We start from the raw sequence: 72089 nt of genomic DNA, 5'->3' as shown, positions 1-72089 counted from the left end.
GGAGGGGGAGAACTAGCTTCCATCCACTCATTCATTTGACAAACATGTATTAGTTGTCCCCCATGTGTGAGACAATGACTAGGGGAAGTTTATTATCTGGAAGTACAGAAAATTGCAACTCGGAAAATATTCTCTATTTCAGTCTTGTACTAAATCAGACTGCCCTTTTCTTCCCTCTCCTACCCAGACTTTCCTCCTCCCCCCTACCCATATGCACATTATTCTTAATTAGGGAGATTGCCCTTTATTCTTTATTGCTAGGAAGGGTAGAAATAAATAAGACGACGCAACTGAGAACAAACAGCCTGTCTATTCCGAACTTGCTATGACAAGGGAATCAGTCACCAGCACTTTGAGTTTGGCGGAGAGTCAAAGGCAGGGGAGTAGGAGAGCAGAGCAGTGAAACAAAGGCAAGGCTCCGGGGATGCCCTGCCTGGAGGTTATTGCCACAGGGTAGGAGAGGTGAGCTGACTAGGAGTGAGGCACCTGACTTCATCGGTTTGAGGAGCCTATCTGGCTTCCTCTGGTTGGTCCTCACTTAGAAACAGGTCGGGGATGAGAACAAAAATTAGGAAAGCTGTCATTGATCAAGCCCTGAGCATTCTGGGACAGTTACTGCAGAGGTTCTGATTTGGCTTCCTGCACTGGTTGCTGCTGATATGGGCCAGAATTCTATTGTCATATACGGTCTGGCCATTGTCCGTTTGTATATCCAGTCTCTCGGTGCCCCCTTTTGGTCAACCTCTTGACCAATACAGAGAAGGCTAGCGATCCAGATCGTCACTATTTCCGGACTGTAGAGTTTTCCCCATAGTCAACTGTGTTGTGATATCTTCTTAACCATTTTAATACTGTGGCATCATGGTGACCCTCTGGTCACAGCTGCGTAGAACCGTTTAAGACTCTGGATGGAATGCAACAGACCAGCGTCGTGACAAAAACAACAACAGTTAATAGTCTCTGTAAAATGCTTCAGAACTGGAAATCCCAACTGCCAAAGCCAAGACAAGAACAAATCCCATACAGGCCATGAGGATCAACCTTAACAGAACCAAGTAGCTTTTCCCTAAGGCAATGTAAAGCCTGCCCCACCCCGTCTGTTTCATTGGCCAAGTTCAGCGAAAAGTATATGCAGTGGCACAGACTCCATCGTAACTAATCAAGAAAAACATCCAGAGCAATGTCCGTTACTACTCATGCCAATGAGTTGAAACTAAACTGTATTCTAGCTAGGGCAGAGGTGGTATCATTAATAACCTGCACAAGAGTTAGCGCCCATTGGGAACACTGCTCTGATTAGTCACATAAACAACGGGTCAGTAACTCCTCCCAGGATAGTGCCTGAACAATCAAGGGTGGTTTTGTTTAGGACCCCACATTAGGCTCAGAATTGTCAGCCTTTACGATTTCTAGAAATAGGGCCTCTGTGAACCGACAAGTCTCATAATACTATTTTTAAAGTACACGAGGTCTCAGAGGCAAACAGAACCAAGCATCCTGGCTGTAAAGGAAATAATATCCAGTAGGGCACATGGAGATCAGGAAAAAAGGAGCTGTGCGTGATACGAGATTGGATCCAAGGCCTTAGGTTCACTGGGTTACATGAGGATCTCTAGTATAGTCTCTTTCAGGTGCTATTAGCTTATCACCCTACAAAGGTTGTTGAATTCAAACTTTGGGGTTTCCTAGGGTCTGATCAACATATTGTAATATATCGTTCTTTTTCTGGGAGAGAGGAACACTAGCAAAGTCACAGTGTTAGACTGTAGTTAAGGTGACTTATTTAGGGTCGGTTGTCCATGGTGCAAATGGAAATGCCTAGGTTATGACTGTCTCATTTGATGAAACCAGAAGGGCCCAGAAGTTTGTATCATGGGGGAGTGATGATGGATGGCATATCCAACAGTCAGTAGGTTGAAAGCAGTGGGTATTATTTGGGATAATCTAAGAATGGTGTTACTGGGACACCTGGGTGGCTCAGTCAGTTGAGCGTCCGACTTCAGCTCAGGTCGTGATGTCATAGTTCGTGAGTTCGAGCCCTGCATCGGGCTCTGTGCTGACAGCTCAGAGCCTGGAGCCTGCTTCAGATTCTGGGTCTCCCTCTCTCTCTACCCCTCCCCAGCTTGCTCTCTGTCTTTTTCTCTCTTTCTCTCAAAAATGAATAAACATTAAAAAAAAGTTTTTTTAATGGTGTTACAATATGAGTAGGTTCATACTTAACAGTTATAACAAAGATGAAAGAAAATACTAAAAGGTCCAATATGCGTTGACAACAATCAGGGGTCTAGAGAAAATAAGAAGAATGATTATAAGTGAACAGATGAAAACAAAACAAGAATTAGATGACAGGTCTTTGTCCACATTCTTGGGCAGGATTTCTACTATCTGAAGTCCAAAGGTCCTTTGTTCCAAAGGTCAGCTGTCTACTTCTGAAGATCGGCTCCTACTAGACTTCTAAGAACCCACAGTTTGAGGTCCCCTTTTTGGGGTACCTTCCAGTTGGATGCACCTTTGCGTTGCTTCTTTGGTTGTGAAACATGAATCCAAAGATTGACTCCCGTGAGTTGCACTGCTGTGTTTGCTGCTAACAGAACATGACATGATCCCTTCCACAATGATTCAAGAGCGGTTTTCCTTTGATGCCTCGTCTAATAAATGAAATCTCAAGTATTGAAGTTCATGAAGAAGTTGCTCAGGAAGATATTGTGGAAAGACGGGTTAAGCTGTTGGTGATAGCCTGGGTAGAATACATGAGTTACTTGCAATTTTTTAGTAAATCTGCATGCAACATAGCAGAATCTTGAATTGGAACTAAAATCTTAAATTCATTGGACTTCAAGTTACCAATCAATAGGGAGATAATTAATGTGTTTTAGAGGAAATAAACTTAATGACCAGAAGGCCTATATCAGAATAGCTTTGACCAAAGGAACGAAAGGATTTCTAAAAATTTTGCTAGTTTTATAATAAGAATACCAGGGCACCTGGGTTGGCTTAACTGACTGAGCTCAGTCAGTTAAGCATCCAACTCTTGATTTTGGCTCGGGTCATGATCTTACAGTGCAGAGACTGCTTGGGATTCTCTTTCTCCCTCTCGCTCTCTCCCTCTCTCTCTCTCTGCCTCTCCCAACTCGTGCACTCTCTCTCTCTGTCTCTCAAAATAAATTTAAAAAACTTAAAAAAAAAAGAAGACCATTGGTCCTTTTGTTCATTCAAGAAGATCATGCATGGTTAGAGCAATGTAGTTCTTGAGTAACAGGTAATGTCTTACAGAGTTTTTCTATAACGGTTCCCATTAGTTTATAGTTTTTTCAGGATTATGTTCTTGACAGGTGATGTATGACCTCAGAATAACCTCAGCTTTTCTTTGAAAGTTTCCCCACAAATGTTGATTTAAGATGGTAACCAAGTTGTTCTAAAATGAGTCATTTCATACAGACATTTGGCTAATACCTATTTGAAATAATCTGGTACCACCAAGTGACCACCTTGATTGTACCAGAAATAGAGTGAAGGGGGCAACCAGATTTTTTTTCCATTCTTCCCTTTCAAAGTCACAGGTTAATTATTGATATTTTATAATGATATGTTTAAATCCTTTGAGCGTTTAATTAAGATCATAACCTTGGTTAAGGCTGCTTATTTTTCATAATGATATTACCAGAGCATTTTCTTTAGTTTCTAGATTATCCCTCTTTTCCTGGGCCTCGACCTTTATATTAGCCACCTCTGTGGACGGTGGGAGTGAGTCTGTCAGTTCCTTAACTTGATGCACAATTTTAATCGGGGTTCTAGCAGAGATAAGAAACCTTCTTTGTTTCCAATGCATTACAGTCAAGCACTCCTCCAAAAGTATACCTAATATCTGCATGCATGTTTGCTCTTTGTTTTTTGGCTAGTTGACAAGTTCTAGAAAATGCAATAAATCTTGGTATCTGGGTTGATTTTACCTACGGTAAGAACTATGTTCTAGAAGACAGCTTAAAATGTTAATAGTATATTCTCTTGATAACTTCCAGTTTCAGCTTTGAGGAATGATCCACAAACAAATAATGTTAGGTCTGAGTTCTTTTTTTTCCTAATGTTTATTTATTTTTGAGAGAGAGACCGAGTATGAGTGAGGGAGGGGTAGAGAGAGAGGGGGAGACACAGAATCCGAAGCAGGCTCCAGGCTCTGAGTTGTCAGCACAGAGCCTGACGTGGGGCTCAAACTCACGAACCATGAGATCATGACCTGAGCCAAAGTCGGACGCTTAACCAACTGAGCCACCCAGGCACCTCTATTAGGTCTGAGTTCTCAGTGGGGGTCTCTAATAAATCTGAGTGTGGTACAAACAACCCCTAACTGAGGTAAGACAGTTGTAAAGTTCCCCTTCTTACAGGGACAAGAGATTGGTAGGAGTCAGGGTGTTGCAGCAGTGAATAGTGATGAGAATCACAAGGGAAAACTAGATTATTTAAGTATTAAGGACCTGAGGAAAATAGGAGAAGCTTTCAGTGAGCTTCTGGGGTATGTCTGTCCAGGTGTATTGTCCTTATCAAGTAAAGTCAAAAAGGTACTGACAATCCTAGGCTACAGGCACACTGAAAAAGGGAGACCAAAGGCATAGGGCAGTAAGTAAGTGGCTTCAGATGGAATTGAAGACATCGTTGGTATTTAGGTTGGATACTGCTACAAAGTGAGAGATAATTTTGATGTTTCAAACAAATCAACATCCTTTTGTCCATTTGGTGCCTTTACTGCCACGACCAGAGTATCATCAAGGCTAGTGCAGAGTATTACAAGGACTTTGGATAGAAGGCTTTTAACTATGGATTGGGGCCTTTTCTTTGCTTCTGGCTTCAAGGAGTATTAGGGAAATTTGTGTAACAGTTTAGTGGATCCTTCTACAGATAGGTTCTGCTCCATTTTTCTTCCTATTCAGTGGAATTTTTGAGCCCATAGAATGTCAAGTACGGTATCAAGATCTTGAATTGGGATATACATCAAACATAATGGAAAAGGCAAATGTGTATTCGAAGCAGAAACCATCCAATTATAAGTAGAAGAGTCCTCAGGGGCCTCAAGAAACAGTTCTTCTGCTGTGCATATCATATTACAATTCCACTTTGGGGGGCACTGGGGTGGCTCAGTCAGTTAAGCGTCTGACTTTGGCTCAGGTCATGATCTCACAGTTCGTGAGTTCGAACCCCGACTTGGGCTCTGTGCTGGCAGCTCAGAGCCTGGAGCCTGCTTCGGATTCTGTGTCTCCCTCTCTTTCTGCCCCTCCCCTGCTCACTCTCTCTCTCTTTCTCTCTCTCTCTCTCTGTCAAAACTAAATAAACATTAATTTTTTTTAAAAAATCCATTTGCAAAATAAGTCTTTCCTTATTAAATGTGCAAGGGTGGTATAACAGAACGAGAAGGAATGTTTTTGAGTCAAGGGCCAAAGCGTTACAAATAAAAGCTGGGAAACCGGGAAAAGCTGTGTGTTATCTGAAGCACATACCATCTGTTGGTATGTTTACTCCAAGGAAGAGTTTGAACAAAGATGTCAGGGTTTAATTTGGAAAAAGTAGTGGCCATATCCACCAGGAATTGATGAGGTTGGCCATCTATATTTATAGTTAATTCACCGTGAGTGTTTAAGGGTTTCCAGGTATTGTCGTTCAAATAAAGGGACTATTTCCCATTCTACTTTGTTTTTGAATCAGGTCTCCAATTTCGGATTTAATTTCACTGACGAAATGAAATTAAATGGCCATTGTCACACTGGTGCCTTCTTTAAAACTCCTGAATATTGTTGTAAAGTGCTTTCTTGTCTTTCCTGAAAATCTCCTGTGGTTGCATGTTTTCTCTGCTTTTGCAATTAAATCATGGTCCAATCAATTTCTATTGGAAATGTTTCAGATGTGGCTTTTAGGAGACTTAATTTTTCTAGACCTTTTTTTAAGCGTTCAAGTTCATTGTAGAAAGTGGCATCTTGTAGATTCCTTTCCAGGCTAACCATCTTTTGCCATCCAGAACTTACCATCCGAGGTCTGATTGCCATCTTTATAAGTTGATACAGGTCAGGTAACTCTGGGTCACAGGCACCCAAAATAATTCTGAATTCTTCTATGAATAGTTGTGTATGTTTAGGGATACCTTTAATACAGTCCAAGTGCAAGGGTTAAGTGTTAGAGTAGCCTGACTAGCTGGCTTCTGGAAGGAGTGGATCTTAAGAGGCAGCTGGCATTTTAGAGTCTAGGAGAGTCATTACGAGAAAAGTAGGGGGTCTGGACAAGAGAAGGGAGGAGTTGACAAAGATGAGGAGGGAGAGAGACCAGAGGATAAGAGGAAAGGGAAAGCTGATATAGGAAATCAACTGAGGACATGGGGAAGAAGACTTACTAGGGAAATGAGTCATCTGTTGTCATTGAAGTCAGATGGCTCATTCGCTCTGGTAAAACACTCTTAGAGAACTACGGTTTGAATCAGAATTTCATTTGGGGGTTCTGCACATCAGTCAAAAATGTTGCCCATTGGATCTTAGAAATTATATTCCCTTTCTTTCCTAAAGAATCTGTCATATGAACAATTTTGTTCCAGTCAAATCTTACCCAGAGTGGCTACTAAAGGCCCAAATCGCCCCTGGTGAGATGCCATTGAGAGACGGGCATAAGAATTAGGACTGAAATGAGAGGATGTGTAAGAAAGACACTTTCCTGCAGATGTCTGAGACAAGCCCACGTGACTTGGCCACGGTCAGTGGAACGTGATGCTTGTGCACTTCCGGTCTCAGACTCCCAACCCGATGGCCATCCTCCTCCAAATGCACACTCGGCAATCTGCGCCCCCAGCAGGCAAAAATGGAAAGAACACCCTCTGTGGATCAAAACCAAGCAAGTAGGACAAAATAATTGAGATGGAAGGAGAACTTCATCAAGTGTCACTAGTCACAGCAGTTTGTCCCACTGGACTGGAGTCCAATGAGAATCATGAACTCACCAGGCTGTGAGTGGACTTGAACAACAGGCTTATGGGGTCTACACTGATGTCTCACCCTGTGATTCTCTTCTTATGACAAACAACACTTTGAGACAGTGCGACACACAACAGAAACAGAAAAGACAGCAAAGAGGGATGAAAAGAAATGGCCCGATTCCACCAAAGATGGGAACCATATGGGAATTAAGAGCAGAATCTAGGTTCCAAACTGAGAATGTGAATGCAGAGGGCAGAGTTCTGGTGCTCACTTGACACAGGGACTCAGTAAAGCCCTGAGCAGAAGGTTCGAGCGGCCTCACAGGCACCACAGCTGGCTGAAGGCCTGAGCCCCTCAGGCCTGCTTTGACCACAGCAACCTTGCCATCCTCATAACTGTTTTGGGGGTTCATTCTTCCCCTTTCCCAAAAGGGACCACGTGTTTACAGCTGAATAGCACTGTCAGCCCATGTTTTGCCTGTGGGATGTGTTAAGGTTTTGGGGTGATGGTGGGGTTCGGAGCCAATGGCCAAGGAAGAATTCTTGGAGATCTCTGGGGTCCAAAAGGGTGATTTTATTAAAGCATGGGAACAGGACCCGTGGGCAGGAAGAGCTGCGCTGGGGCTGTGAAGAGTGATGGTTATATACTATGGAGTTGGGGGAGGCGAAGTCCAGAGGAAGTTTCTTAAAGGGATTTCCATATGCTGGAGAGGATTTACAGATTACTGGAGACCTAGCTATTCTCAAGCTAAGGTTGTTTTCCCCCTCTAGCAAAGCATTATCATTAAGATAGCAGGGAGGTCCCGGAGATTACACTATTGATAACATTGCCCTTTTCTTATAATATTACTAAGATATTGGTAAACTGATGGAGACTCTGTCAGGTTAACCATTTGTTTTCTGTCTTTTCCTTTGTTCTTGGGCAACCAGGAGTGCCTGCGGAATATCATTCAGATCCCATCTGGCAGTGGGGGGTGGAGGGTGCCACAAGGTTGGGGGGCAGGGGGGCAGGGGTATGTTAGCTGGTGTTTGGCCTCAGCTTGCCTTATGTTCCCTCATCAGAATCCTAGAAGTCCAGCAGGCTCCCTTCATTTCATCTCATCTCTGCCCCCTTGATCCAAGCTGGCAGCATTCTGCTGAGATGGTTGATTGGATCACAAGCCACAGCCTTAATCTCTTTAGTAGAAGGTTGTCCAACCCATTCAGTTCTCTTTTCTCCCATTTTACTAATGGCAACAAGAAGAAACCAGACCACACCTTCAACACTTTGCTTAGAAATGCCCTCAGTTAAATATCCAAGTCCATTGTTTGTAGGTTCTCCTTTCCAAAAACAGAGCACAATTCGGCCAACTTTGTGCCATATTTTTTTTAAAATGTTTATTTAAAAAAAAAAATTTTTTTAACATTTATTTATTTTTGAGACAGAGAGAGACAGAGCATGAACGGGGGAGGGTCAGAGAGAGAGGGAGACACAGAATCTCAAACGGGCTCCAGGCTCTGAGTGGTCAGCACAGAGCCTGACGCGGGGCTTGAACTCACAGACCGCGAGATCCTGACCTGAGCCGAAGTCGGATGCTTAACCGACTGAGCCACCCAGGCGTCCCAAGTGTTTATTTATTTTTGAGAGACAGAAAGAGACAGAATGAGCGGGAGAGGGCAGAGAGAGAGAGGGAGACCCAGAATCTGAGGCAGGCTCCAGGCTCTGAGCTGACAGCACAGAGCCCGACGCAGGGCTCGAACTCACAAGCCGTGAGATCATGACCTGAGCTGAAGTCGGGCGCTCAGCCGACGGAGCCACCCAGGCACCCCAAGTCTCTGCCACATTTTAACAAGGATCTCCTTTTCTCCAGTTTCCAAAAACATGTTCCTCGTTCCATCTGAGACCTCACATTAACAATTGTCTTCCTACTAACAATCTCCTGAAGGCCGTTTGCTGCTCTTCTCCTAGTGTCTGGGGAGTTTGCTGGCAATCTTTGACATTCCTTGGCTCATAGAAGCAGCACCTGGACCTCTACCCTCATCTTCATTTGATATTCTCCAGGGTGTGTCTTTGTCCAAATTTCCCATTTTGATATGGGTCATATCAGATTAGGAACCCACCCCACTCCAGGAGGACCTTACCTCAACTAATTACATTTACAATGACCCTATTTCCAAGCAAGAGAACATCCTCAGGTGCTACGGGTTAAGACTTCCACATATGAATTTGGAGAACACAATTCCGACTATAACAAACTTTTTTCATACGTTTTGTACTTTTTAAATATGTCTTTCTTTCCTTGGAAGTGGATAATTTCTTAAGTCTTTAATAGCCTGTAAGTACAGGAAAGAAAATTCCTAGTTTAGTAAATATATATTTTCTAATTAAAGCTTGGTATTAAGTTCACATGCAAAGAAAAAACCAGACGTCGGATAATCTCTGAGATCCGAACCAAAATTTATCTTTGAGATTCCAAGGAAGTGCTGGAAAACAAACACAGCTAGCTAAAAAAGGTTATGTGTATCATTTTTATAGTTATAGCTACAAATGGTTATATTTAAGTCCATTGATACTCAGAATAGAAGTAGATGGGTGTCTGAATAATTCAGACATGCAATACATTTCAGAGGGATCAGCAAAGGAGTAGGGAGAGATTCATTAATTTATCCAAGATTACTCAGTAGAATCAAAGGCAAATGCAAATTTTAAATTCATAGGGCTTTCTACCATACAACACTCTTTGTCTTTGCTGTTCTGAAATGAAATTCACCCAAAGTACAATCTCATCAGCACACAGTGAGGGAAGGTCTATGACCTTGGTCTAACCTGCTGGGACACAGGTGATCTTTAAAAAGTAAAGGAGTCTCTGAAAAGACAGCATTATATTATACAGCAATCTGAATAGGAGTCCCTTTATCCTGTGAATGAAACCTACATCTGGATACATGTTTCCTCATTCACAAAGACCACCATTCCTAATTTTCACTGAAAGACAGCCTTCCTAAAAATGTGAATTAAAACAATCTCTGGACCTTTATCTTCTTTCAAAGAAAATGCACAATTTTAATAAGATACTTGCAAAATACTTTGTAGTTTATTGCATATATAGGGCCATAAAATATATATAGTTATATTTACATTTCAAAATACTTTACATCCTTGTGAACTTTCTCTCCATTTTATGAGTGCAAAATTGAGACAGAGAAATGAAATTCAACTTGGCCGACTTCATGTTGTCTAATTGGGACGTGTAAGCTATACAGTTAGCTATAGGGGTACGGTTAACAGTAAATTCATTCAGAGAGTCAGCTGGGTTGATTTCTGGACAATGCAGTCATTCTGATTCCCCACAGCTCCTTACACAACTTCTTAAGTTCTCAGTTGACTCTTGGTGTGCATCTCCCTGTGAAGAAATAAAATTGCTTGTTTTCGAACAATGTATATTTTACAAACCACTCTTCCTCTAAATTTCCCAAAAGCAACAGCTGCCTTCTTGGGGAGCACTATTGTTACTTCTATAATTAATGCAAAACGGCCAGCTGGCCTCCACACAAAACCGCTTTATTTTACTCTACCTAGAAAGCCACTTAAATCAAGGAGTAAAGAATTTCCAAGGAATTCTCCACAAATGTGGAGAATGAATAGAATTAAGGGTATGCAATGCACTACCTGCGGAGACATGCAGGCAGCCAGGGGAACTAGATGGCAATTTCTAATGGAGATGTTGGCAAAAAATAAGAATGAGAATGAGAAAAGAACAAGAGACATTTATCAAGGACTTACTCTGTGCCGGGCACTGACCCAAAGGCTGTTTAAATAATGTACATTTGGTCCTCACAGCCATCCTCTGACGTGGGCACTCTTGTTATCAGACCCGTTGTGGATGAGAACAGGGGGGCAAGGAGAACTTAGCCGAAGCCACACAGCCCCTGCAGAGCAAAGTCCACAGGTGAACCCAGGCAGTCTGACCTAAAGCCCTAGGCTAAAAGCAGCTTTCTGTGCAAATGCGTTTGTAGATGCAGAAGAGAAATAAGGGTTTTGATTGCGGAAGATGCAGACAGAATGACAAGTTGTATGGGTGTTAAGGATTCCATTTCTGTGTCAAATATACTTCATAAATAAATAAGTAAGTTATCAGTCTAAACCAGAAGAAGGAGGAGGTGCAGAAGGAGAAGAAGGAAGAGAAGAGGGAGAAAGGGGAAGGGGGGAGGGGGAGAGAAAGAAGGGAAAGAAAAAAAAATCACATTTCTCAAGCCTCTGAAGAAACGTTGAAAGGGGTAAGTAAAAAGAGGACCAAATGGTATGGACATCTTATGTTTAAAAAATAAATCTACAGATAATGGAAATAAAGGCAGCAATGGTGGTGGTGACTGCTTTACTACTAAACAGCTTAAACATATCATTAAAAGGTATTTCAGCAGAGGGGCGCCTGGGTGGCTCAGTCCGTGAAGCGTCCGACTTCGGCTCAGGTCATGATCTCGCGGTCCGTGGGTTCGAGCCCTGCGTCGGGCTCTGCCTGGGCTGACAGCTCAGATTCTGTGTACCCCCCCCCTCTTCCCCACCCTTGCTTGTGCTCTGTCTCTCTCTCCGTCTTTCAAAAATGAATAAACATTAAAAAATTTTTTTTCTAAGGTATTTCAGCAGAAATTCCTATGAAGAACCATGTCTAGGCTTCTGAAAAGCTAACAAGCTAACTCTATGGAAAGAGCATGTCTATAAAGCAGTATGAGCCCTAGCGTAAGAAAAGTGTGTGGAATATATTTATACCTCAGTGTCAATGCCAGAATTGTACTAAGTGGTGATTAAAAATAGCTGGGAAATTGAACTAAGCCAAGTACTGATTGTTAACTTAGTGTGTATTATTTGTTTAAGGCATATTATAAATCTTATTTACAATATGAACACAGTGAATGCTTAATAACGGGAATGCAATTATTTTAATAAAAAGTAAGCTCAAGGAGTAGGGGGGGAAAAAAGCCAATGTGCTTTTTGTGGAAATACCTGAATGTGGAAATAAGTGATTTAACTCTCATTTTTCCCAATTATTGACATTTAAATTTTTTCTAATGTTTTATTTATTTTTGAGACAGAGAGAGACAGCGCATGAGCAGGGGAGGGGCAGAGAGAGAAGGAGACACAGAATCCGAACCAGGCTCCAGGCTCTGAGCTGTCGGCACAGAGCCCGACGCGGGGCTCAAACTCACGGACTGTGAGATCATGACCTGAGCCGAAGTCGGCCGCTCAACCGACTGAGCCATCCAGGCCATCCTGCCACCCAGTTATCTACACTTAGATCTCTGTTAAGCCAAACACTGTTAAATACTCATCACCAACCTCCTTGTTTGTAAACTCAAACCTATTTCATGTTGGCAATATGGCCTTCAGTTGAGCCTGAAATAACACTGGTGACTACTGCAAGGTCCAATCTGAAAGACTTAGCTGAAAAAAGAGAGCAAACCATATTCACAATTGAGGGAAGGAGAATAAGTAAAGCTGACTGGCCTGTAGCAGCTATTCCCTACCCAAACCAAAAACAAGCAAACAGAACACGGAAGTGGCAGAACATAAGCTTGGTCTGAGTGTGAACGGGCCAAGGGCTGCATCCAAGTCAGCAAAGAGGTCCTTGTGAGGATCCCAAGGACTCAAGTTTAGAATTCTCAGAAATTGTGCAAAGAGCCCTGAGCTCACACAGTCCATTAAATTTATTATTTGAGTCATATTTGCCTAAATATCAAGAGGCAACACCGTCTGGATGACACTGGGCCACTAGCCTAGGATCCTAAGGCTGAGAAAGTGGACCCCGGTGCAGAGGAATGTGGATGAAATGACCACCCTAGGGATGAGCCAAAGTGCTCCTTTTTCCTGACTGCCAAACCAATGGGTGTACAGGTCAGGGGGGAAACATGATCATTCCTGCAAGGGCCATGTTGATGTTTGGGTCAGAGGACATCAATGACAATGCCGAGATCAACCTGAAACTGTGAGGGAGTGACAGGCAGCTCAAGGCACGTAGACAGCAATACATACAGAGCATGCCCCGGTATCCTGGCCAGTGAGATGAAGAACAAGAAATGACTGATCAGCCAGAGGTAAACCTGGAAATTGGTGGTTAATGTAGCTTCTAATGACACTCAATCCTAAAAGAGGTCAATCCTTGATTACCCAGCCTGAGATAATTGAGAAGGGCTTTCTGCTTCTCCTGCTGGCACAGACATCCCCAGAGCCTGGTCTTCTGCTAAGGGGTAATTTCAAGCAAGCCTGGGATCCTCTGGTCATGGACCCGTGGACGCCAGCCTAGATAAGGCACCTGTGAGAAGGTAATGCCAAAGTGAAGAGCAGGATTTGGGGCTGCAATGAGAATGTGCCACTGAGATGTTCTAAGGAAGGCAGGCCTCAGATGTGGAGGAAAAATGATTAATGTAAAAACTGCACGGTCCAGGATTAGAAGTTATGCAAGGTCAAAAGTCATAAAGCTCTATCCCCAGGGCAGAATATCCGATAGCACTCACACTGGCCTACAGCCATGTGGATGGTATCATGATCCACAAGGCATGTTTCGGAACTTGCACCAATAGGAAGGAGACAAGACCCCAAGGTGTTAAACCTCCTCAGACTTTTACAGTGAGCTATCTACTAACCCCCCATGGTCGCCGTTTGGAAGATCAGACCCAACTGAAGCAAGGTGGCAAGGAAATGATTGACCATGAGACGCAGCTGGAGAAACTGAGGCTACACAAAGGACTGTGAGTTTCTGCTCCCAATCCTTGTGAATTTGGGAAAACAGTAGACTGCTACCTTCAGGGAAAATTCTACCTCCAGGAGTTAATCCTCACAGAGATCTAGAAGCTTACGTTCAGATTCCCAGAACCAAAGTTTATGCGGGAAGCTAACCTCCCAATCAGGCACGGTTCTCAGAAGAGGTCGTCTTAGGTTCCTCAATTCTGGTCAGAAGGAATCCTGAGAACGACCCAGAGGCTTTGGAGGGATACTACACCCATCCCCTCCAGGTACATGGGTGATCTCCCAGGCAACTGCCCCAAAGCATCCTTCAGAGCCGAAGCATGTGGAACAGATTCAAGAAAATACAAAATGGCGCCTAACATTTTGTGAGTGGAACTGCATCCATTTGTTTTGAATTCCACTCTTGATGGACTTCTCGGGGCAAATTGCACCAAAATGATGAATTCCAAGTGGGGACTCTAGATATTGAAGTCAGAGAATGAAGAAGAGCCAGTTAGTATCTTGGCTCATGATCATGGCTCCCAAAGGATACGGTCAGAGACATGTGGATGAACCCTGGCTCCAAGGATGAAGATAGTTGTAGAAGATCCAGCTTGGGAATTCACAGCCAGCTGCCTTCAAATTTTCATGAAGTTCCCATCAGCACCCATGACAGCTGACCCACAACTACCTGACAACTTCCACTGACCATGAGTGTCCCACCCTGGCTAAGAAGCCCCGTGTGGAAGCGGCAAGATATGTCTCATATCCAGACTGTGCCATGGAAACAGATCCCCAAGCAGGGTCTCAGAAGAGAGGGAGACCCATCACCTGAGGTGGAAGCCATGTTGGGTGGAGATGATCAGAGGCCACCACTGGGCACTATTTGTTGTCTTCTCCTTATCCACCCCCCTGGGGAAATATTGTGCATTGGAACCATCACTTGAGATTGAAATACTTTTCTAGCAGATGTCATAAGACATCATAAGATAAGATGTCATAAGATGGAAAAAATGTATTTACTAGAATTTCAGAAAATTGTATGGAAGGCAAAATAGCCTGGCTTGATTGATCCCTGAAAAAATTTTCCAGAAAAAGTGGGGAAAGGGACATAGTGGTGGGGAAAGAGTGAGGAAAATAGATTCTATCTCCCAAGTGACTGCTCAGGGCAGGGAAGGTCACTGGCTGGGATCCAGGTAAAGGAAGTCAGTGGACCATGAACCAGCAAATAGAGAACACTCAGGAGGCTGGCTATATTCAGTGGTGACCCTCCGCCATAACACCACAACATCCCTCACAAAGTCACTCAGCACACGATGCTCGGCTGGAGTAGATTTTCTCTTTTTATGGCAATCCCATAAACAGCACACCTCTGAGCCCAGGTTGTCATGGGAGTGTCACTGAAGTGACAGGAACACCAACGGAAGTAAAAACAAAAACAAAACAAAATACAGAATGTGGGAGGGTCCAGTTCTTCCACCAGCCCATGAACTTGGAGGGTGGAGCCAGGCTTTCCAAATTTCCAAGCGCCAAGTATAGGGTTGGGCCGCGGACTGTACCCCAGTTTCTAAACATCGTACATCCTCTGTGACACCTGGCCATAGAGTGGTTAACACGATATATAGCGTTGCCCGGTGGAGGACAGCTGAGAGAGCGCTGAGCTAGAAGAAAGGGATAGCACCCACTGGATCCACCAAGGCTGAGAGTTTATCAAGACACAGGTTGTATGGGATTTTGATGTGTGTTGATGTGTGTGTTGAAGAACAAGAGAGATTGTTTTTTTATTCCTTAGCACAAACTTGTATTTAACATCTTGTTAAATATATTCCAACGGAAAGACTTTTCTATGTAGTCCCAGATATTTACTTTTTATTGGGGTATAATTCACACACACGGAAAGGTCTGTGTGTTCAATGGGTTTTCACAATCGTGTAGCTACACATGGCCATCATCCCAATCGTAATTTAAAAAGAAAATATTTTGCAAACCTCAGAAAGTTCCCTCCTGCCAAACCCCAGACCAAAGCCAAACAACCACAGCTCTGACTTCTATCACCGTGGATTAGTTTTGTCTGTTCTTGAACTTCACGTGTACCTTTTTGTATAGGATTTCTTTTGCTGGGCGCAATGTTTCTGAGATTTGATCCACTGGGCATTCACGGAGTGTATTAGTCATAGTATTAACGACTTGGAAGGAAATTCAGGAAAATGTTAGGGGAGTTTAATAAAGTGGTTATACAACTTGTGTGCAGAGAATAAGGAATACCCAGTCACCCCGACATGAGTAACCCCCAGAGCACCACCTGAGGGGACAGGGGAGGAGTGGTCACCTGACCCAGAGAACAAAAGACAGCAACATTAGGTGGGGTGGCCTTCAGTCAGGGGCACAGCCAGCCTGGGCAACCAAGCAGGGAAGAAGCCAGGAGTAAAAACCTATCTCTCCCTCTCCTCCTGATGTGCACCACTGAGCCAGCACAACTGTAACTGAGACAGTGGGAGAGCCTGGAAACTTCCTCCAAGGAGGCCAACCCAATGAGAGATCTCGAGGGGAAAACAGATCCCTCCTAAGTCTTACCTAAATAGATAAGGGATTTAGCACATAGCAGTACTTTCAGGAAAAATCCAGAAAACGAATAAAGGCATAGAGGTGGGTTGATGTGTGCTATGCCGGAAGGGCAGAAGGATAGGGTCTGACTGCAGAGAGGACACAGTTAAGGAAGTTCTAGCAGGTAGCTTTACCCCATTCTCCCTTTCTTGCCTTCTTCCCTTCCTTCCATCCTTCCTGCCTCCTTTTCTTCCTCCCTCCCTCCCTCCTTTCCTTCCTTCCTTCCTTCCTTCCTTCCTTTATTCCTTCCTTCCTTCCTTCCTTTATTCCTTCCTTCCTTCTTTCCTTCCTTCCTTCTTTCCTTCCTTCCTTCCTTCCTTCCTTTATTCCTTTCTACCTTCCTTCCTTCCTTTATTCCTTCCTTCCTACCTTCCTTCCTTCCTTTATTCCTTCCTTCCTTCCTTTATTCCTTCCTTCCTTCCTTCCTTCCTTCCTTCCTTCCTTTATTCCTTCCTTCCTTTATTCCTTCCAAAAGAACTGTACATACATACTATGGACAATAATTGTGTGTTTACTACAGTGTACCAGATGCTCTTTTTGGAACTTATATACTTATGTCATTTAATATTCCCCCAAACATCTATTTTGGAAGAATGGCTATCCTTTTTTTTTTCAAGTTTATTTATTTATTTTTAAGAGAGAGAGAGACAGAATCCCAAGCAGGCTGCATCCTGTCAGTGCAAAGCCTGACATGGGGCTCAAACCCACAAACCATAAGATCATGATCTGAGCTGAAGGTGGACGCTTAACCAGCTGAGCTACCAGGTGCCCCAAGAATGGCTATCCTTATTCTACAGACTGAAAAAAAAAAATAGGTTCACAAAGTTTGCCTATGAGGCTACAAGGTAAATGAGTTACAGTCCAACAGGGTTAGCAGCCCATGGACAAAAATAGCCATAACATCCAGAAGCCTGTGAGAAATGACTCACCCAGGGAACACATACAGAGTGACCAGGAAAGGTGGTGGGCAGACAGGGTACCCCAGGTGACCTCTGAAGGAGGGGAGCAGAGAGGGCATTCCAAGCTTCCAGCTTGTGAAGGGCAGCAGGAAAGGCACAGGGGAGACAGGTGAGCTGTTGAGTTTGGGGAGTAGAATCCATTCCCTCCGATGTAGTAAAGTCATATGAGATAAATAAGATCCACAGATCTGCTGTACCACATAGTGCGTCTAGTTCATAGAATATTGTACACTTACCAATTGGCTAAGACGGTAATCTCTTGAATGTTCTTATAATTAAAAGGGGGGAGGGACGGGGTGGGGAGCTGAGAGACTAAGACAAAGATAGCAAACGCTGAAATTCTGAGTTCCGTTTCCTAGATATTACGAAAACAGTAAGAATTTTGATCAAGGGATTTACAGAATCCCACGAGATCTTCAGGAAAAATTGTCCGTGTCGGGGGCAACGTGGATGACCCACAACAAAGACAGGTGGGCAGTTATTTTGGGAATCTAGGAGAGAGGTTCTGACCATAGCGTGGCTGCAACAATGAAAAGAGACAGGCCTGAGACGGATTGTGAGAAAAACATCCACAGGATTTGGCAACCCGGTAGACAAGAACAATGAGTCGCAAGAAAACCACGGGTGGCTTCAAGTTGGGGGCGGTGAGCTCAGGGAGGAGGGAAGGGCTCGTACAGCAAGGCGTGAAGGGCAGAGCCAACCGTAAGGGGAGCAGAGACACCAATCTGATTGGGACACAGGGCAGAGAGGCACCTGCGGGATACTCAGGGAGAGAGAGAGCTTTCCAGAAGACCACAAGGAGGGAGGGGGAAGGAGACCAGTGGAGCACCCCTCCTCAGGAGGCTGCTGGTCAGGCTGGGAGGGGTGGACATTGCTAAGGGGGAAAGGGGGAGTAAACTCCCGAGGCCCCCCTGCACTTAGCTGTTCAGCCACCATGGTGCACAGATCTCAGGGTTTAGCACTGCTCACATCCCCGGCTGGCTGGGGTTCTTTGGCCAGAGGACATTCAGAAGTACAATAATACTCCGCAAACCCCAGATGGCCCGCATGCTTTCCTTAAGTCACAAGTTGCCGATGGCCCTCTATTTCTGGACCCTTGTTTGTTTAAATCGAACCACGAGGAACTGTGCTTCTGGGAAATGCTATACCAAACACTCATTAAATATGCAGCCGTGAGGTTTGTCTTTACGGTTTTCTTAAGGGTAACAATTAACCTTTAAAAAGTCTGACCTTTCCAAAAAGGTAGATGTGTTGGTGGGAGCTCTCCGAGGTGCTGGGTAAATGTTTTGGAGAAGCGCGGGCTTCACAGGGAACGCGGGCTTTGAGCTGCAGTGGTTTCCTTACACTGTGAGTCTTTGAAAGGACTCTCCTAGTTGATATTTTTAATTTGTGAAGTGAAACCATCAAGTGGAGTCATGGGGTTGAGCCTCTGGCAGAGCGAGAATATCACCTCCCAGAGGAAGGGGGCGAAGGCTTTGATTAGGTTTTTTGCTTCTTACAAACTCACCAGGGGGCACATGCCCAATGGCAGAGACTGATTTGAGATCATCCTATTTGCCATCGCCACCTCCAGGCTCAGCCAGTGTCAACCCAGATGGGTGGGAATCCAGCCCAGCAGCCTGCTAGGGGCCCACCTGCCCCTGTCACCAGCCTCTTCCCTGCTCCATTCATGCAATCACCTCTGAGGTGATCTTTCCACTTGGAAAACTCATTCTGTGATTCACTGATTAAGATCCCTGAGGACATCGTGTTTCTCCAGGATACAGTGCAGACCTCGTGACTTTGCCTCTATTCACTCCTCTAGCTGTATTGGCCCCTCTGAAACCCTGCTCCTCCCTTGCACACTCAGGCACACGTGTGCGTGCACACACACCATTCTTATGCCCAGCTGAAGTCCCGCAGCTCCCCAAATACCTCCACACGTGGGCGCTTTGCACGCTCCGTTTCCCAAAACCCTCCAGTTCCTGGTAGGCAAATGCCTGCTTTTCCTTTGAACTCATTTCAAGTGTTACCTCCTCTGGAGAGCCTGCCCTGAGCTACTTCCATGGAGCTGGGCGGCCTTTGCCTACCCATAGCATTCTACAGGTGTGTGTTTCATAGCAGGGGGTGGCTCTGTCCTATCTGTCATGGAAACTGGTCCTGGCTCCCGCAGAACCACGCACAGAGGGGAGCCCTAAGTAATGTTGATGCAATCCATACAAGAATAATTCGCTGAGGACACCTTCTCTCCTCCAAGAGTGATACCTGAAGAGCACACAGACACGCAGTGTTCCCAGACCTTTTCTGGAAAATGCAAATGCTTCTAGCATCCATAAGATTCCAACAAAGACGGCGCGTGCAAAGGGCTTAACTGAAGAAAGCCAGAGGGAAGGACAATTTGCAGAAATGTAGGCAGCATTAAGGGGACCAGAGGAGGATGGAAGAGCACTCGGGCCTGAAGGGGCAAAGGGAGAGAACAGAGTCCCTGAGCCCAAGGGTACACTTGGCAGGTGCTGTCTCTGCAGTGATGCTTCTCAGGCTGTGGTGCCCAGGCCAGCAGCATCAGCACCAGCTGGAAACATGTGAGCCAGGCAAACCCTCAGTCTCCGTGGCAGATCCCCGCCATCAGCATGTCTAGGGGTGCGGGTCTGTGATCCGTGGTGGAACAGCCCTCCAGCCGATCCTGGTACGCACCAAAGCTTGGCTCTAGAGTCCAGCCCAGTGGTTGGCAAACTGCGGCCAGTGGGCCAAACCTGGCTGGCCGCCTGCTTTGTGATAGCTCATGAGCTAAGAACGATTTTACATTTTCAAATGGTCACATTTAAAATCGTTATGTAAGTACCTAAATCACATCCTTAATTTTGTCTCTTGGGCCGCAAAGCTTAAAATATTTACCATCTGGCACTCTATAGAAAGTGTTTGCCAGCCCCTGCTCTGGGAGAGCACAGGGAGGGAGCGGGGCAAAGAGCCACCCTGCCCTCTGTCCCCCATCCCAGGCCTCTGTGGGCCAAACGTGCGGGAAGCCAGAGAGCCAGGGAAGAAAGAGCCCGCAGAGCTGAGCTCCTGGGACACAGTGCAGGGCAGACAGAGCCCAGCCGTTTATGCAGAGGATGCGGGGAGGGTGGCAAACGGAAAACAGGCAGCATGTGGCACACCTATGCTACATTTTTAGACTTTACGAACACCACCATCTTTTCTTACAATATATATCCTCGAAGAGCGGCAGGAAGGGCATGGAGGAGAAAGCCTGTCACAGAGCAGGGACCAGAGAAAAGGCATCCTCTCTGACAGGGTTTGAGGCCCAAGAGGCCAGGGTTTTGTTCCTCCCTCTTCCGCTGACAAGCTGAGCCATCTTAGACGAGTGACTTGCCCTTTCTGCGCCTCGAATGACTCATCTGTGAAACGGAGGAAAAGACTAGCACCTACTTCACAGAGGTGTGGTGCAGGTGGAATGAAACAAGACACACGAAGTAATGTGTACAACCCTAGGGGCTGTATCACATGGGACAAGCTGTCCCTCAGTTAGCAGTGGCCAAGCGCATCTGACGCCGGGCTGCATGCTAGGTGGTAGCGACAGAGACATGGGTAAGACAGAACCCCCCTCCTAAGGAAGTCACAGTCTGGTGGGGGAGAGAAAAGGACAGACAGCAAGGACTCCAAAGGGAGAAACCGGCCAACTCCTCTGCAAGGCAGGGGCTGGGGTGTGTTCTGAGAAGAAGGGCCATGCAGACTCAGCGTAGACGTGTGGCTGAGGGGCGGGACCTTCCAGGAAGATGGACCAGCACCTTTACGAGGCACCTTCAGGAAACTGGGAGCCGCTCTGCCTAACAGCACCTCGGGCTCCCCTTACAGGGGCCGCCAATGAGGCCAGAGAGACAGGGACAGATTACAGGGGAACCTCTATGCCGTGCTGAGAAGTTTAAGTCTAGCAAAACGGGAGCCACTTCTAGGGGGAAGAAGAACATCACCGACAACCCTCAACACGGAGCGTGAGGAGAGGAACGAGAGTCCTTGTCGGCCAGAGCACCAATTATACACCCAGACTGAAGCTCCCCAGCACCCCAGACAGGCAGGGACACACCTGATTGAACATCCCAGGGACACGGATGAGCACGCCTTGTTAGACGAGGCGCACGGGGCCCGCAGAGAGGGCTGGCAGCACAGGTCCGTGGTCGGAAATGGACTGTGTGGGCAGCAGACCCTCATTTGCCAGTGGCCAGTAAAGCTCTCCCAAGACGTATGTTGGACAAAACCCCACCCCCCACCAGCCCAGACATGCAAGCAAACAGATGAAAAGGATTCATTACCTCGCAAGGCTAGGGAAGATCGCCTTCTCTTATCAGATAATGAGAATGCTCTTCGAGAGCTGGGCATAAAAGCGAATCTATTACAAACACTGATCCCAGGCATGATGCGAAATGCAGCATCATTACAAACTGCCTGTGTTCTTTCCAAGAAAAGAAAAGAAAAAAAAAAACCTCCATAAATTCTAGACCCAATTAGAAATGCAAAGGTAACAAAGTCATAGAGGGAGAAGAAGGGAAGAAAAATCTCAATTCTAGAAAGATGGCTAACAGTGAGGAAACATTAATATTGATTTCTGCTTTAACAGCAGCAAGGATAATGCAGCTGAACGGGCAACTCAATTAACACCCCAAATGTTAACCTGAGCACAACGTTGGCTGTGCTGAACATGTTGAAATTCTGCTCAAACCCATTTAAAATAATTTCTTCTCTTCCCGTTTTGCGATGAGTTAACAGACTCCATTGAAAGAATTATTCGATCTCCACAACCCACCCGTGGGTGAGTGGGTTACAAGGTACTATTAAGTACCTCAGGTCCGCTAATGGAAGAATCAAAGCATGGAGGGGGGCCCAGCAAGGGGGGCAGAGAGGAGAAAACATGCACGTGGATGCCCACTCCGTCCACACATGACACGTCCCCGGCGACAACCGAGCAGGGCCAGCACAGGAGTGGTTCCATTGACGAGCAGGGTGGTGTTTGCTCCGGCTTCAGTATAGATCAGCACGTTCTGTGATGAGCAAGGAAGTATCCAGAAGGCAAGAACCAGATTTCACACTTCGTGACAGCCAGTGTCATTATGAAAGGAATGTAGGGAGACGAGGCTATAAAAGGTAGAGCCATCATTAGGTGTTCCCCTCCCCTACCTCCAGCTCGACTCAATGGCCAAGTCTTGTGAATGCTGCCTCTTGGCTACCTTGTGGGCTCCACCTGTGCCCCTACTGTTGCTTTCCTAGTTCAGGCTTCCATGCTGTCTCCCCTGGATCTTCTGGAAAGCCTCCCTATCCATCAGCTGGGGACAAGTCCTGTGCCACTCTCAGCCACCATCCCTGGAGGACTGCCCCCAGAACAGCATCCCCAAGGCACATTGAGGATCCAAGCTCTCGCTTAACATTCCCCAGTTATCTCCATCGCCCGCTGTGTAATCCTAAAGGACAAGCTCTGCCCCCCCAATCTCTTCTGCCACTCTTGTCTGCCCCCACCTCCCCAGCCTTCCCACAGATCATCTTATAACCCTGGCCAATTTTAGTTCCCAGAGGGCACACATGGGGGCTTCTCACTGCTCCACGCCTGGACTCGCACTGTCCACTCAGCCTGCGGTGCCCTCCTTCTGCTCATCCGCCTGGCAAGGTCCTGTCCACCTGTAGGAGTCAGGGAAGCCTCGCTGCTGTGACCAACCCCAAACCTCAGCGCCTTAGTTCACCATTCAGGGCAGGCGACTAGGGAGGAGAGGGGGTCATTCCGGGATAAGGCTCCTCCCACCCAGTGGCTTGACATTCCCAGGTCCCAAAGCATTCTATTTGTGTCTTGCAGCCAGCCAGCAGGCAAAAAGGAAGACACCCTTGGAGGACCAGGAGGAGGGATCAGGGGCCAGGCCCACAGGGAGGGGAGACGGGTGTACCTCGTTTCTGCCCACAGTCCACTGGCTAGGAAACGGAGCGGATCTGAAAGAGTGAGCGCTGGAGAACAATCAGCCTGTGTCTCTGTGGCAACATCTCCGGGCCAGGCCGGATGCCATCCTTCCCCCCCACCCCCCGGGGGTGCTCAGGTTTCCTCTATTACTGTCCCCAGACATCAGGAGCTGGAAGCACTGACTGAGCCTTCGCCTCTGTCCCCACAGCCCTGCCACCAAAATGAGCCACGGTGCGTGTCTGCCGAATGCGTGTTTGGCTTTAAGGTAGCGCAGCACAGGCTTCTGCACACGAGGATGGGGGAAGGAAAAAAGAACTTTTTCAACTACCCCCGACAAAGAGAAGGCATGAATGAGCCAAGCGAAGGAGGAAGAGAGCATTTGGTCATTTGAGAAACTGACAGTTTATCCGCTTCATTCATATGCCAGGCACTATGCTAAGCTCCTTCTACCTGTTGTTTCTTTTTTTAAAAAAATATTTATTTATTTGGGGGGGGGGCAGAGAGAGAGGAAGAAAGAGAATCCCAAGCAGGCTCTATGCTCAAAGCCTGACATGGGGGGCTCGAACTCATGAACCGTGAGATGGTGACCTGAGCTAAAACCAAGCATCTGACACTTAATCGAGGGAGCCTCCCAGGCGCCCCTACCTGTTGTTTCTTTTAATGCTCAGCTGTAATCCTATGACATAGGTGTTATTAACGTTGTTGCTTTCATAGATGCAGGAGCTTGGATTCAGAGATGACGTTCTAGATCATTCTCTCAGACAGCGAGGCAATCAGGGTTCAAACACGAGCCTCCAACACCCCACGGTACACAGGATGACAGAGGGCGTGAGTAGAAAGAGGACGTTTCTCTAAAATGGGGCGTGGATTAGGGCAGGCATGGGTCAATCGGGATGCCCCAGAGTCTGGAAGCAGTACAGACAGGTTTCCCTGAGTTCTCTGTGATTCCAGGACAAGACCCCTCCTCCAGGCACCTGCAAACCTGGCCCTCTCTTCTCTCGCGAGAACCGAGCAGATCTAGGTACCACTCTATCTTCTTCCAATGGAGCACACTTCTTCAGCCATTCTGCCCCATAATCCTGCAGGACCGAATCCGTGAGGATGGCTCCATTCATCCGAGAAAAGCACAGGGGAAACACTGGCATTCTGGGCTGCGTGTTTCATTTTTAAATTAGAGACACTTACGTATTAATTCATATTCTTACCATTTTTGTTATTCCTTTTGAGCACTCAAATTATTGGTCCCCAGCTTTTATAAGGCCCCTGATCTCAAGCTCTAAGGGCCTAAAATTGTCCTGTAGACTAAATTAATGGCATTTTTATTGGCTCATTATTTTTGACATCTGGTTGGAAGTGCAAAGCAATAACTATTAGGTAATAATCACAGTAGGCTCTGATTAGAAACTAATAACATTAGCAATAAACTGTATTCTATGGTTGCCATGAAGCCTGATCAAAAGGGAGAGACAGAGAGCTGTTCCACATGGAGAAGAGGAAGCAGGGGGCAGAACGCACCTCCTGATTCCCGCCCGATTGGACCACCCGTGTATTTGTAACTTAGGTCACCGAAAGGAAGATCCGATTGTGTAACAGGGAAGAAAAATGATGGCAGACAGTAATGGCATTGCTTGCATGAAAAAAACAGCACAAGAAATAGTCTGTCTTTCCCACATTTCCAAATCCTGCATGAATATTTCCAATATTTTCCACTCAACATTTCCCTTCCCTCTACAACAAACACGCATAACATAAAACCCGCTCTTGCCTTGGTGTTGCTGATATTTGCGGAGCACTGACTGCGGCCCGGACCCTCTTCTGAGCATGTGACACACCTTATGGGCAACCCTCACAACCAAGCTTGTAAGGTTGACCCTGTCATTAGTCTCAGCTCGGGAGCCTGAGGCATGGAGGGAGAAGATCACCTGTCCCCGGTCACACACAGCCATGGACCCCACAGCAGTGAGGCAGAGGCTTGAACCCCGGCAGTAACGCCCACGCTCTTTAAACCCTACGCCACACTGCTCTGCCCCACGTTCTGTTTAAATAAGGGTTTATCCAGCACCTACGGTTCGCCAAGCAGTCTTCTATGAGCTGTAGAAGGAGGGCACGATGCAAAGGACACAGGCAGGTGAGGTCCTGGGCGCTGACCACTCGCCTGGATTATTGCAATAGCTTCCTGACTTCTGGCTTGTACCTGCAAAGCAGGCAGAGATGCTCAAATGTCTCCTTACAGCGAGGCTGCCTCTGAACAACCTATTAAATGGTAACCCCCTTCCCCGGTAGTACTTCCGTCCCCTTTCTTGCTGGTTTTCTCCATGGCAGTTTCCACCCTCTAGCAAATGGTACGTGTTCGTTAGCTGGCTAGTCGGTAAACTTCAGGGGAGTCCAATTGTCTCCCTTCCTGCCGGAGTCTAAGTCTCGTAAAAAACAGCAAAGTGTCCATTTTGTCCATTACTATATTCCTAGCACCTAAAATGGCGTCTGGAACCTAGTAGGCGCACAGCTCATATCTGTTGATTGAGTCAACATCCTGCCTTCAGGGATCTTACCTGTTTAGAAAAAAAACCATATTCTCCCTGCTGCCTCCACCCTGCAAACAACCAACCTTCTGAATACCACACGTAAGCCACCCCCACAGGATATGTTACAAGCCGTCTAAGGGGTAGTACCTGGAGAAGGTGCAAACCGGAAGCCATGGGGGTCAGCGGGGCCCAAAGGCGAGCTGGTCTCCACCAGCCCCCAGCAGCAGGACCAGAGACTCTGAAGTCCCCAAACAGGCCATAGGTGGCCTGTGTCACAGGCTGTCCATGCTCAGGCAAGAGTCACGCACAGGGCCCAGCCTGTCCTCCCTCAGAAACGTGGTCAGGACTCCCTGCACCCTGACAACCTGGAAGCTGGATGGCCTCAGACACACCGTCTCCACCAGACTTTGAACTGTAGTTTGGTTAAAGCAGTGGCTCTTTGTAAAACCTTAATGAATGAAGGCAGATCGACCAAAAAGAAATCCTCTCGGAAGACTGATAGTCTATAGCTAGTCCCACCAAGGGGCCTTGCTCCCTACCCTCCTCCAGAACACCCAGCCTGCTGGCCCCTCCCCAGAGCCATAAGCACAGGAAGCCCCTTTACAGTGCCTGGGCCTCTGGACGGAGGCTGGAAAGACATCAGAAACAGAACAAGGCCTTCACGACCGGAAAGCCCTGGGCTCGAATTCTGCCCTCACGCCCAGCCTGGGTGACTGAGGACAGATCACTACATCCACCTGTCTGTGAGTCCCAGTGCCCCAGCTGTAAGACGAGGGACAACATCACTCCCAAAATGTGGCTGTGAGCGTTAGAGCCCAGAATCCAGGGGAGAAGGCCTGGCACAGAGCCTGGCACGTAAGAAGCGCACAGCGGTTACCTTTCTTCCACCATCACAAAGGGACACCCTGAGAAAAATGTTGAAGGCGAGGAAGGGGTGCTGATGTCCACCCAGAGGTACATCGGTGGATATCAAGAACCTGTCATCACGGGGGCCAGGCTCTGAGACAGTGGCAGTCAGTCGGCTTTCTGGCAATAGGATCTCAGCGGTCAGCGGTTTATTAATTCCTGTTGGTGGGAGTCCCGGGGACCCCACCCCTCCTCGGTACATGTGTCCCCCTGAGCTACGAAGGAGCTAAAACTCCTGCATAAGTAGTCAAAGCATTGCTGCCTGCTGGAAGAGGTCGAGAAACAATGACTCTAAGACACTGATGTGGTGGCATGAACCCCATCTCCCAACCTATCGTCACTCCCCGTTGTCCACAGGATACAGAGAAACCTCTGGATACAGCTCTGGCTGCTCTTTAAAATCTGGCCCCGAAAAAAAAAAAAAATCTGGCCCCGATGTCTGTTTCCGGACTCTACTCTCACAAGCTTGCCTGACACGGTGACAACCACTCCTAGGTCACACGCCCTGCTGTCATCCCCCACGCCCGCCGTGACCCTCCACAGCTCCTTGCTTACAGCCTGGTGGCTCCTCTTCCTGAAACACCTTCCTTCTGCTGGCCTGTCTCGTGGAGTTGAGCGTAGGTCCCCACCCCAAATCTCAGAGTCCCTTGCAAGCCAGGCATGCCTCTGGCTGGGGCAAGGAAAAGGAGGGAAGGGAGAAGGCAACTCATTTTCGGAACACTCGCCATGCGTTCCAAGCACCGTGCTGAGTGATTCACACAGATATGCCTCTCTCACTTTGATTTTCAGAACAACCCTGGGAACGCTATATTCTCTCAATCATGTAGGACAGAGACCTAAGACATAAGAAGTGGGTGCAATGTGTTGTCCAAAGTCACGCTGTTAGAGAGCTTAACAGGGAGATGTGACCCCAAAGCCATGGCACTTACCTGGCCATTACATCACCCCCACCAGTCACTGGTGCCTGGATGGCCCAGTCAGTTAAGCGTCCGACTCTTGGTTTCGGCTCAGGCCATGATCTCGCGGCTTCGTGGGTTCAAGCCCAGCTGAAAGAGCAGAGCCTGCTTGGAATTCTCTCTCTCTCTCTCTCTCTCTCTGTGCCTCCCCCACCCGCCCTGTCTCTGTCTCTCTCAAAATAAATAAAAATTAAAGACAAAAACTTAAAAACAAATATCCGCGATGGGCAATTGCCGCTGGTGGGCTCAAGGCCACCTCTGGCTCTGGGCCCTGGCGTCCACACTCACTTCCCCAAGTCTGCCCAGAATCCACCCACAGGGGTAACTCAATACATCCTGGCTTTTCCTTCCCTTGGCCGCTGATGCCAACCTGTCTTGAGGACACTGGACTTTAATCGAGTCCTTTAGCTCACAAGAGGGCTGATCCAGGACCTTCCATTGCCAAGAGCATCTGCCCGTGGTTCTTAGGTGAGAGCAAAAAGGAGGGAAAGTAGCCCAGTGGATACCTGAAGCCATGAACAGTACCAAACCCTCTGTATGCTGTGATTTTTCCTGTACATACCTACCTAGGATAAAGCCTAATGCATGAATTAGGCACAGAGATCAACACAATAACTAGTAATAAAATAAAACAATGGCAACAATACACTATAATGAAAGTCATGTGAATGTGGTCTCTCTGTGTCCCTCACAATACCATATTGTCCTGTACTCACCCTTCTTCTTGTGATGAAGTGGATGATAAAATGTCTGTGTGATGAGGTGAAGTGAGGTGAATGACGCAGGCACCGTGACCTAACGTTAGGCTGCTACTGACCTTTTTGACAATGTATCACAAAGAGGTTCGTCTGCTTCTAGAAGGCAGTTGACCGCGGGCAACTGAAGGCTACTATTGACCTTCTGACTACATCACAGGGAGGATGGTTTGCTCCTGGCAGTTGAGCACGGGTAACTGGAACCATGAAAAGCAAAACCACAGATGACGGGGGGTGGTGGCTACTGTTCTGGTGAACAGGGAAGTTACCAAGGCTCAATTACATAGCAATGGCAAGCAGGGGAGTACGTGGAAAACAGCAGGCACATTTCAGTTACCAAACGCTGCTCTCTGGCCCGCCATTCTGGGCCTCCTTCATGGGCCCTCGTTCTCTACTCCCCACAGTTCTGTCCTGCCCCTTCTGGACTCTTCACTCCAGGTCTTCTCCATGCTTACTCTCTGCTCACAGGGCTTCTGGCTCCTGCTGAAGCCTCCTACGCTTCCAGCCCCTTCGCTCCAAACCTGGGATTCTCCCAGCTACGGGGTATCTTCTCCCAGATGGGCCAGAGGCACCTACAACCCAACAAATCCCAAAGCCATCTTGATAGTCCTTCTTCCCCCCACCCCCAACAAATACTTACTTTCCTGCTTCCTTTCTCTTACATGGTGATACTCAACACACTACCCAAATCATAAACCCAGAAGTCATCCCTGACCCCTTCGCCTCCCTCCTCACCCAAATGCAATCAGTTATTGTTTTGCTGTTTACTTTACCTATTTTCAGTCATCTCCCCTCTATGCCGGGACCACCCTTGGGACTTGGGATGGCCTCTTGTTTCATCACCTTGATTTATGAGTCACCCTGATGTGAGCCACCTTTCTGGAATGCAAATATTATTTCGGACACCCCTCCACAAACTCACCAGTATCTCTCCACATCTTGCAGCGTAAAGGCTCAAACTCCTTAGTTGTGACCACTCCCCGCCCATCTAGCCTGTTCTCTGTGACTCCCTCTGCCATACGGCACGATCCCCAGCCCCCAAGCCCCAAGCTGCTTCATGCTTTGAGTCACTGCACACATCACTTTCTCTGCCTCAGATGCCTCTCTCGCCCCACCCCTGCCCTGCATTTGTCCAACTCCCACTCATTCTTCAAAACTCAGCTTAAGGGTAGCCCCTTCCGGAAAGCCTTGAATGGTTATTTCCCATAACCGTGGGCTCCCTTCTGTCACAGAACACATTGCACCTTCCTGTCATCTGCCTACACACCTACACACACACACACACACACACACACACACACACACACAAAATACACGGGCTCCATTTGGTTCATATTTGTATTCCTGCTGATTATCACAGTTCCTGGCTCAGGGCCAATTAATACATGTTTGCTGAGTGCATGAAAGAATGAGTGAATGAGTAAATAAATGAATGAATCCCGGGAGCATCTAAACACTCTCCTGAGGTCAATATTCCTGAAAGAAATGTGCAGACAGCAGTCTTGCGAGTTTCCTTTTCATACTCACAGCTGCCAGAATTTTCAGGCACTTTCTTGCTTCTCCAACTAAGCAAGTTAAATCAGGCCGCTGGCGTGCTGACCCTGGCAGGTTGGAGGAGAGGAGAGGAGTCTTTCTAAATGGTGCATTTTTCCTCTCTTGGATTTCTCAGCTGCAAAAACTTAATTCAAAAGTTCAGAGGAACCTGGGGAGAACTCCACGCAAAGCACCGGGTGCAGGAAGTGGGTTCCCTCATCCTGAGTGGTGAGATGAGTTTTGTCACCACTTCAGCTCAGATTTGATGGGCATAGAATCCCCTCATGCTTTTTCCGAAAGCTTTCTGGGAATTGCCCCCAGACTTTCTGATTCAGCGGGCCCAGAAAACCCATTTTTAACGAGCAAGTGCCGCCAGTGGTTCTGAGGCAGGTGGTCTGTGAACCACACTTTTCAAACATTGCTTTAGGTGTTTAGAAAACAATCTTCCCTGTTCCGAAGCCAAATGTAATTTGCTATGATTTTCAGAGGTCTACTCTGGGACGGAGTGCTTGCAAGATCAAATATATTTGATATTCCATTCAGGGCTAATGGGAGCAATCACTTCTCCTCAGCTTGGAGAGCCCATTAGGAGAGCAGATGAGCTAAGTATTTAGAAGATCGAGATGCGTGCGGAATATCATTTACGACTCCTCCCTGCAGGGTTACTAAAAACAATTCCACTGCAGAGATTGTGTGTGTGTGTGTGTGTGTGTGTGAGCGCACGCCTGAGCACTTGCATGCACACACACACACACACACACACACAAGTTTGCCAGGTGGACTCACTGAGTTCACCCCACCTTCTACAAACTCAGAGATCCTCGTCTTGTCTATTTCACCTTTTAGGGGAAAAGGTAGCACATCAATGAAATCCAGAAATTCTGTGTGAGCTTAGTTTTCCTCTCCCTCCTACCGTGTTTCTCTCTCTGTTTTTAGTGATGACAGAGTGATCAGTGTGTCCAGATATGGACTTGAGCTTGGAATCCCGAAGACTCTTCCACAGGTGGTCCATGACTGCAGAGACCAGATCTTTTATTTGCAAGCATCCAAATTCCTTTCCAACCCCAGTCTAAAAGATTATGTGCACCAACATCAACCTACATGTAGATTATTTGCAGCAATAATAATAACACAACATATATGCCTACCACCGTGCTTAACTAAAGATCTCTGACCCATCAGCATGGTGGATGCTGGGGCTCACTTCTGAAGTCAGAAGAAATTAAAGGTGAGGGAACTTTGAGCCAGGAAGAAAGAGCTAACGTAAAGCACCATAATTTTCTATTTCATCCTACAGTGAGAAGAATCTTCACTCATCTATCTTGTACATCATGGCAAAATTATTCCTCTCTGGATCTGAGGCCCTCTTACTACCTTCAACAAGAAAACAGTTTTGTTTTGGCTCAGGGTTTTGTTTGGTTGGTCGGCTCGGTGTTGTTTTAGGATTTGTAGTCCTACTAGAAAAACAAATTGGCATAAATAAAACCACGAAACCATCATGCAGTCAGAACTTTCTGAGAAAATCAACTGTACTCCCAATAAGAGTGGCATCGCATATGTAGAGATTTCCACTTCAGGCTCCAACACAAGTCTTCCTTCAGGCCTGTGAACGTCGGTTTTCCACAGCGAAGCAACAGTCATGGCAACCGTAGTAAGAGTACCAACACCATGTTTGAGACCTCTCCACACACCGGGCTCCATTTTCAGGCGTTCGCTCATAACGACCATTTGCACCTTACCATAGTCCTACGCATTGTACAGATCCAGACTCTGAAGCCAGGGTGACCACCGGGTTTGACCTGGTTCATGGGGCTAGTAAACAGAAGGAGGACCCAAGCAGGCGGCTCCTCTTTGTTCGTAGCCCTGACTCCCCACCCACCACCTCTGCGTGACTGAAGAACATGTCTGTGCTGTGTGGGGTGAGGTGGGGGTGGGGATCATCATGCCATCAGCCCTAGACTTTCATCGACTTTCTCAGAACGAAGCAAGTTCAAGCTATGAGGCCCGGGCCCAGCTTCTTAGTAAATCACACAGTGGATTGAATCTGAAGAGAGGCGTGTAAATAGTTTCCCTATAAGTAAAGATAAGAACAGGAGTCCTGTCTCCCCTCAGAAGGCCGGTATAGAGTCAAAAGAACAGAAAATTGTGATCGACATGTCGAAGATCTAGTTTTTCTAAATCATTGTCTTTACCACCTCAAATTCTTCTCGAAAGTATACCTTTTTGGTCCCAACAATTTAGATAAATAGTGACCAGTTTAAAAGAAAGAGGGAGGGAAGGGAGGAGGGAGGAACTGAGGGAGAGAGGGAGGAAAGAAAGAGATACTAAGAGAAGAACAAAACCCCGCGGTGGAAAAATGGCAGGACTGAGATTAGATCGTGATTCCTTGTACTCTAAAACCCAATATGAGGAGAAATCACTTCATATGCCTTTTAATTTAGTTTCATGATAGGTTTTGAAATTTGATTTCATTTCTCTGAACACTTCAGAGGAATCTTACACTTGGGAGTGTATTACTCATGTCATGGGCGTGTTGGAGGAAAATGGGGGTTGTGATAATCATCTCACAAGAGATACACTCAATGTAGCAGAAAGATTGTGGGTAGTTAAATGAAGTTGCTCCATGAAGACCTAACTGACAAAAATGCCTGCCAAGTGAGAAAAAGTGGTGTTCTTTGGTTAAGGGCAAAGCCTTCCTGACTTCCTGCTCTATGTCAGCTTTGCAGTTTCTGTGGGAAGGATAATGCCACCCCCTCCAGAGCCAGAGTCTGTTGGGAGGCCACCCACGGCTCCCATGGGCCCATGAATGACTACTATTGGGATGACTCTTGTCCTCGTCAGTTTTCTTGGTTGCGCCCTGATCTCAGAGTGATAAAGTGTTCTCTGGAAGTAATCTCTCCCACCATATTTCTGAGAGAAGAAAGACATCTCAGAGGAATCACTTTTTTTTTGGCCAAAATGCATACGACTCTGTTATGTGGCCATTTCATAACATATTAAACTTAATCGTTTCACCTGACAAAGGAGGAGGGTCACCAAGATGGCGGCCTCCTCTTCTCCTATCCCCCAGTAAAGCCTCCAGCTCATAGAAGAAGCAATCTAAGTGAACTAGGGGAACCACCTGGCAGGCCAACAAAAGCCTCGGAGAAAACAACCATTCATCCCCTCAGGAATAGCCCACCCCCACCACGATGAAGTACAGGGATTGTAGGTTCAGTTGTCTACTGAGGCCACGCAGATGACAAACTGGGGAGATCTGGATGAATGAGGCCCTGTGGGCAGTGTTCAGAGCAGGGACTTGGTATGCTCTCTCCGCATGCAGCCTGAGTGTTGCCAAACTCAGATTTTTTTTTCCCCAGAAGAAAGCAAGAGATTGGGATTTGCGATGAAATATCCCAATTTTCGAATTTGGTAACTATTTTAGTTTAATATAGTTTGTGGGCCAGTGAAACCCTTTCTTGATCAAATACATGGTAGGACCTCCCATGGGCATCTGCTGAACAGCAAAGATGTTCAGTCCAGCAGGTGATTCATCATGACACATGGGCATAGACTGGAATCAAGGATGTAACAGTATTCGTGTGCCCTCGATATGTGAAGCCCTCAATTTAATGAAATAATCTTAGACGTCTTAAATGCATGCAGCTACTAGAAAAAGAATAATACTCTTCTTTCTTCTCTGCAGAGCGGTGGTAGCGGTGGGGATGGGGGCTTGGCAATTGCCTCTCTGAGCCTCCGTTTACCCAGAAGTGGAACAACAGAAAGGACAATAATGCTTACAGGTTGTTGTCGGGATTGAAATGTAGTAACACAAAAAACTTGGGCAGAGTAGAAGCCACACGGTCGGCACTCTATAAATCTTAGCTCCCAGCTAAATAGCTATGTGACCTTAAGCACGTCACTTCACTTTTCTGGACTTTGAATGCGCAAATCCTGGGTTTGGACCATGTTGTCTCTGTGGTTTCTCATTCTGGAAGCCCCTGGTGACGGCCTCCTAGCCCCTGGTGCGCTGCCCTTTGGACATCTTGCTCTCTCTATACTTGCTAAGATGGCTTTACTAACACACTTAGCTCAGCACTGAGATCCAGCAAAAAAGTCATTACTGACTGAACTGTGTTTGAAAAGACAATATAAAAGATCTCCAGATCTCCCACAATGCTATATAAAGGACAAAAGGTTGTCATTTCAATTTTGACATAATGACAACATTTAAGGTTAAATGTGCACCGCTCGATAATCCTTCCTGAATAATGGCAGCGCTCGTAGCCGAACTGGAGGCTGATAATTGACTTGCCTGGAGGTTGCTAGGGGAGCACTACCGGTGCAGGATCAGGGAGGAGAATCCAACAATAGGACAGAGAAGAGACAGTCACCTGTCTCAGTGGATAACCCAGTTAACTACACCAGGGAGCCCGGGGTGCCACGTGTGGTACAGCTCCCTCCTCCCATCCGTTACGCCATCGTTATACTTAATCGTCACCGTGTCTCCCCAGATACCAGCGTTTACTGCAAAACAACACAAACTCTTGGTATATCATCGGTGTAACGGTATTATTTCTCCCTCAATGGTGGGCGGTCGGTGTCCTGCCGGTTTGGCTGGGATTGCTGCATACACCTCTCGTCCTCCGGAGGCACAGTCTTTCCATGATGATGGCACAGAGCGTAAGGACAGGCAGAAACACAAGGCCTCTTAGGGCCTCAGCTCAGAATTGGGATACTGGACACTTCTACCCACCTTCTATGTGTGGAAGGGAGTCACAGAGCCAAGCTCAAGGTCAGTGGGGAGGGGAGGGATAGACTCCTCCCATGGTGGACAGTGGAGAGAGTACTTGTTGAGCAATAATCTAATCTACCAGACCCCTCAAGACTGTGTCCTTTGAGAACAGGGATGATTCTTATTTCTTTGCCTGCACATTACCCAGGAAAGCCCTAGAAAAGCTGACTCTCATTCACTCATTGAAATCCAGTCCAGTGAAACCCAGTGGTGGGGCACTCAGGCGGAAAACAGTGATAAAATGGAAGTCCACGTAGGCAAATCCACAGCAGAGAAGTCTGTTAGAAATGGGTGCTGGTCAGTTAACCTTGAGCCAGGTGCAACAAGACGTAAATGATGTAAAAGTCACAGGTCCCAGAACTGATCGCTGTCGGCACCCACTCAGCCTTGTCTTGTGACCATGAAGGTGTCACGTATACAGCAGTTTGGGCATCGTGGGAAGCTTGAGGACCCCCCCAAGGTCTCTGCTGTGCTATTGATGAACATACTGTGCTGTTGCTTGTCTCATTACCTTTCTTCAAGTTAAACCTGGTCTGGGTGAAGACTGCCGTGTCTCGTGAGTTCAGCAGTCAGTGCGAACCCAGACCGTTGCTGCTAATCAGGCAGTGTGGGCCATGCGATCCTGACCACGCCTCCCAACAGGAAAATCCCTTGTGGAAGATTGCGGTTAGTTGTAGATACTCTTGATTACTTCATCTTCCTCTCTAGCAGGATTCTTCGGGGTTGGGTGCCACCGGGGATGGTGGATCCCACTCAGCTCCATCGTGCGCCCATCATGGTGGTCTCCTCCCCCTACTCGGGGGTAGAAGGCAGTGGGGAGGGGGCCGGTAGGCAGGCAGTGGATTAGCTAGCCAATGACATGTGAGGGGAGGTCATTAGGGACGCTCGGGAAAGCAGTCATTTCTCATTTAGGAGAAGACCTTGGAAGAGACGGCTCTTTCTGCCCCTCGGAATCACTTTGTCTGCATGTGATGTCTGGAAAACAGCGCCATCTTGTGAGCAAGAGGCAGCAACCCTGAGGGTAAAGGTGGGACGCTGAGGATGGCAGAAGGCAGAGGAGACCTCCTCTTGAGAAGAAGAATTTTAGAAGCTAATTCTAATTGTAGGAGGCCCAGAGCTGCCCTACTACTAAGGTTCTTGTTATGTGCAATAATAGATTCGCTTGTCATCCCAACAAATTTGGGTCACTGTCTTCTCTTATGTACAGCCAAGGGCAGTCTAAGGGTCAGTAAGTGCTGGAGCTGAGGAGGTCATGTCTTCCCCAAACCCCAAGAGGGTAACTGGCAGAGAGACAGAGACCGTACAGAACCAGGAATATCCATCTATCATCATGGGATAATATGGCACCAGGGACAGAAAGCTCCCATGGGTCACCAACAAGGTCTACTCAATGGGGAGAAGACAGCAAAAGGGAGGCAGCCATCAGTACAGGTAACAGCGCTCAGTCCTACCAAGCCAGGCATCTCTGGCGGCCTCCGTTGGCACTGACCTGCTAGCCTAGCACCATCTGACAGCATCTGGAAAAACCTCAGGTAAATATAGGCAGTTGTTGGGGAAAACCATCGTGGCATAACGTTGGGGCCCGGGTGTGGGGGTCAGGGGGGTACTGGACAGGGGCATCCAACACGCACAGGCCACAACAATGCTAAATCATACCCAGGAAATGACTGTCAAGTCGACCTCCAGTAGGGGCCAGCTCCGCATTAGCGAAAAGTTACGTTTCCGTAGCTTAGAAAGAGGGCCCAACCGTACCACTGACTTACACCTTGCATCTCATAGCACAGCATTTGATGGAATTGAAAAGGAGCCACCAGGGTGGTGGTGCTTTTCCCCAGGAACATCAGCCGTATCATCAGGAATAATGGCCGAGTCACAAGGTCAGTGGTTTCTGACACTTACCTATTAGATTTCCACGCCTCCTTTATCCTAAGATGCATAATCCATGCTGCCAAACACAGAGCTGGACATCTGACTCCTCTCCTTTCGAAGGCTGTGCTCATTTGAGGCATTCTTACCAGGCACTCTGCACCGGCATGGGGTTACAGAGAATGTTGGTGATCCATTTCTCAGGAAAGCGCTGAAAAGGACAGGGGCACATCGGTCTGGGATTTTTGCAGGCCAACGGGCCTGTCGACAGCCACAAGGAGGGATGGCCTGACCCAAAAAGGCCCCCACCGCTAGCAGTCACTGATTGAAGGGCGAGCTTACAGAGAGGGGCTTGCAAAGCTTCGTTTCAAACGTGACTATGAAGCAAGGAACGGCTCTGTAACCACAAGCTGCTGGAAGGGGGTTTTTTCGGTCTTCTTTTCATACCTTGGTTTTTTATGCACATCAGGTGACGTGCAGACAAGGTAAAGGAACTTCCTTAGATCTCTTCTGCCTGCATCTATTACAGTTCATTCAGTCAGCCGAAGTATCTTTCCAGGACGGCAATCAAATTAAATAACCTAAGTAGCCATGAATCACTTCTATAACTTGCACCAATTATAACCATCCACAAGTCTCCTTGAAATGGCTACAGAATAAATCCTTCTCTTTAAGTTGGGAAAGCTGGCATCTCCACTTAGGAGATCCACGAAATGATGCTTCACTCCTGCTGCTTACGTTTTTTTTTTTTTTTTTTTTTTTTTTGAAAGTCTTCCTCTCTCTTAGGGTCCAGGCAGACTGTGGCATGTCTGTTTGGCTGAGGATCACTTTGTCACCTTGAAGAGTCCGTGGAAAGGAGTTCCGTGTGCAAAGGTTGCAAATTTTAGGTGCCCTCTCCTCAAGCTTAAGCCACAGGATCTTGACTTAGCACTGAAAGTCTTAACTGTAGCTTGGTATGTTCTGGGAGAAGGAAGAGGGAACTATAATTTACGGCAGTCCTACAATGAATGAGGCACATTTGGTAGATGCTTTTGTAGGTAATTTTCCAAAAGAGAGTTAACTTCTGAAAGAAGTTTAATAGCTGGCACAAGATCATGAATGCCTGGAATTCTTAGGCAGCAGCCACATCAAGAACTTTGCATAGGCTATCTCATTTAACTCTTATATAAACAGTAATCGGTAATTCCTTCACTCATTCCCATTCCTGTTTTCACAAAAGACGTTGAGGCTTAGAGAGAGTAAGTGACTTGCCCACGTACATGGAAAGGCTGGATTCCAATGGAGAAGTCTGATGATATGACCATAGTTTCCCGCTGGGTCCCCACACAACCAGTTAAAGGAAGAGCTCAGTTCCTGGCATGTGTGTCTAATCCTACAGTCACCTTGTTTCCACTGCATCGCGCTACGTCTCAGAATGAAGATGACACAATCATCTGGAAATGAGATTAGCATACTTGGCCATGCACATTCCAGATACTGGATCTCAAAGCATTGACTGGACCTGCAAAGCACAGGGAGCCCTCCACACCCACCAGGCCTCCCTCCTAGCCCTTCTCTTCCCACACCACCGGCAGCCCCATTCCCGCTCAGAAAGAGAGTGCTCACGTTGGGTCGGAAGGAATCCGAAAGAGGGGCATGAGCCATCTGGACTCACATAGCAGTCCAGGAGCCTGACCATTCATGCAGTCCTTCATCTTAGCCTAGAATAGGCCATGATTCTTTAGCCGGGCTGGGAATCAGAATCACCAGTACAAAGTGTTTAAAATATAGACCCCGAGGCTTCACCCCACACACCACCCAGTCAGTAATTCCACCACTGGCCACCGGCCTCTGTCTTCTCCTACAGTCTCCCCAGGGCTTTGGGTGATCTTTCTTCTATATACTTATGCATAATTTTAATCTTTCACACTGAAAACAAAATCAGCTACTCTTTCTATAACACGATAAATAACGTGGTGTGTGTGTGTGTGTGTGTGTGCGTGTATAGATTCAACATCTTGAATGCTCGATGCTGTTACATCTATTCTAGGATCTTACTGCTCGAAATTCTCACCCCTTCCTTCTTAAGCCTCTTAATGAAAATCAAAACATTACTATCTTCCCTGACAAGAGAGACCAAAGACAGAGAAAAGTCACTAAAAGTGAATGAGGATCAGGTTTAGGGGCGCCTGGGTGGCTCAGTCGGTGGAGCCTCCGACTCTTGGTTTTGGCTCAGGTCATCAGCTCACGATTCGTGGTTCAAGCCCCGCATCAGGCTCTGTGCTGACAGCGCGGAGCCTGCTTGGGATTCTCTCTCTCCCTCTCCCTCTGACCCTCCCCTGCTCATGCTTTCTCTCTCTCTCAAAATAAATAAACTTAAATTAAAAAAAAAAGTGAATGAAGATGAGGTTTCAAATACAGGAAATAGCACAGGTTTTATGGTCAGAAAGCCCCGGGTTTGAATCCTGACTCTGACAGTTCTTGCTAGCTCGGTGTTCTTAGACAAATAGTTCCGTGTCTCCAAGCTCCTCTTGAGCTTATCTGATCCCATCTCCTTTTACACTGAGAGTTTGCAAGGCAAGGTGTTCCTCCCGCAGCTGGAATACAGCCAAATAGCAACTCAATGACACAATTTTATCTCCCTTCTCCTTTTTGAACCGCCTCAAGAGAAGACTGTGAACCACGCGCCAGGTAATTTTTGTGGGGGGGAGGGAGGAACAGCATCCAAAATCGGAAGGAGCTTGTTTAACTTTCCAAAGAAAAAAGCATTGTGATCTTTTCACGTTTTTGTGGCGCCTGTAGAATCCGATCATATCAAACGGAGAGTATAATGGCATCGGAGAAAGGCAAAGAGAAGCAGTCGGATGCTTCCATCTCCTCCACGTGGATTAACAGTGGGAATTTGTCTGTTAATGTCATCTCGTCATATCATGACAAAAGGGGGACATCCAGGGAGCTCCTGTTGGAGACAGATTCAGAGGAAATCACTCTGATGGATGGCAGTGGGCTCCGGGAGCACCCGTGGAAAGCCAGCTCTCACTAGCAGGAGCAGGAAATAATAAGGAAGGGATCACAAGACAAATTGCAGCATGAAAAGGCATTCTTTAAAAAAAAAAAAAGTAGAGCTTCGGGAAAAATGACATCAAACAAATGGTTACAAAACAGAAAACCGCAGTCAATTTAGCGTGCCATGGAAAAGTCCACACAGCCCAACAGATCCTGCCCTTTGCTTGTAGCTCATCCTCTAAGACAGAACAGACTCCTGGCCCCTCCTCACTCCTGCAGGTTTGCTGGGGGGCGTGGGGATTTCAGTAAAGTTGAGTGTCTTGCTCAGTGTCCCTCAGTAGGTAAAAGAGGGCTCAAGTATCCCTCTGGCCCTCTTTTCTATTTGTTCAGACTAGCTCATGCCCCAGAAGGTGGTTCATCTGAACCCAGAAACTCTCAGCTTTTAGGGCAGGTCACCAAGCACACAAGGCCGCTTCACATAAGGGGCTGAGGAAAGAATGTTCAGCTAGGTGATAGCTAACAGCCCGCAGGAAAAAAGTGTGGCTACCAGGGACAAGGCCAGGGAGTAGGGAGATTCTTCTCATCCAGAGAAGAAAGCAAGCCCAGCGTCCAGCTGCACTGATTTTATAGAGAGCGGGATGGGGGCTGGGGAACTCTGCTACGTCACTGATTGTCCTCTTATGCTACCTCTCATCGATCCAGTGCCCAGATCCAAGGTGGACCAGGTCCAGGAAGGACCGTGAGAGATTCACAGGGTACATCACAAAAACCCAGGACCCACTAGGAAAAAGGAAAGAGATACCAAGAAGCCAAAGGGCCAGCATTTCCAGGGCTTTCAAAGCAAAGTAGCTTTATGCTGAGCCCTTTTGATGGTCTCCCCAGGCTGTTGAGACCTAACGCCATGAAGCACATACTGAAGGCACCATGGCCTTGGGTAATCATAGCCTTCCAATGGCTTCCCTAGTTTGCTTCCCAGAGGAAGAGGAAGGAGGGGACCGGTCACTCTCCTTTGATCTTAAACTTGCTTTCATAACAAGGACAATTTTTGAAATATCTCTGGTATTTTGGCTATCTTGGCCTTCTCATTTGGGTGGGTTTTATTTCTTGTTGTCTTAGCCCCAGAAGTGGAGAAGGTAGATGTCACCTCAGGAAAAAGGGCTGTGACATTGAGGGAGTCCCTGTCAGAGCAGGAAGGAGGAGTAGGGAAGAAAGGAAAAGAGAAGAATTCTACCCTCTACTCGTTTCTCTTTCTTCTACATATATGACCAAATCTGAAACAGAATGCCAGACAAGTGTTGAGAGACTGGTAGAAAACGAAGCCCGTTTTGACGCTTTCCCAGACACAGATGGAAAACTTTCAAGTTTCTCCCAGAGAACCACCACATCCAACATAACACCACTCTGGCCACATTTAGGAAAGGTCAGTGTGGCAAAACAAGCTAAACCAAGGGAAAATGTCATCCTTGGTTCTCCTCAGAGCCAACAGTGGGGTAGTAGAAATTCTTCAGTGTTCCGTGGGCCTAGAGAAGGTCACCAATGGTAGGTAGGACACAGACCGTGACTGCCGGGTTCAGGAGGCAACTCCAGACACATGAATCTCACTCAGAAGCTGTGGACTGGGCTATCCACGAGGGACACGTGGAGCACAGATCTCCAACTTGGGGCTGTTACAAAGTGGTAAGCAATCCCATGCCTGCAGCTTATGGCAGTGACACCTGACAGTCTGAAGCTAGACCACCAGCACCAGAGGCCAATGGGGGAGGACACCGGCAACAGAAGCCAGTGAAGAGTCAACAGAATCCAACGGAGGATAAAAACACAACCCCTCTAAAAAGCCAACATGACACATTCTCATCCCAGGGGGCAGGGGCACCAGAACCCAGATTTAGACGAGATGAGCAATACCACAACAGAGACCTGTGAAAGACAGGACATCGGACCACAAGCCAATCTGAGCCCTTGTTCATAGCTGACAATAAATATTACTTGACTGAAACTTACTCTGTACCAGTCCCGGAGGTTAACGGCGGCCTAGGCTGTGTAAACAGAGTAGACTCTTTAAACGCATGCCAAGGCCATGCTTAGTAATAATAATTACGTGCATGTTAAAGGCATTAGGAAGACACATGTTTAGACTTCTTTATTGAATATCTAAATAATTATGGGTCATAGGAAGGGTACTCCCAAAGCTCAGATGACCTTTTGAAGAACTAAGTTGAATTCTGTTCTTTACTTTCTAAGGACACGTATTGGCTGCTTTGTGTTTCTCTCATAAGGGAAGACCTGGCAGGGTCAAGGGCAGCATCCCCTGGGCAAGCCCCATCCTCCTCACAGCAGCCTTGCAAGGAAACCTGTATTATTCCCAGGATCATCAGCACCCTTTTAAAAAATTACGCAAGGATATACAAGCAGTAAGTGTGAAAGCCCAAATCTGAACCCAGATCCTTCCCTTTACACACTCCCCCAACTGCGTATTGGAGGCCACGAGTGTTCAAAGGTCCCGCTCACAAGCCATCTGGTTCTCACTTATGCACTCTTACGTGTAGGCCTTCCTTGCAGAGGACTCTGGAAGTCAACAGCTTCTTCCTCAGGGGGGAGCTCGTGATAACACAGTGACTGTTCCACACCAAGCATGAAGTCTAGAAGAAAGCAATTTTTCATCTAAAACTGTATGGTACCCTATATTGGTTGAAAACAATAAGATAAGGTTAACTAATCCCTCCTCATCTTTTGTGAAGGCAGCATGGGGTCAAGTGGAGAGATTTACAAAAAAAAAAAAAAAAAAAAACTTTTTACTTGAAATGAACTTGGGGGCGCCTAGGTGGCTCAGTCGGTTAAGCATCCGAGTCTTGATTTTGGCTCGGGTCATGATCCCACAGTTCGTGGGATCAAGCCCCGCGTGGGGCTCTGTGCTGACAGTGTGGAGCCTGCCTGGAATTCTTTCTCTTCCTCTCTCTCTGACCCCTCCCTCGCTTCCCCACTTGCACTCTCTCTCTCTCTCTCTCTCTCAAAATAAATAAGCATTAAAAAAATAATAAAAAAGAATTTGGCATCGCTGACCCTAAAGAATCCCAAACAGTATGCTCTGGAGGAGAAAGCAAAAGCCACTTGGCTTTGTGGGAAGGGTTCTTGGCTTTCCTTGAATCCCAAGGTAGATTTGTGAGGCACAGAGGGACACAGTAGAACAGGGTCCAATTCCAGCTCTACCCAGCCTTACGCTGCGTTGTTCTGTCTCCCAAAGCTCCTCCAAGCCCCAAAGGGAGAAAAAAGTATATGAAAAGGGCAAAAGCAACGTGCTGGCCATGTGGAGGGTCCTCACACTGCAGCCATGTCTGGGACAGCATGGCCCCACCCTCCCCAGAGCGGGTATGTGTTGGTCACAGGATCACAGGCTGTCCAGAGAGCCCTCTGTGGGTCCAGCCAGGTGCTCTTCTCAGCACTGTGCGACAGAGCCATCGTGCTGTTGTGTAGAACTGTCAGAATTCATACAAAAGAGGGAGTTAACTATCACCCTCTCCTGCTTTGAGCTAGGACAGCCTAACCTTGGAGGAACAAAATAAGAACATTCTCTATATCAGCTTAAAAACATCCTCATAAACCACTTTTCAGGAAAGTGGTAAAGAGTCAGAACAGATCATTGGTATAACTGGTATATTAGGTGATTTCAGAAAAACAACTGTAACGTCATTGCTAATGGCCTTGTACAAGTGGAGCGAAGGGCTTGGAGGCACATCTACCAGGTCCTGTCCGGGGAAGGGGAGACAGCAGCGGCCCAGGGCTCCCCCCCGGCCTCTGGGGGACCAATTCTGGCTCTCCTGTGGAGCGTCTGCTGATGGCATTACAGGATTTCACGCAGGGCCTGCAGGGCCCAAAGATTTCTGCCTCACGATCTTCTTTGTAAACATAATAGATTGGCTTTGTAAACATAACTCTGAAGGATGGTGTTTATAGGACTTCCTTTAAAAATCCTTCAAGGATATATCAACAACCAGTGAGCCGAGAAAATTTTAGAGAGTCTTTGTTCGCAAGGTATCTTCTCACCAGTGGGTTTGATCTGCATTTGTATAGCCAGGGGCCCCTTCTCTATTCAGGGCAAAAGCCTCAGAAAACTGTCAGAGAAAAATCTTACAGCAAAATACCCTGTGCTATTTTCAAAAGCAGATCATTTTAGGGATGCCGCGTCTTCGAGGTTGCCCTGCGGTGAAATACACAATCCAGGGTCTTTGAGGCGGGGAGAGCTTGATATAGAGGAACAGGTCCTCTGCCAGCACCCCCAGATCTATTTGCTAACTAGTCTTGTCTCTTCGGGGGTTCATGGGAGCATCTCAATCAGGAATGGCGGCGACAGCTTACTCACCTCTGGAACCCCAGCACCTGGCACTGTGCCTGACACATAGTAGGTTCTAGCAGAAAATAAATGAAGGAATAAATGGACACGTAAGCTAAATGGGGATGATAAATAAAGTTCCTGCCAACCTCACGGGGTGACCACAAGCATCAGGAAGCAGGATAAGCCTACATTCATCATTGCACCTTCCGAGCAACCCCTACAGACCCACCCCTCCCTTCTGAAATCAGTTCTGTATTACGACCTACACATTGATGGAGTCTGCCTTTGTTCAGAGACTCGATGTTTTTGGAGGGCAAGGACTGGCGGTGTTTTTCTCTGTGTCCTCATGCCAGGTACGGATGCTCAGGGGTGTTGCTGAGAATGCACCCCGGAAAACATCTCTCTGAGCCCTGCTCCTGGTGGTCAATCCTCGGGCCCCTTGGAATCTAGGGCATCAGTGGAAACTGACATGCCCCTGAGCAACAGGGTGAAAAATTAAGTTAACTGTCTTCATTAGGAAATGTCAGATGCATGAAGGAGAAAATGTGGAGCAGGAACAGTGGGTCCAAGGGGCATGTATGATGAGGCCCCAAAGTTGGGGGGGGGGGGGAGCGATGCCGCGGAATTGCAATGCCACAGAAGCTGAAGCTGATTGGCCCGGGGAGGGGGCGGAGGGGACCGGGCGGCCAGCACCCGGACGTCTCAGCATCGTTAATGCCTATTTCCTTCAACTGCTAAAGAGATCGGTGCTCCCTGGCAGTTAGCAGAGGAGTTTGTCAAGATGAGAAATCCGCTCGGAAACATTTTACATCTTCCACACAATTGGCTCATTCACAATGTAATTGTGCCAGAAGCGGAGGCACGCAAGCACTCCCCAGGCATCGTGAGGCAGTTTAAACCCAGATCTTGACCACGGTTGCCAAGGCCTCTGTATTGCCGTGATGGCCACAAAAGGAAGCAAATGGTAGCAGGGTGCCCTGGGCCCTTCATCAAAGCAGGAGACACTTAAATATATTGTTCATCATCGATCGGAAAAGGTATTTCCAGTCTCATATTATCTTTCTCAGCCGAAAAAAAAGAACCTCTAGTTTTGAAGGCCTTCGTGATAGGCATGGCCAAATACAAGCATCTTCCAGGACTGGCTAATACATGGCACTTATGTTACCAGCCCTCCCTTCTGCATCCATAGTAGACAGTGCTTACAGTACCAGCAGGCTGAGGCAGCCTCAGAATCCTTCTCAAAACCACATTTCAGAAAGTCATTCCAATCAAACAATATTCACGATTGAGATTTGCCACTGCTATTCTAGGCACTCCTGAGCCAACCTCATTGGCCCAATCTCCTATCCTACTGCTCCCCAGGTGCAGTTATTTTTTTCCTGCCCTTTCTACTGGTAACAGAAGCGTAATTTACTTCAAGGAACCATCTACCTTCCACACTTGGAGATTAATAATTCCACCCTGGGTGGCCCAGTCAGTTGAGCGTCCGACTTTGGCTCAGGTCATGATCTCACGGGTGGTGGGTTCGAGCCCCGCATTGGGCTTTGTGCTGACAGCTCAGAGCCTGGAGGCTGCTTCAGATTCTGTGTCTCCAGCTGTCTCTGCCCTTCCCTCCCCCCAATAAATAAACATTAAAAAGATAAAAATAAAAATAATTGCTCCCTTATCTTGGGAAGCGGGCACATGAGCTAGGTCTGGTTGATCAGAACACTGAAACCCTCCAGCCACAGACGTTGCACTGGGGATGCTCACAGGTTCTAACCTGGTTCAAGGACATTCAGTCTCAGGACTTAGACCAGAACTACCAGGAAAGGGGAACATTTTTTCCTTGTGCACCGGAGCTCATGAAATTGTAAGCCCTCAGCCACAGGGAGAAAACCAACCCGAAAGTGATACCAAGTCAGAGATCATCACAAAGGAGCGAGAGAAGACACTTGAGTCCTTGTGAGTCATGACATCATTTGTTTCTCTGTCTTTTGGGGTTTTTGTTTGGGTTTGTTTGCAACTTTCCTTTTTTATTTTTTTTTTAATTTGTTTTTAAGTTTGTTTATTTTAAGAGAGACAGAGACAGTGCCAGTGGGAGAGGGAGAGAGAGAGAGGAGGAGAAGGAGGAGGAGGAGGAGGGGAGAGAGAGAGAGAGAGAGAGAGAGAGAGAGAGAGAGAATCCCAAACAGGCTCCACACTGTCAGCACAGAGCCCAACGTGGGGCTCAAACTCACGAAACCATGAGATCATGACCTGAGCCCAAACCAAGAGTTGGACGCTTAACAGACTGAGTCACCCAGGCGCCCCTGTTTGCAACTTTCAAATACACAACGCAGTATTATTAACTATAGTCACCAAGCTGTACAAAACAGCCCTAGGACTTATTTATTTTATAATTGAAAGTTCATACCTTTCGACTACCTTCATCCATTTCACCATATTCCACCCACCCCATTGTCTTCCGAAAACGTCTTCTGATGTGTTTGCACCTAGATCCTACCTCTGTCTGCACTTTTTCAGTTATATGAAGTAATGAGATACAAGTTGGCTCGAGCTGCATTTCTGTCGCTTGTAACTGAAACAGCCCCAATGGGTATAATTACCTACTTCAACGGGATGCTTTACTTGGCTAGCCACGGACTCCAGCAGGAGCCAGATAATATAAAATTGGCAGGATCTACCCCCGATGAGATAGGTCAAGGCACGTTTGTATGCGGCCAACACCAGGTACTCCCCACATCCGGAAAGTCGGAGCCCAGCTCACACATGTTGTCCTTGGAAGAAGTAGTCATAAAAGGGAAGGTGACAAAGAAGGGACTCTGCAGATGAAGGACATTCACCCCTGGTGCCTCAGAGCCGTTCCTGGGTACAACCAAGTCTTTGGGAACTGTTAAGCCTGGCACTGGGGCTTTGATTTGTCAACTCAACCTCCACAGACCCAAGTTGGAAAAGCAATCCCAGGACCTAACCATCCACAGTGTAGATCTGAACTACTCTCCCCAGCCCACTATTTGAACCATACTTCACGGTCCTCCTCCGGAAGCTCCCCATGCCTGCCCTTCCTTGCTCCTTCCATGTTTCCTTCTACACCAGCCTTTAGTGCCATCTTCCCGCACCACTGGGTCTCCCCCGTATCCATAACTCTCCCTCTCCCTCTGACTCTACACCCGCAGGGTTTGGGATCCCCTTCATTGATGAAAAGTTCCCACTGAGCTTACCTGGTTCCTTAACAAGGATCTGGACACAAGTCCACACTTTCTAATTCATTCAATCCGCATGTGAAGGCAGATTGGGGTTGCTCTGGGTGTCAGGGCTGCTGGCAGATATAGTTGAGTTTGCTTCTGAATCTTTGCTCCCTATTATTAATACTGCCAACATTCTCCCTGTTGGTGGGATATTAAGGGTTAAAATATTAATCAGGAATAATCGTGTATGCGTTATTTATAATTCAGACATTCTGGGTATTATGCCAAGAAAATACACATATTTCAAATGTTAAATCCCTACTTTTTCCAGAGAGCTCACATTTCAGTGATCATACTGAAGGGGACATTTGGGCTCGTTTCTCAGCATGTGCCAACAGAAACTAAACAGTGCAATTTAGCTCCCACTGTTAATAACAGATGCCCCCTTCCGGATGCTTTGTCAAAGCTCTTAACAAACACATGTGTCCTGCTCACTCTTTGGCTCTATAGTTCTTCTGGCTCTCACGGGAACGCATTTCATGCCTAAGAGAAAACACATCAGCAAGAGAAAGACTTCAGCATTTCTAGAAACCAAAACAACTCTAACAAATCCCACGGAGAGTCGTTTCCCTAGACAGCTTTCAAGGAACCTTTGGAAATTGATTAATTGTTAGGCACTAGTTTCCAGCAGGACATAAGCCATTTAAAAAGGACCAATTGTATCCTTTTTCTGTACTTGGAAACTGCCTTCTCAAGCAAGAACAATTATGACACTATTTCTAGCGTCAACGAGCTTCTCATCCAACTCACGGTATCTTCTTTATCTCCTTCTAAATTCCGTAAGAGCTAGTTCACAGAAATCATCCTTCTTTCTTCTATCACCGCATCACCTTATTCCCTCAAGTCTGCAAGTGTGCTGCTTGCCAGGTGCTCCGAGCTGGATACTGTCTGTCGGTACTTGTTGCTCTCTCCACGATGCTAAGTCCTCCCATATGGCACAGAGGCAGAAGGTCACAAACCATATGTCCCAGACTCTCTTGCCAGCATTGTTCCCTTTTCCAATCTTCCAATGAGAAGCAACCCCGAAAGAGCTGGAGGGTGGAAAGAAGCAGAAGCTCTCATCCCTCCCGCAGCAGGCAGGCACGAGGCCGTGGCAGAGACACCACGTAGGAGCCTCTGCAGCAGCTTCTAGAAACTCTCCCGTGAATCAGAGTGGGAGCAGCTGAGATTGTCAGCAACTATTTCTTGTGCTCGTGTCTCCCGAACGCACTGAGTTCTGCCTATGGTTATGAGTCTGTGGGCAGTGCAAAGTCGTGGAATCGACCTGGAGGACCACGCACTCCTTTATACGTGAAGAGCCCACGTGAGGATATTGTGGAGAGTCCAGACAAGGAAGATTGTCCAGACAGGAGAGGAGGGGTCTCTTCTGTGGAGCAGGAAAGCTGGACACAGGGCGGAGATTTGCTATTCCAGCTTCATCGGAGCTTGTACAAACATCCCCCTGTGACTCTCAGGTCTTGCTCTTCCTCGGCCAGCACTCTGACTTTTCCTTAAGGAACATGGCCAGGCTATAATGCCCACTTGAGTTATAATAGCACAACCCGCAGGATCCCACCGTGCCTGCAAAGAGATAGGGTCAGAGGTGCAGATCCGCACTGGTTCTTGAGCCATAACCTATGGTTCGGCTACATGGATGAAGGTTTTGGGGAGGAGTGGGATCAGGGAAGTGGTGGCTATGAGCTATGAGGAGCAGGTTAGGGAGACGAACCTGTCAGAATGAGCAGAGTCTGGACATACCGGTCTTCCATTTGACTCTTTGCCCAAGGGCACCTTCTCCAGAGGTGGTCTCAATAACCAAGCAGAGGAGATCATCCAACCTGGACAAGATGGCTTCTCTCCCCAGCTCCCCACCCCCCAGGGGCTATGTGACTCTCCTAAGCTACGTGGCCAGGACATAGATTGAAGTTATGCCTCGTTTCAACAGCACAGATCTCTGCTGGCTATCAAGATTGCCAGATACCCCACCTGCCAAAATCAGACATGGAAACCACGTTCACAATATGGCATCATTCCCTACAGAAACGGCCAGACACCTGGTAGCGGTTAGATCATATTGGGACCCTTCTAATGAAGGGTCAGCAATTTGTCCTCACTGGAACGGACTTGCTCTGGATCTGGATTTTTCTTCTTGGTCCCTGATCCTTCTGCTGGACTGTCATCGCTGAACTTACTGAAGGCCTTTGTTACTCTCATAATGTCGTTTCCACATAACGCTGCTCCTTGCAAAGAAACTCATTTCGGCAGAATGAGTAAGGCAATGGACTTGTGCCCTTGGCATTCACTGCTCTTACCATTTCCCCATTGTGCAGAAACAGCTGACCTTCTAGAACCTCGCAGTGGCCTGTTAAAAACTCAGTTATGGCACCACGTCAAAGACACTGCCGTGCAGAGCCGGGAAGCAACACAATAAAATGCAGCATATGCTGTGAACCAGCAACCAATAAAGGACTCTTTCTCTGACAGCCAATGTGTAAACGTGGAAGATCTAAGATGAGACTTGCAAAATTTTTCTTCGCATCTCCGTAACTTTGGCGTCTGCTGATTTCGATGTGTTTGTTCCCGAGGCAGTCATGTGTTCACAGGAGGGAAGCAACAATCATGCCATTGAACTTGAACGTGAGATGGCTACCTGGACATTCTGAGCTCCTCCTTCCACTAATCCAACAGGCAAAGGAGAGGGTTACCACACCACATTTAATGATATCTCCTGATTATCAAAGCAGATAGAGCTTCTGTTAAACAATGGAGAGCCCAGAAGACTAGCCGAGAATCCAGAGTATTCTCTAGGGAGCCATCCGGTGATTCCATGCCCAATGGCAAAAGTTACTGAAAAACCACAACAGCTCAGGGCAGTGAGTAGCACCAAGGGTACAGACTCTTCAAGAGCAGAGATTTGAGTCATCCCACCAGGTAAAGAACTATGAGCAGCTCAAGGGCTGGATAAAAGGAAGGCAAAGATGCCAAGGGGCATTTGGAATGGATGATGGAAAAAAAATTACAAATACCAACGGTGGTCTCATAACCAGCCACATGAACAGGGGTTGCAATAACTATGTATATCCCTCTGTAATTATTTATATATTTTTACATTTACATTTATATATTTATATTTTACATTTATATATTTTACATTTATATATTTTTATTTTACATTTATATATTTGTACATTTATATATTTGTATAGTTTTACTAATTTTCTTTCCCACCCACCATGCCATTATTATTTTATACGTGTTGCAATGCGTATTTAACTTTATAATTTAATCTTTAAATGGTAAGACACTAAAGGAAAATTATGATCGATTGGATGAACCATGAACATCTCTCAGGGCCAGGTATTCTGTGACAGCTATGGCTTTGTTTCTCCTATTTCATGGAAAGAATGAGATCATGTTTGTTCTAAGAGGGAGAGTTGAGTTGTTACTGTGTAGAAGCATGATATGTCTGTTGGTCTTGTTCTTTAAAAGTTTTAAACTGAGTTGGGTGTGTTTGTGGATGCTCAGGAGGCAAAGAGGGGGCGGTGCTGGATGGGAACAGTGTAATTCAGCACCGTCCCTGTCTCTTAACCTCTGCCCTGCAGTAGAAGGCCTCCATGTCTGAGAACCACACTTTTCAAACTCCCTTCAAATATTCTTCCCCTTAAGACTGCCAAGGAGAGTCTGGGAAAGCAAAGTAGAGACAAGGCAAATGGGATTCAATTATTGGTAGACGTGAGGTCTTGTCCTCAGCACCCAAGTAACCCTGAACACAAAGCATGACTTCCTTATCTCTCTCATTTAGTGAGAACTTAGAAGATACTTTTTTGACTAGATGGATGAATAAATAAAAAACAGATGGATATATAATGGATGGATGGATGGAGAGATGGATGGATGGAGAGATGGATGGATGGATGGATGGATGGAGAGATGGATGGATGGATGGATGGATGGTTGGATGGATTCATGAAAGGAAGTGGAAACAGAAAAAGACACCATATATCCAAGGAATTTGGTGTTTGAAGGAAAATTTGAATAAAAATCAACACGGATGCATCAGTTGATGGTTCGGGCTTTGTTTTAACTACAAATGAGAGAGCATCTAAAGTAAAAACATTTAAACTCAAAAGAGAAATCAACAAAGAGGAAAAATTCAGACGTGCTAGAGAGGATGGTGATAACTCTTCATTTACTTCTCAGACTACATGGGAAAATGTGGGCTCCACAGGGAAAGGCAGATTTAGCAAAGAAAGCCCGGAGCCTCCAAGAACAGAGATTTGGGATTTGGGGTGAGATCCAACTACTGGTCTTTAATACACCATCACTGTTTTATATTTTTAATGTTTTTTTTAAGTTTACTTATTTTGAGAGAGAAAGAGTGAGAGAGAGAGAGAGAGCAGGGGAGGGCAGAGGGAGGAAGACAGAACCCCTAGCAGCCTCTGCTCCATCAGCCCAGAGCCCAAAGTGGAACTCGATCCCACGAACCGTGAGATCATGACCTGAGCCAAAACCAAGAGCCAGTTGCTTAACCGACTGAGCCATGCAGGCATCCCCAGTGGCATCACTATTTTAGACACATTTTCGGTGTGGACATGAAAACCTAGGGAAACAGATTTGGGCTCTATAGAAGAAAGAGCTTTTGAGCCAGGAGAGATAATCAACCCCAGAAGTGGGAGCCTCTGTCCACTAGAAGCATCTGTGCAGCCCCCAGATGGCCAGATCTGGAAAATACTCCAAAAAGGATCTCTGGCCTGGTTGGGAACCGGATAAGAATTCTCAAACCCTTTCCCAACAATTTGCACGTTGCTTCTCCCCTCCCGGAGTCAATCCGATATTTACAACTGGCAGGGACACAGAGGCTCCCTCGCAGGAACACTTTAGATACACAGACAGCTAGGAGGGGAGCTATTTTGGGGTGAGGAGCTGGCGCATCCCAGCACCCCTCAACTCACAACACATAAGTAGTCTCTCCCTCTGCATAAGCAGGAGGGGGTTGATAGAAGAGTGCCTGCTAAATAAAGCAGTCTAATTAATAAAGCAAACGTCAAGTGCCTGCAATGCTAATTTCATCTAGTTGGCTTCTCACACGCGACCTGCATAGGCAACCATGTCACCAAAAGTAAAGTCGTTTCTAAATTATCTGTTAAGAGGAAGATGAGGGCACAAACTTCAGTGAGACTGGTGGGGGCGGGGGGGGGGGGGGGGGGGCTGGGGGTGGAAACAGTATCTGAAATTCAAAGGTTGTGCTTCTGATCTTTCTTTTTCAAAGATAATCTCAGCCCTGCAATGTCCCCTGAGGCTGGGGAACAGCAGTCAGAAGTGGCAACTCCCTGCCCCATGCTGGAAACCCTTCTGCAAATTGCATTCAGATTCGAATTCAAAGGTGTCCCGCTGAAGGAACCCTGGAGCAGAGCCAGAGTTTAAATGCCTAACAGCGCTGTTACTTTCTTTGAGCTCCCTGGGTCTCTGGATTTCCAGCCACTAATTCTAAGACCTGAAAGGAAAGGTGATCCTGGCCTAGGCTCTGGTTTCAGACTAGCTCTGGGTTTCGATCCCAGCTGGACTGCTTTTCAGCTGTGTGGACGTAGGCAAATTGCTCAGCGTCTCTGACCTTCCATTCTTCGTTCATAAAGCAGGAACGGCAGTAGTTTGGGCAGAGTTTATGCAAGGAATAGGTGAGATACTAGGGGTCCAGTTATGAACACAGAATCTGTCACATAGCAGGCTGTCACAAAAACATTACTGTATCCACTCTCTGACCTTAAATCATTGATAAGTTGAAATCCAAACGTCTATTGTGTTTCCCCCAAGTACTCCATATCTTCATTCTTTTATCAGTTTTGTTTCTGTTTTGGTTTCTGTTTTGGTTTTTCAGAGGGAGAGAGAGAAAGAGAGAGAGAGAGAGCATGCAAGCAGGGGAGAGGCTCAGTGTGGAGCCCAACACAGGGCTTGATCCCACAACCCCGAGAGCATGACCTGAGGCCAAATCAAGAGTCAGACGCTCAACCGACCGAGCCACCCAGGCGCCCCAGAGTTTTCTTCGTTCTTGGCATCCGTAAAGTGTTATGATTAATGACTGTGGGCTCATTCATTCATTTCGCAAGCATTAACTGGGCACCAAAGATGTGCCGTGGCACACGTGACTCATGCTATGGCTCTAGAGGTAAGTAAGACACATGTCCTGCCCTCAGAGTCTATGTCACATCTTTATCTAGGCTGAGCAGAAAAGTGAAACCACTTTGTGACTGTCGTCAGAGCCACTTGGGGCCCTACCTCTGAACTTGTGACTCTCAGCGTCATCAGGTAGTTGGCCTCTGGCCCCTGAGACAGGACCACGTCCAAGGATTCCAACGCGGTCAGTGAACACAGCCTCTCAGACTGACGAATGCTTTCCCACCAAACTGACAGCTAAATAGAAGGTGTTTCTGGAACACGTGTGTTACACAGGTTTTCGACAGGCCATGTCCATGGTCACTGAGCAATGCTACCGTTCCTTTGGTCCCCAGTCAACAAGCATCTCTTGAGCACCAACTATGCACCAGACACGATGGCCGGTGCTACGAAGACAGAAGACCGATGGATGGTCCCTATGCACGAGGATCTCACAGTCTAAGGAAGCGGACAGACAGGCCCCACGCAGAAGTGGATGGTGCAGGGGAGAAGGCTTCCCATGCCCGGTGGGGGCCATTCGAAGAGGCATTGTGGTGACAGTGAGCTGAGCCAAGTTTGGGATGCAGACCGCAATGCAGGATGAAAGGATCCTTAAGGACATAAACCGAGAGGCATAAAACAGGGCAAGACTTTGGAAAGATTCCGTGTGGCTGCTCCAGAGTCTGAACGTAGAGGTGTGGCAAAGGGTGACACAGAGAAGTAGACCTAAGCAAGACCCCTCACTTCCTCTGGGCGGCCCACATGTGTGCCACTGTGTGAACGGTAATTAAAACAAGGAGAATCTATGTCACTCCTTTTAGCATACGGCCCACGAATAAAAGACCTGGGTGACTGTAGCGGGGGAGCCCCACGGTCTCGGTTGGAAGCTTCCCTACACACTGGGGCCCCACCCCCCCGGTGCGGGGCAGAAGACTATTGCCCACCCCATGAACTCAGCTTACACCCAAGAAATGTATAATGCCCATGTCATCCACAGTCTCCCCACGGACAGCCCAGCTGTCTCAGCTCTTTCCTGGACCACAATGGTCACCTCTACTCCCGCCAACCCGTGGCCAGCGTCCAGTCTTTGGGTCACTCTCCCGGGGTTAGCAACTCTGGGCTCAGGGCGCCCAGCACCTTGTTCGTTGGTCTGGCCATCATCTGGATTGTCGTCACACAGCTTCGGGGAGGGACAGAATGTAGGGGAACGTGCAGGGGACTTTCTGGCTCTCCCAGTAAGATAGGCTTTCTGGCTCTCTGTCTGGGGACGGAGTCCGGCTCTCCCACGCACTGTCCAGGTGACGTCGATGCAAGGCTAGGCAGGGCCCTTTGTCAATCCAAACCCCGTTTTCCTCACAGGTCACGTGGGAGTATTAATGCTTTCCTGGAGGGCGAGGAGAGGCCATCACCCTGCAAGCTCCTTGAGACAGGACTTGGTCTGCCTTTCTGCCATGGTTCCAACCCCTGATGATTATCCGGCAGATGGAAAACAATATTCCAAAATATTTCGGAATAACCGAATAATTGTAAGCAAAGTGCCTGAAGGAGGGGAGAGGAGGCTCCGACTTGAACTCTCCCCCCACGACCACTTTGTTCTCATCCAGAGCCAAGAGATGGTGAGACCTTCCTTCCCAAAAGGCCCACCGGCCCACTCTAACAGAAAACCTTTAGCCCTAAGGATAGCAGACAGATGAAGCACCAGAAACAACAAACCTGCATCCACCAGCATCAGGGCTTGAGCCCGTGCCCACATCGGGCTGCATCCTTCAGACAAAGTTTTAAGCCTTCATTTAGCAACTAGATTCAAACACGTCGGGTGAGTGAACAAGTGATTAACTTTAGCCAGGGAAACACTAGTCGGGTGATTTCACTTCCATAAGAAAAAAAAAAAAAAATCACGCATCGCACGCGTCCCAGACCCTCACATACCCTAGCCCACGAGGCAGACGGCAGACTACCTGTCGATGCCGTCTTGGGCTGACATGGAAACCGAGGCCCGAGGAGGTCAGGCAAGTCATAAGCTGTAGAGCCTGTTGCAGAATCCCACACCTGCTCCCAGAGTCGCTCTTCCCTCCCTGCACACTGAGCTGCCCCGCCTGCAGCCCTGCCATAATCCGGGCATCGTCTATTTTGAGCCCATCCGGAAAGAAAATAGCATCGTTCTAGGGTTATGGTTCGGCATATCATGTAGATACCGCTTTTCCCTCTTCCCCTTTAAAAGCCGCTCCAGGATGGTTTCCTGCCCACTGAAAAGTAGTAGCTCTCTGTTCAATAGGGAATCTTCTGTAGACAAGAACAAATATTTAAGATGGGGTATTTTTTTTTTCCCTGAGAGCAGAGCTAAGCAGAGGACAAGGACGTGCTGTAATCTTCCCCATTCGTATGCGAGGAGGAGAGCCGGAATCTACATTCTTGTAAACCTGGAGGAGCCAGATAACTGACATTTCTTAATCCGGGGGCTCAAATTTCAACCGAATGTAACTCCTCCATCTTGCCAGACCGATGTGGCAAACCAAAAGTAGCATTACAGGGGTGCCTGCGTGGCTCAGTCGGTTAAGCATCTGACTTCAGCTCAGGTCTTACTCACAGGCTGTGAGTTCAAGCCCCGTGTGGGGCTCTGTGCCGACGGCTCAGAGCCTGGAGCCTGCTTTGGATTCTGTGTCTCCCTCTCTCTTTTCCCCTCCCCTGCTCTCTCTCTCAAAAATAAATAAACATTTAAAAACAGGAACAAAAGTATGATTATGGGACGTAGAAACAGGGAACAGTACAGATTATACTTACGTGGCCGTGAACGGATACCGAACTGTGCACCCAGATACCGGGAATTATGCATCCAGTGCGACAAGAATGTTTTCTTCCCCCCTGGAGAAATGGATGAGTGACACCAATACCACCGTGACTCAGGAGAGACCAGGTGCACCCTGATGTCACAGAAGGAGATGCAGACATAAAAAAGCCAGTGTAAACATTCGAGGCCAAGACTGAAGTGAAGACAGAAAGGTTACCGTTGACAATGCGGATATAAAAATAGCAATCTGCAATGTAATTATAAATAAAACGGTTGTTAACTTTTACAATGCCTATATATATTTATGTAATGTCAAAGCTTGCACACCGCCCATCTTTATATCAACTTTTATATCGGCATTCTGAGAAAAACACCATATTTCCTGGCACTGCTTTGTAAAATAATAGAGAGGCTGTGGTCATAACCATCCTTCAAATGCACAGATCGCACCTCTGCGCGTGTAAATGGCACGTGTGTGTACATAGGCACAAATAACTCACCGGAGACGCCCGATACGGCCAGAACAGCGTTGCCAGTCTGACCTTTAGCAGAAACAGCATAAAAATATCATCGCTGCAGCTGCATGCTTCACCCGGCCCCCATTTTGGGAACGTGGAAAAGAAGAAACGGCTGACCTGAGCACTCCCCGTAGCACGAAGAGTGCCCGGCCCTGCGCCGAGGAGGCTGAATTGAAGTCCAGACCCACCGCCCGCCAGTTTGGTCGTCGTGAAGCAAATCAAGCATTCGCTGTACGTCTCCATTCACAACAGGGATTTGAGTGTACGTGGAAAAGGAAATCCAAACTCCTGGCAGAGGTTTTTGGAGACGCTCCGCCAGAAACTATGCCTCAGGATAAGGGCTATCCCACTCAAAGAGGTATCCCGAGAAAGTGGCTCCGTGATTCCAAGGATGAAATCGTCACCATCGTTTGAAGACCGTAAGGGTCACAAGATGTCCTAAAGGGCACCGCGCTGCGAGGGAAGCCATCCCAGCTTTACAGCCACGGGGCTGGGTTTAAATTCTGACTCCACTGCGGGGCGCCCGGGGGGCTCAGTCGGTTGGGCGTCAGACTCCGGCTCAGGGTCACAATCTCTGGTCCGTGAGTTCGAGCCCCGCGTCGGGCTCTGTGCTGACAGCTTGGAGCCTGGAGCCTGCTTCGGATTCTATGTCTCCCTCTCTCTCTGCCCCTCTCCCCCTCATGCTCTGTCTCTCTCTCTGTATCAAAAATAAATAAAAACATTTAAAAATTTTAAAAAAAAAATTCTGACTCCACTGCTTACCAGCTATGTGGCTGTGAGCAGGTCGCTTACCCTCTGAGACGCCACGCCATCCTCCTTAAAGTAAGATCAGCAATATCTACGTAATGACACCTGAAGAGTAAAACTCTGCGAGTGGCGCAATGACTCCGGTGTCGCAGATGACTAATTCTCCTCTTCCTTCCCATCTGGGTTCATTTGTGCACAAGAAAAAAGCCTCATCGTTGTCTGCCCGACGCGTGGCTCTGTCCTCACTCTGATTTACTCTTCTCCATTAGAAAAGTAACTATGAAAACATGGCTTTTGGAGAAGACTTCTCCAGACAGCCCGGCAAGGAAATGGAGCTAAGAGGAAGTGGCAAGCCTGCCTTCTCCCCCAGCTCCGGGCCCAGAGTGACAAGAGGACACGTCGACAGGACAAACCCAGGTGTGGCAACAAGAAGCACAGGAAGGGCCACGTGGACGTGAACTAGAAGGCTGTGGTGGGAACCGGGGGAGCCTGGACTCACTGTCAGACAAACCCGCCCAGTGGTTAAACTCACAGCCTCTGCCGGCATTCAAATCTGAGTTCCACCTCTCACTGGTCCCCAACGAGCTGGATTCTGGTCCGGGTGTGGAAACCACATCTGGCCTCAGACCTAGACTCTGTTCTCCAAAGCTAGGCCTGACCGGAGCTCTGCTTTTGGACTCCTGGGTCGGCCCAGGTTTAAAAAGCTGCATGTTGGGGCACCTGGGTGGCTCAATCGATTAAACGTGAGACTTCGGCCCAGTCATGATCTCACAGTTCATGAGTTTGAGCCCTCGGTTGGGCTCTGGGCTGACAGCTCAGAGACTGGAGCCTGCTTCGGGATTTTGTGTCTCTTTCTCTCTTCCCCTCCCCTACCCATGCTCTGTTTCTCCCTCTTTCTCTCTCAAAAATAAATAATTTTAAAAAATTTAAAAAAAAAAGCTGCATGAGCACTTTCAACGATAGCCAAATTATGGAAAGAGCCTAAATGTCCATCAACTGATGAATGGATAAAGAAGATGTGGTTAATATATACAATGGAATACTACTTGGCAATGAGAAAGAATGAAATCTGGCCTTTTGTAGCAATGTGGATGGAACTGGAGAGTGTTATGCTAAGTGAAATCAGTCAGGCAGAGAAAGACAGATACCATGTTTTCACTCCTATGTAGGTCCTGAGAAACTTAACAGAAGACCATGGGGGAGGGGAATGGAAAAAAAGTTAGAGAGGGAGAGAGGCAAACCATAAGAGACTCTTAAAGACTGAGAATAAACTGAGGGTTGATGGGGGGTGGAAGGGAGGGGAAAGTGGGTGATGGGCATTGAGGAGGGCACCTATTAGATGAGCACTGGGTGTTGTATGGAAACCAATTTACCAATAAATTTCATAATAAAAAAATAATAAATTAAATAAAAATAAAAAATTGCAAAAAAAAAAGCTGCATGTCATTTTTCTTTTGACCATGGAACACTCTAAACGCTTGAAAATAAACAATTAGGGGGCACCTGGGTGGCTCAGTCGGTTAGGCATCCGACCTCAGCTCAGGTCATGATCTCGTGGTTTGTGGGTTCGGGCCCCATGTCGGGCTCTGTCCTGACAGCTCAGAACCTGGAGCCTGCTTGGGATTCTGTGTCTCCCTCTCTCTCTGTCCCTCCCCAGCTCATGCTCTGCCTCTCTCTGTCTCTCAAAAATAAATAAACGTTAAAAAAATTTTCAAACAAAGCCTTGAAACACTTTTCAGGGTAAAGGCTACGATAAGATGAGCCCTCATCCAAATCCCAGCACATAGGGAAATAAGTTTCTTTATGTGGCAAATACACATGTACATGGTACCTAATACACACATGGTCAACATCTCAGCAAGTTTCCATGGGGAAAAAAAAATGCCCTGATGATGTTTTCCCATTACTAAGGATTGCTCTATAGCTTATGCCTAACAAAAACATCATTTCAGTAGAGACGGTATAGGCAGGAAGCCTTGCAACTAAAACAAGTGATTGTCACATGTTGTCCTCTCTCCCTCTTCCCACTGGGGTCTCATCCTAAGCGTCCACGCGCACACAAGCGCGCACACGCCTTACACACGCTGCCGGGACAAGACCCCAGTCTCATCAGCTAAGGCAGACCTGGCGGCAGTGAGATTCCAGGGTTACGGTGGAGCAGGGACCCCGCGCTCTGCAGAATCGTTACTCGTGTTGTGATGCCCAAGAACGACAGTGCAGCTAAACACATAATATATTCTAGTTTTCACCAAGACTTTGTTCTTTTAGAGCAGTTCCCAGCGAAACTGAGAGGGAGGCACAAAGGTTTGCCGTAAACCCCCTGCCCCCGCACAGACATAGGCTCCTCCATTATCAACACCCACTGCCGGGCAGTACATTTGTTACAACCAAGGAGCCTGCGCGGACCCGTCATTATCAAAGTCCATAGTTTACGCGAGGGTTCCCTCTTGGTGCTATTCGTCCTATAGCTCTGGACAGATGTATGAAAACACAAATCCATCATTATGGTGTTGTTCGTATTTTCACCGCCCTCTGAAAGCTCTGCACTCCACCTGTCATCTCCCCACCCCACTCTTCCCCGTCTCCAGAAAACTCCTGGCAACCACTGATCTTGTTACTGTCTCCACAGTTAGGCTGTATTCTACTTTAAAATATGTACGGATTCAAACAGGCTACATTAAAAGGCCGGAAGACAGCAGAGGAAGACCACGGACAGATTTCCTATGTTTCCGTCCATTGAGATTCGACTCAAGCAAAAAAAAAAAAAAAAAAAAAAGGGGGAGGGTGGTTCGCAGGCCCTAGTGTGTTTGGAGTGGCTCTTGAGTCTTTGCTGTGCGCCTCTGCCTTATGGGCAGGGCAGCGTGGCAGAGGGCCCTGGGCAAAGCCACCTCCAGCACAGGCCTCCAGCTCCTAGCCTTCAGGGCTCCCCGCTCCTCAAGGCCAGCATCCCAAGCACTCCTGTGTTCTCTTCCTTTGGACCTAGAAACTCAGCCTACTTTCTCCCCTCGGTCTGTAGTTGCTAGAATTAGAATAGAGAAGAGGTCGCAGGCTTCACTCTCTGCCCCCTGGGGTCGCCACCCCCCAGCGTGCTGAGACCAGCCTGAAAATCTCCCAGCCCCCTTGCTGTTCCCCAAAACAAACTAGAATCCTAAATACTAAGAGAAGGCAGGTTATCAGAATCACCAAGAGGGACGAAAACTCGGGACTTCTGCCTTCTGCTTCCATTTTGGAGGGAATGTCCTACTAATCTTCCCATTCTTCGGACCCCATCTTCAATGGAGCACCATGGAGTCTTCTCAATGACCATGATCTAAGCTTGAGTTGTCAGTGTCAACTATTTATCATCTATCCTGTGGCAAACAGGGTGCTGGAATTTTACAGATGCCATCTCATCTAGTCCTTGCGACAATGTTGTGAATTACTTCTATTTGACAGATAAGGAAACTGAGGCCCAGAGAGGTTAAGGGACTTACCCCCAGATCACCGGGCAACACAGTTCAGCTTGACCTTCGACTCTGCTTTCCTGCCTGAAGACATAGGTCAGGGCCCTGGATGAGCTCTTGGCTCAAGTTTATCTCTCCGGCAGCCCCAACTTGGGTGACATCCGTACCACTGAGACTCTGTCTCACTCAGGAATGCTAACTTCAGGCACAGCTTTGTGGAGCCATCACTATGGCCCCATCCAGAGGTAGCCAAGGCTGCCAAGCCCACCTGTCCCGCCTCAGCCGCTTCCACAGGCTTTTAGTCGATTAATCCACGCTAACAGTGTTCAATCATTTAATCTCCCGGTTTCTTTAGCTCCTTCGCTGAAGTATAGAGACAAGAAGGCTCTCTCTATCCCCTTCACAGCACAGCTATCAGGCTCAAACAGAGAAGGCGTGTGGAAATGATTGAAAGTATAATGCAACAGACTATTAAAGTGGGAGTTTCAGAGGAGACCGCAATATGCTATCGATACCAGATGCCAAAATCGAGGCATAATACAGACATCAGTGTGACATTTCGAATATGATGATGAGAACGAACTAAATGATCAACTGTCAGTGAAGATATTTAAAAATAGAACAAATATTAAGAAATTTATTTCTTTTTCCTAGAAATACCATATGACCCAGTAATTCCACTCCTGGATATTGACTCAAACACAAAAACACTAATTCGGAAAGATATAGGCACCCCTATGCTTATAGCACCATCGTTTACAGTAGCCAAGATATGGAAGCAACTCAAGTGTCCATTGATGGATGGTTGGATGGATGGATGGGTGGATGGACGAAGAAGATGTGATAGGTATGTATATAAATATGTACATATGTATGCACACACACCCATGCACACATGCACACACATACACACACACACACACACACACACACACTGGAATATTACTCAGCCACAAAAAAGTAAAAGACCTTGCCATCTGCAACAACATGGATGGACCTCAAGGCCATCATGCTAAGTGAAATAAGTCAGGCAGAGAAAGAAACTTACCATGCAATTTCACTGGTATGCGGAATCTAAAACTCAAAACCAACAAATGAGCGAACAAAAAACAGAATCAGACCCAGAAAGAAATACAGAGAACAAACTGATGGTTGACAAAGGGAAGGGGTGGGGCAGGGGCAAAACGGGTGCAGGGGAGTCGGAGACGCAGGTTTCCGGTCATGGATCGAATAGGTCAAGGGAATTAAAGATACAGCATAGGGAATAAAGTCAATGACATTGCAATATCACTGTATGGTAGCTATATTTGTGGTAAGCACAACACAATGCATAGGCTTCTTCAAACACTACGTTGTACATGGGAAACTAATGTCACGTTGTGGGTCAACTATACATCAATGAAAAAAAAAAGAAAGCAATTTATTTTTTGAAGGAATATTCCTTTAGAGATGGTCACTGGGAGCTGGGAGTATCCACCAGCCCCATAGGAGAGAGATGGAGAGGTGCTACCCACTGACCCCAACTGTTGAGAGACTCTGACATGCACTCCTCACAGAGTGGGAGCGTGGCAAATTCACCCCGCTTCCTGCGCGAGAAAGCCAAAGCTGTGGCGACAGAATTCAGTCCTATGTCCGGGAATTAAGTGCCGAGCAAAAAGCAGATCAAAGCAAGAGAAGCCTGCGGGCTGGAGATGAACCCATGATAGAAATGTTGACCGAGGGTTGCCCTAAATCCATCCCGCCAGGGTGGGGGCCTCAGCCTGGAGACGTGGACAGACAGAAGCAGAAGCTAAGGAGTGAATGGGTCATCCTCATAAAAGAGAAGACTTCCCGTGAAAGAGGGCCCAGTAGGGAGTCAGCAGAGCATCCATAAAAGCACCCATGAGAGTGCCGTGAGCACCTGCCAGGCCAAGAAAGGACAGAGCCAGCTCACTGCAGCATTAGGTGAGTAAGGCCATCCCCATCCCTGTCCCCCTCCTCCACCCACTTCCACACTGGTGGGATCAGACTCAGCGGCTGGAAGGTGGGTGAAGGGACTGAGGACGAGAGCCAGGCCCAGGGCAGGTGACCCACCCCCTTCCCAGCAGGTGAATGTCCCACCTGCTGGGGCCTCAGTGGGCCGGAGGTGAGGACCCCACACTTCAATGAGGATTGGGACGTTCACTCACATATCGCACTGGACCCGTTGCTTGTTCGTTGAGGCTGTGTCCGTGACTTAACGTGACTGAGGGCCTTGGTATCACCCGAGGGACCACAAAAGCCCTGAGACCTGTCCACGTTTTCACCCTCCTCTGCACATTTAAAGGAATAAGAAGAGATTAAAAAAAATAATAATAAAGTTGCTTTCATGATGATGCCTCGTTATTCCTGCTTACTTAATGTCAGTTACAACGTGCTGCTTCCTGCCCCAGTAGACGCCACTATTCTGTCCACTTCTCTTACTGCAGCCAAAGTCATGTGTGCAACATATGAAGCCAATCTATCTCTTTCTGTTGAAAACCCTTCTGTGGACCCCTACTGCCTTCCGCATAAAGTCCAAACGCTTTACCTGGCTTATAAGATTTGGGGGGACCTGGCCCAGCCCCTCTCTCCAGCCTCATCTGTCCTCACTCCGTTCCCTCCCCCACCCTTGTACGGAAACACATGCCCCATCCGTTACGAGAATAATCGTGCTGCCTTCTTCTCCTGGTATTTGTTCTCGTATTCAGAAGCCAACTTCGAGAGTTACTCATCCACTGGGACCAGGCGGGTATTCTTTGAGACATGAGACAGTCCGGGTTTTCTTTGTTGTTTAGTCTTGAAAGCCTTAACCTCCAAGTTGCCATTTTTGAACAAAAAGTAACCGGTTCCCTGAAACAAGCCTGTGAATGCGGCACTCACAGATCGGGGAGGAGGGGGCCCGCTTCACCCCATCTTTTGCCGGTCTCTCTATTCAGGTCTCAGCCCAAATATCACCTCCTCCGGGAAGGCTGCCTTGACATCCCTGCCTTGACACTGGGCTAAGTTGTCTTCCACACAGTTTCATAGCACAGTCCCATTGCCTCACACGCTTATCACACTGCGTTGACAGGGCACGTGTGTCCTTGCTGGACTGTCAGCTCCTGGAAAGCAGGGCCGTGTCCTGTTCACAGCCCTGGCTTTGCTGCCAATTACTCAACCTTCCAAAATGTGTCCATGTACTGGGAGAGTAATAGTCTATCCCTCAGGGAGTTATTATTATAAAACAAGAAAATTAATGCAAAGCACTTAGCATGTAGGCAAAACTTAATAAAGGTCAGCTATTTATTTTTAACTATTACTCAATATATTGTTGTTGGCTAGAAGAATCAATGGAAAGACTGGCATCACCACTCCAATATGGCATATACATGTCCTGACCGGGGACAGCCTGTGGGCAGAGGCGAGGCGCTGACATCATGACCCATCAAGGTCCTTCCTACCCCGATCACAAATGCCATCAAGCCTGGAAAATTTACCTCCAGGAAGCAGTGGTCTGCCCCCAGAGATTGATGGGAGATGGGACATGTCAGCAGTGAAACTCCATTTTGAATTAACTAGAAAGAGTTGTCACATGTCATCAATGACATGCATGTCATGTGTGCACGCAGGCATGTAAGAAGGTCTTCAGACAAACCCCTATGTTATTGCAGAGCCTGGTGACCAGCAAAGCGCTGTTCTGGTTCTTCACCTCGACCAATACCCATTCCTGAAATTCACCAACATTGCCCCAGAATGAAGCCGTTTACGAAGGGAGGCTTATTTTCTGCCCCCTGTCCTGTCTCTCTTCTGGCTTTTGTCCTCCGGTGTGACCCGCTCGGTGGGCAGTGACTCCCAACCTCTGACAGGTTGTCCTCTGCCCCGAAAGGAGGGCTCACCAACCCCCTCGCTGATGGTAACGGTGGAAGACGGGTGGCTTGAGTGGTCCTGCTAATGACGGCAGGACAAAATCATCAAGCTTCGGAAACAAGATGGGAGTTCCTGGATGAGACCCAGCTTGGGATGCTGGGTCTCACTGGTACAGAAAGAAACCCACGTGAGGGGATGGGTGGAAAGAGCATGGTTTTGTGACCTAAAGCCCATCATCGCTGGACAGGTTGCCAAGGGTGCACAGGAACATACACTGAAGCCCCCATCTAACTGGCAATGAGCAAACATAGGAAACAAAATCATGCCTGGCATTTCATCAGCCACAACTGAGTGTGACAACAGGCTGTTTCATGTGACGGTCTTATTTCATTTGACGGTCGTGACCAGCCTGCACAATCAGGAGGATCACCACCCCCATTTTGCTGTTGAGGAAACTGAGGCTGAAAAAGGTAAGCCCAAAGCCAATGAGCTGATAAGTGACAGCTCAGGGACCCCACGCCCATCTTCTCCCATCAGAACACCGTGCATTCGGGTCCCGGAGGAGGAAGAGCTCAGAACAAAATTGCATCCTCCAAGGGCATCAGAATTACTTATTATTGTATGAATGACACAGGCATGATGAGTTATCAGAGTGTCTGGGACATTCTCTACTTCCGAAGTTGAATACTAATGATGATGTTCACTTCTCCAGAACCCTGTCAGAAGCCAAGTTCATCCCAGCACTGGAACTGGACCATGGGACAGTCCAGGTGTTTTAACCTCAAAAGCCCTAACCTGCGATTTGCCATCATTATACAAACTGACGTTCTTCTATTGGAACAAGCTGGAAAAGCCCTGGTAAAGCTATACTCCGTGGTGGGGCAGGGTGGTGCCTCTCCCTGGGCTTGACCCCCTTTCAACACCTCAACCCGGAGACACAAACCAAAGGACTCCTTCCCCTGGTTCGACTTGAGTGCTCCCTGTCCTACCCCTGTGTGGAGCCTCCTGCCGGCCTACGGTGAAAAAGGGAGAAAGTCCTGCCCATCTTAGCAGAAAGGTATCCCTTTCTGATTGGGATCCGAGCTGCAGAGAAATGACCAATCCGACAGAAATAAGATCCTACCTGAGGAGGGTCTCAGAGTGACCGTCCACATCCATTTCTCCTCTCCCTCCGGCACAGGGGAGGACTTCTCTGCCCTGTGCAGGCAGGCAGGGTCACGATAGGCCTGCAGGCTGTGAGCTGAAGCGACATGTGCTGCCAAGAAGCCCGTGACTCTCGGATGGTGTGGCTCAATGGTGACGGAGCCTCCATCATCCTGGACCCATGAGACACTGTGGGGAGCAGGGCTGTGGGGAGCAGGGCCTTCTCGTGGACAGAGTACACACGTAGAGTGAGAGATAAGCAAAAGTTCATCATGTTAAGCTTAAGCACCGAGATGTGGGGCTGTTTGTTACCACATCGTAGCCTAGCCTGGCTTAACCAACACGTTCCCAGTGCAAGACACATTCTCCCAGGTGTGGCAGAGCTCAGAGACGTTCCTGCGTTGCCATGCCAAGTTCACCGTCATAGGAGCTACACGCACAACTTGTAATATCAGTCGAGACAGTAGGTGACCCAGGTTTATCATGCTTTGGTAGAGGTAGCATACGGCAAGTTACAATCACAGGTAAATAGGGAGAGCAGAGAATAAGTTGTGTCCTTTTTTTTTCTCAAGGCAGAGCTAACATTTCTCTGTGCACGCATTTAGTCTGTGCTAGATAGGTTAAGCGTATTATTTCTAGTTCCACAACATCCCTGCAATAAAAATAGGCATTATAAGGGCGCCTGGGTGGCTCAGTGGGTTGAGCGTCGGACTTCGGCTCAGGTCATGATCTCATGGTTTGTGAGTTGGAGCCCTGCATCAGGCTCTGTGCTGACAGCCCTGAGCCTGGAGCCTGCTTTGGATTCTGTGTCTCCCTCTCTCTCTCTGCTCTTTGCCCACTAATGCTCGCTCTCTCTCTCTCTCTCTCTCTCGCAAAAATAAATAAAAACATTAAAAAATAAAAATAGGCATTATCATCCCCATTTTACCTATTAGGAAACCATGGTTCATGGAGACTGGTTTATTCAAGATCACACATGGAAGTTTGGCTCTAAATACAGACATCTCTGACTCCGCAGTGGAAAAGGTTTTCCACTACATGAAATGAGTCTGCCCGTTCAGTATTATCTGAATAAATGATTAATAGACAGATGGATGGAATGTATACATAGAGAGATAGATAATAGATTGGATGGGTGAATAGATAGATAGATAGATGATAGAATCTGTTATTCACCATGGTCCCCATCAGTACTGAAGCCCAAGTCCAAAAAAAGAAAAGAAAGGAAAGGAAAGGAAAGGAAAGGAAAGGAAAGGAAGAGAAAGAAAGAAAGAAAGAAAGAAAGAAAGAAAGAAAGAAAAGGAAAAGACAGCCGGGAATCAGGCAGGAAAAAAGACAAATTTCTCAAAAAACAAGAGATTAAAATAGAGGCACACTGAGAGCACAGTGTTGCGGCTTTGAGGGGGCAGGCTCTGCATTTAAGATCCAGGTTTACTCCCACTCATGATTTAGGTGCCTTTGGTAAGTTACTTTACCCTGCTATGCCTCTGTTTCCCTGTCAAATGGCCATAAAACAGCGCCTGCTTCATTGGGTTTCTGTGAAGATTAGGCAACCAGGTATGGGTCCAGGGCATAGAACAAAGGTCTGGCACACAGAGGGCCTCCAACACTTTCCCTTCGGTTACTTAGACGTGGGCTACGAAAAGCAGAGTAGAACGAGGACCGCCACCACCACATAGTGATGCCCTCTGCCCATTGCTCCTAAGTGGCAGGTGATGGGCAGTCCATTTCCGCCCCCTCAGGACTCACCAGAGCCCCTGTTCCTTGGAGAAAAGATGGGGGGCGAGGACACCTTCTCATGTATAAAAGACAGCCCTGCGCTCCTCATGAGCTGAGCCTGTTTTGAATAGGAGATGATTCTGTGCCCCAAGCACCAGGCGACCCTGAAATCAAGCCCAACTCTTGGGCCATTGTGCTTCTCCATGCGAAGGCAGGAGACAAGCAGTGCCGGGAGCGTACGCCCCCAGAAGGGTCTGCAGGGCCCCCAGACCTGCAGTGGGGAGGCTGAGGACAGTGCTCCGTGCCCCCTCAGCTTAGCTATAAAGTTTTGCTTTAGACTCTTTCTCAAAAGCACCTCTTAACCTTGATTTTTATGAGCCTCACGGCTGCAAAAAAAAACCTGATTCTAATGGTGTAACGATTATAATAATAACGCTTTGAACTTATTATTTTGTTATTTATATTATCAGCTGAACCCAGCAGAACATGTTGCAGATGATGAAGCTCTGGCATGTGTGTTAGCAAATCCCATAGCTGCCCTGGGAAATCGGCAGGACGGGCAGAGATAGCTGGGTAACGTCTGTGGTTTATAGACAAGGAGATACACGTACACACAGTCAGACCCTTAAAGTCACGTGACTTGCCCAAGCCAAGCAGTGGCACTAGCTGAGCAGGACAGGAATCTAAGTTCAATGGCATAGGGTCCAAGGTACACTCCCCAGGAACCACAGGGATGCTTTCGTTCCAGACTGGACCGCTGCAGGATCCAGAGGCACCGAGCCCCAGGAGTGAAGGAAATTGCTCTGTGTGGTGCACAGATTTACACATGATAGAGACTCAACAAATCCTTGTACAAACAAATCCTGGGTACGAATGAATGAATTCGTACACCCATGATGCCTTTACATTGGGGGGTGATCCACCCAAAATAAATCTTCGGTGATGTAACAAACGTATCACTCCTCCACCTGTGTAGCCCACAAAGACCCATTTCACATCCCTTTAAAGTGATTTAAAAAAAACCACAAAACAGAGGAATGCCTGGGTGGCTCCGTCGGTTAGGCGGTTAGGCGTCTGACCTTGCTTCAGGTAGGGATCTTGCAGTTCACAGGTTCGAGCCCCGCATCAGGCTCTGTGCTGACAGCTCGGAGCCTGGAGCCTGCTTCGGATTCTGTGTCTCCCTCTCTCTCTCTCTGCTCCTCCCCTGCTCATGCTCTGTCACTTTCTGCCTCAAAAATAAGTAAACATTAAAAACCTATTTTTTAAATTTCAAATAATAAAAAGACCATTTCCTGGATCGAACGTGGCTCATTCGGAATTTTATACGCATGTTAGTTGCTTTTAAAAATTTATCATGAGTTGGGGTACCTGGGTGACTCAGTCAGTGAAGCATCTGACTGTCCGCTTCGGCTTAGGTCATGATCTCACGGTTCATAAGACTGAGCCCTGTCTCGGGCTCTGTGCTGTCAGCCCAGAGCCTGCTTGGAATTCTCTCTCTCTCCCTTTGTCCTTCCCCTACTCACGCACACATGCTCTCGCTCTCTCTCTCTCTCTCTCATAATAAATAAAAATAAAAACAGAAAAAATATATATCATGAGTTACTTCTCAGCCTTTCCCCTCCACAGCCCCTTCAAAAAAGAAGGGATTGGGAGGTTGGTCCCCAAATTCACTGCCCCAAACAGTTTTCCGATCACTGCTCCATAAATTCAGTTTCTGGTGAAAACAATATGCCAAACTGGCCACGAGTGAATTCCTGTGGGTCAGAGGAGGTGTCACGAAGCAGTCTGCTGCAGGCACAAAATTTCTTTGTGCTCTACTGTTTTATCTTTTTTTTTTTAAATTTTTTTAACGTTTATTTATTTTTTTGAGACAGAGAGAGACAGAGCATGAACGGGGGAGGGGCAGAGAGAGAGGGAGACACAGAATTCGAAGCAGGCTCCAGGCTCTGAGCTGTCAGCCCAGAGCCCAACGCGAGGCTCGAACTCACGGACCGCGAGATCGTGACCTGAGCCGAAGTCGGACACTCAACCGACTGAGCCACCCAGGCGACTGTTTTATCTTCTAATAATTCATGCCGATTTCACATTTCAGGGCCTAATGTACCCATTTGTTTAATATAAAAATAATGGTATAAAATACTTAGCAGTTAAATTACCTGACTTTCTCTGCCCTCACCCTGGAAAAAAATCAAATCCAACCGAATCTCCGAGAAGACTTGTTTTTGCCATTGTCCCCCCTCCAGAAGGGTGTGGCACCCAAATGTAAATAGCACAAATTTAGGGAGCCACGCCTACCTCCGCGCGTGGCCCCAGCCTAAGCTATGCTCTGAATCCGCCCCGCCCAGCCTCATTTCTCATCCCTCCAAGCTTTATACACCACAGTTGAACCAAATCAAGCTTCTCGCACCTTCCTGTCCACCGGCTTGTGAGGCGGGCAACCACGGATCCGCCACAGAACTGGGTAGCAGGGCGCTGGGCCACCGGGCTGAACTCAGAGGATGTTCACTGCTCAGCCCGTCCAGAAGTCCCCTCCTCATCTAAATGGTGCTGTTGTCATACTTAATCTTCGGTTTGCATATCAACAGCAGACTCCCAGTGGCTTTGCGCCTTCTCTGAGGAAGAACTGGGGGCCTCTGGAAGCTTCCAAGCCCCTGCCGTCAGGGGTCAGCCTGCACCTGCTGCCTGGGCCCCTGATGTGAACCTGGGTTACCATCACCGGCATCCTGCAAGCCTTCCTGATGCTTACATTTAAGCCCTATCAATGCAAAAATGAACATTTTGCATTATCATTCATTTTTTCCATTATAAAAGTAATACATGCAGGTCGTAGGACATTTAAAAAATATAAGACTATGACAATCACCTGCTGTCCAACCACACAGAGGCAATTAACATTTTGCTACTTTTCCCCCCAGACTTTCTTCGCCATATAACTTTTACTAAGCCTTAATCATAAGGTAAGTATATTTTATACACTCCCCCCCTTTAGTGCCACTTTACAGTATTAGCATTTTTTCCATTATTTCTAATTATTTCTGAACACAAACAATAATTCCTTTCTCATTTCTAAGCCCAAAAAGGGAGTGAGCAAAAAGTCGTACTAAGTATTCCTGAGTTACTAAGATGCTCAAACAATTTTTCATGACTGCCAAGGAAACCTAGAAAAGACTTCCCTAAGCGAGTCCCTTTCTCTGCCTCCAGGAAGAGTTGCCTGGCGTGGGTCATCTTTGCACGGAGATGACCTTCATCCATCCCTTGAAGTTCACCCCTGGCCATTCCTGAAGCATAGAACGAGGATTCCATCTACTCTTCTTATAGGTTCCCGAGCCCAGGTACTAATTATTTAAGCAGTTGTATTGATTCGTTCTGAGTCTTTGAGCTTGTATGGGTTTCTTCGACTACAGAGACTCCCAAAGACCTCATAATATGCTCAGAATATACTGCAAGTCTGCCCAGGCCATTTTCAGCAAAATCTGACATTAACAATGACTGCTCAGCTTGGACTCCCTGGGAAATAAGAATCCTCTTTCTCTATTGTGCAAGAGTTATTATTTCCCACGATGCAGTCGAAAGATCTTGGGGATAAGACTCAAGAAGCCACGGGTCGAAGCTTCGTTGCTGTTGTCTGATCTCAGTTAAATCCAAACGAGAGGCAACAGAGAGAAAGAGATTGATGATGGTGATGATGGCGGCAGCAATGAAAACCTGTCAACGTCCTGGGGCCAAAACGACCAGGACCACACCTGTAGTTGAACAAAGCAGGGCCTACTGACTCATTGCAACAAGGGAGAATGCACACCAAAGGACATGTCAGGAAGGGGATGGTAAAAAGGATTCATAATAGGTTTTGAACTTTTGTGAGGAGATTTGGAGAAGCCTCTGAGACAGAGGGGCTGGGCTTCGATTGGGAACTTTCAGGAAGAAGGGGGAATCCTCTGTTTCATTAGCTTGACAGTTCCTATCCATAAGGTGGAAAGAACAAATCGAAGCTTATCGGTAAAAAAGCCGCAGCCACTTGTAATCGCCAGCATGGGGGACGTTGTATCATTTTTGCGGTTTGGACCGTGTTCTGTTTTTGTCCGTATTCAGACGTGGTTATGAAGTGATTTTGTTTTCGTCTTGCTCTGTCTCGGTCACCGAGGGGTCTTGTCTGCTGTTGGTGTCCTGTGACACTGTTTATGCTCAGAGGAGAACACCCAGGCTTAGCTGTGCGTGCTAGGCCGGCTCCTGCCTTGCAGGAGCTGCTTCTTCTCTTTCTTACCTTATTAAAGAGTTGCTGTTATTGTATTTGTATTAAAATAGGGAAACTGAGGCTTAGGTGAGGTAAGAAATTTGCTCAGGCTCGCACAGCTGGAGCGATAGGAATCAAACCCAGATCTGACTCTAAACTCTGTCCCCTGCAGTGATCATTTCTGTGTTATATTCTATTTTTGAATAGGTACCACATGTAAATTAAATTACCTTTCGAACAGGTAATACATGACACACATGTAATTTCAGATTATATCCAAATTCAAAATGTTAGGCAACCTACAACAGAGTGGGGGAAGATATTTCCAAATAATATATCCATAAGTAGTATCCAAAGTATATAAAGAACGCACACAGCTCGACACCAAAAAGACATATAATCCAACTGAAAATAGCAAAAGACCTGAATAGATATTTTTCCAAAGAAGACATACAGATGGCCAACAGACACATGAAAAGATGCTCAACATTACTAATTCTTCAGGGAAATGCAAATCGAAACCATGATGAGGTATCACCTCACAC

This window comes from Panthera uncia (assembly GCF_023721935.1).
Source record: "Panthera uncia isolate 11264 chromosome C1 unlocalized genomic scaffold, Puncia_PCG_1.0 HiC_scaffold_3, whole genome shotgun sequence".
NCBI classification, from domain to species: domain Eukaryota; kingdom Metazoa; phylum Chordata; class Mammalia; order Carnivora; family Felidae; genus Panthera; species Panthera uncia.
This window is presented reverse-complemented; position numbering follows the sequence as displayed.